This window comes from Pygocentrus nattereri, chromosome 16, assembly GCF_015220715.1.
Source record: "Pygocentrus nattereri isolate fPygNat1 chromosome 16, fPygNat1.pri, whole genome shotgun sequence".
Lineage (NCBI taxonomy): Eukaryota > Metazoa > Chordata > Actinopteri > Characiformes > Serrasalmidae > Pygocentrus > Pygocentrus nattereri.
In genome coordinates, this window is record NC_051226.1 from 29,954,108 (window position 1) to 30,026,196 (window position 72,089).

General features: G+C 38.7%; 2 protein-coding genes across 2 annotated transcripts; both read left to right on the forward strand.

Moving 5' to 3' along the window:
* The first annotated feature begins 15,680 nt into the window (after window positions 1-15,680).
* vdac1 (voltage-dependent anion channel 1) lies at window positions 15,681-25,132 on the forward strand. The gene is made up of 9 exons (XM_017705296.2): window positions 15,681-15,818; window positions 17,973-18,042; window positions 18,687-18,736; window positions 20,043-20,195; window positions 20,889-20,941; window positions 21,906-22,133; window positions 22,689-22,839; window positions 23,035-23,092; window positions 24,093-25,132. Exons 2-9 carry the CDS (start codon window positions 17,976-17,978, stop codon window positions 24,182-24,184), a joined length of 852 nt encoding a protein of 283 aa, XP_017560785.1. The 5' UTR covers window positions 15,681-15,818; window positions 17,973-17,975; the 3' UTR covers window positions 24,185-25,132.
* A 382-nt stretch (window positions 25,133-25,514) lies between these two features.
* On the forward strand, window positions 25,515-33,599 carry c16h5orf15 (chromosome 16 C5orf15 homolog). Its single transcript, XM_017705295.2, has 3 exons — window positions 25,515-25,813; window positions 27,531-28,195; window positions 31,318-33,599. Exons 1-3 carry the CDS (start codon window positions 25,705-25,707, stop codon window positions 31,447-31,449), a joined length of 906 nt encoding a protein of 301 aa, XP_017560784.1. The 5' UTR covers window positions 25,515-25,704; the 3' UTR covers window positions 31,450-33,599.
* The last annotated feature ends 38,490 nt before the right edge of the window (window positions 33,600-72,089 follow it).

A 72,089-nucleotide genomic window follows, 5' to 3' on the forward strand; every position in this document is an offset into this window, starting at 1 on the left:
TCAGGAGAGTTAATGGTGAGCCTCCTAAAATTCCTCCGGAGAAATAACCTTAGATAAAAAGCAGATATGACATGCAAGAAAGATAAGGATGAGAGTTTAGTTGCAGATAAAAATAAGCATTAATATCGTGGCAAATCTAAGCATGATGTGTGACTGTATTGAGATTGCTACTTAATCTCATGAGAAGACATGACATTATTTGTATTTTTTCCAGAACTACTTGAACAGTATGATAATTAAAAGTTGACCTATATAAGCTTTTATTATTAATACATTGAAAAAAGGTAGCATTATTAAGTCAGGATCAAAAACCATGCTAAAACGTGATGCGAGTGAACCTGTTAAGCCTGAAATAATTTAAAAGTCAGAGGTGTCATTTCAGATTTTTGGACCACGTTATATGCTTTTACATATTACCGTCACATGCACAGGATCTAAAAAAAGAAGGCCTTGCTCAGTGTTTAGGTCTCAAATACAAAACATTTTACTGATGAAGATATGAGAATGGTGCATAATTCACTTACGTCCTCAGAAGACATATCACTCAATAAGTTTAGACTGAGTTCTCTTATATATTAATATTCTTGCAATCATCAGATTCACCCCTCAGAGAGGGGTCTGAGGCACAAACGACACTATAAAATGTTCTTCTGCATGTTGGATGCAATCACACATTCCCACCAAAGAGGTCTGCAAATCCCCATATCTTGCTTTATATCTTGCATGTTTTCAATTGATATCTATGTTATTGGCAGTTTGAAGTGGAACGGTGCTCTTGATGTTTACAACACAAATACAGTCATTTTATTTACTATCCAAAACAACCAGTAAACCTACATGTGTCCTCTGTGAGTTTTTATAAGTAATGTTGATAATGCTAAAACAGTGGTAAGTTTAAAAAAACTATTTTGTCTTACAGAGAACTGCATGTACCTTTCTCTCAAAACTATCATCAAACACATCAAGCAACATATTTGGACCCATTATATGCAATAACTTCCATGCAGCTTTCACATGTATCAAATCAAACTTCTGGTTACTATTACCAACACAGTGAAATATTTTGATAAAGTAAGTTTATCTATAATGGAGCATTTGACATCACACCCCTCTGAATGAACTTAACCAGTTTAATTATGCAGATACTTGAATAGAACTTGAAAAATCAGTGGAATTACACTTTTGACAATGTTTCCACTTGGGTTTTTGTTTGGAGGCAACTAGATATGTTCACTTGCATGTGAGTATAGACAAATAACGGAGCAATGATTTTTTACTTGTTTAAGCTTGCTCTTGTCTTTGGAGATATGTCGATAAAATTTTAGTTTAAAGTACAAGTATTCTTATGCTTAAAGAGCCTATATGATGGAAAACTGAAACTGCAAACAAGCTATTTTAAAATCTCTTTTTCTGGGATGTCACAAAATACAAACATCCGCATAGCCACACCCTTTCACACTATTATAAGGAATGTTTCAGCACTGACTACTTAATTGAGGCCTGTTTAATTCTAATGGATAAACAGAGGTTGGAAAATGTACTTGTAAAATGAATAATGACTGTTTTTGGTACACAAAACCAGACAAACATTATAAAGCAACATCATAAATACAAGACAAACATAGGACATGGGTCCTTTGAAGAAATAAAAATGGCATGATGAGCCCTCTCAATTTTTGTGCCAGATATTTTAAATGGTTACTTTGTGAACAATCATAATGCTTCTTTTCCTTTTATAGACAGTCTTTATGTTGGTCTGGGTTTGTTTATTTCAAAAGCAGACACTGAAAGTATGGTCTAATGGGTAAATCCAATCCTCCATTCACAGTTGCTTTATACAGTGCTGAGTATAGTCTCAAACATTGTTTACAACTATTTATCTCACCAGTAAATGTACTTTTACCAATAAAAACACTTTATAACATTAGCACAAATACAACCACCGTGAAACGTGATAACCAAAATTTCCTTTTTCTTAAAAGTTATTATGTTAGTTAGAAAAATACAGGTAAAACAAACAGCCAAACCAATAAAATATGAATTTGGCTATTCATTCAGTAAACCAGCTAAACTGCCTAATGTAAATACATTGCCAAGAAAAGATTTCAAATAAAGTCTTGCACTTCTAAATCATCATTGCTATCTAGGTACACAAAAAAACTTAAACTCATCTGTTTCTTTATCTCTTTATAAAAACACAGTTAAAACAAACAATTAAAACAGGTTTGCTGCTGAATTTAACAAATACAATGGCTAGACTGCATCAAACCTGTTTTAATTTATATAAGCCTGATTAGCTGAAGCAGGGATTGGTTGGAAACTGTGAGTACTGGACAATGTTAAGGAAAGGTTTGGAAATGGTTAAGCTAAGATACTGACATACAAAATTATAATGGTCTCTTTCCGACTGTAGAGCCAAATGGTTCCCAATGCTGTAGTGTGTGTTATGCGCTGGTGTGGTCTTGTGTGATCAATTTCTTTTACCATCTGCTGTGCTGCTTAATCAGAACCCAGTAATACTAAAGAAAGATACACACGAGAGGCTTAGCAACAGCTTAAAAGCTAAAACAGCTACACTTTCCATGCTCACAACCATTTGGTCCTACAGTAGAAAAGAGGCCAATGTATTGTTTATTGTATATATTAGTGAGTAACAAACAAATAAATGCTACCTATTTTTAGGGCTTTTAGGGCTCGAACAGCATTTTATAGGCTTCAGATACTTGTTGGTATTCCTAATACTTGTTGGTGTGCTCACCCTTAAAGAACAATAATATTCACATTTCACAACTAACCATAAATAAGCATGTTTATTCATTTTTTAATCAAAGTATTCCAGTTTACGCATCACTTTTATATGATGAGTGCTGGGAGCCAATTGTGCTGTAATGTTATGTTAGACAAAGAGACAGATGAGTTTGAGTTTTTTTGGGTAACTAGATAGAAATGATGCTTTAGAAGTGCAAGACAAAAATGATTTGAAATCTTTCCTTTGCAATGTGTTTTCATAGTTAGTTTAGCTGGTTTACTGAATGAATAACCAAGTTCATATTCCATTGCTTGGTTCAAAATAACTTCTACAGGCGAACATAAATCTCATTCAGTATTGAATGCTCAATAAGTGAGTTATTTCAATATTTTTTACTACATTGGGATTTAAAGCCATAGGGTACTACTATGGTATTCAATTACTGTATTCAAATTATTAAGGCCCATCCTAGCGGATGTCTCAGATGTCTCAGATGTCTAAAACTTTTGCAGTGGTGTTGTGGTTGTGAAAAGGATGTGTAACAGCTGCTGACCAAAACGAAACATCAGAAGCTAACTGACCTAATACCTGTCACCTGTAACCAATAATAAGGAGATGTAGCTGTAAGACAATAAATACACAAATACATATGGAAAAACAGAAATAACATTCTGTAGTTTTGCCTCATATCTGCCAATTAAAGAGCTGCTTAAATATGAAAACAATAAACAGTAAAATTCTTTTTGGTGCCTTTTTTAAAATAGCTTTTTCTCTGAAAGTTACCTTTAAGTAACTTCTTTGTGTCATATGATTTTTCCATATGAACTTGAGACAATGAAATATTTGGCAATAGAAGAAAGTGAAAGGAAAGTCATTTAAAATGTCTGAAGTAATATGTACATATGTTTTTTCAAAATGTACCACTCACTTCCAGTGCATATAGTCCATATAAAAAAACTGCAAAAACAGCTTGTTTTATATGTTTTGTATAGTCAGATGCAAAAGTTTTAATACGTCTGGGGAAATTGCAGATGCACAGGCTAGATTTTATGCTTTATTTATTTGCTTACTTTACTTTTCCAACATGTTAAATTCAGGAAAGAAACAGTAATTGTGCATTAAAGTATGTTCTCTGTAGAGGTTGTCTTAACTGATTTTCACTTAGAAAATCAACAAAACATGCAATTTCACCAGGGTTGGCCAAATGCTTGCACCTGACTGTATATCACCCATGCAGCCTAAATCAATTTAGCTCCCCTCTGAACAATGAAGTTATAAGAGGTGCTTCAGCCTGTACTGCTTTTTGAATAAGGCATAATACAGGGCAGCAAATCAGAACAGAGGACATTTACATATATCTGAACAGAGGACATTTACATATATCTTCTTAAAGGCACAGTAACAAAAGCTGTCCACTTAAGGCAAGGTTGGGGAACTGGGGGCCAGAGCCCTTAACAATTTACTGATTTCCTTGCTCTAGTACCTAAACCTATCACCTAAACCCAGGTAATTCAGTTGATGGGTTGAATCAGGTGAGCAGCAGGAGAATGTTGCAGGATTCTGGCCTGCAGGACTGTTGTTCCCATAATTTAAAGCAGTAATATTTTTTGTAAAGGTTGAAAGAAGTAGCACCACAAAGTATGAAGAAAAAATAACACACTAAATTATGGTGTACGTGAGCGGGTATAGAAAAATGGAAAACAGTGAAACAGTGCTGAACCTTCCCAGGAGCGCCAGGCTACCAAAATTTCACCAAGAGCACATTGATGACTCATATAGGACGTTACAACAGAACCCAGGCGAACATCTAAAGAACAGTAGGCCTCACCTGCCTCAGTCAAGGTCAATGTACATGATTCCACAATAAGAAAGCCTCTGGGCAAAAATGGCATCCATGGGAGATTTGCCTAAAAGCATTCTGAAGACCCCCAAGACTTTTGGGATAATATTATTTGCTTCTGCAGGACCTGGACAACTTGTCATATTTCATGGAACCATGAATCTTGCTCTCTGTCAGAAAAAGGAGACTATCCGTCTGTCAGTTCATGAACTAAAGTTCAAGCGCAGTTGGGTTGCGCAGCAGGGCAATGACCTGAAGCAGACCAGTCCACCACTGAATGGCTCAAAAGAAACAAAATTGAGATTTAGGAGTGTCGACTTGAATCCCATTGAGTTGCTGTGGCAAGACCCTAAACAGACATTTACTTGAGAAGGTGTCTACAAACTGAAGGACAATGAGGACCAGTTTCCTGGACATAGATTAAGTTTAACCTAGGACTAAACTGCAACATCAACAATGATTTAACCAGTCTTAAACCTTTGCACTAGACTTTAGCTTAATTCAGGTCTGGGAAACCAGGCCGTAGCATATATATGATACAAAGCTGTGAGTCTACTCATTATCAAGATACAATATTGTTGTTGTTTGCAGTGTGGTACAGCAAAATGAAAGAGTGTAGAGACAGTGGTTGAAAGAGTGGGTGAAAATGTCACGTGTTTTCCTGAACTGGTTTAGTTCACTTTGGTGCACTACTACCTTTTCTTTCCTAACAGAACCGATGGAAAAAAACTACAGTACAAAATGCATATTCAAAATGCAAATGTATACTCACAAAAGCACTATATAAAAGTCTAATGTAATTTCAGCTTGAAGTTTCATGATTAAAGAGGACATTCAACAATTTTTCTAAATTTGTTTACAATTGCAAATTACAATTTGCATACACTTGTCTGCAATGCAGTGCATATATCAATAAATCAACAAATTTGTGCAAAGTCAGATGAAATGATGCCTTGTTGATAAACATAACCAACTCAGGTTCTTTACAATGGTGGTGATAGAAACCAGGGGCCACCATGTCTATAATACAATTGTCTTTTTTTTATTTACTATTGAAAATTTCCAGTGAGTTTTGCAATGATAATGCAATGCTAATAATGGTAAAATAGCTATAAATCTGGGAAAAAAAAGTTTTCTTTGGAGACTATTTGTATGGTTTTAAATATATGTTTTGGGACAAAATCTTAAAACAATAAAATAATGTTACAGGCATTAAGCAATGTTTCTGTAACTACTTAGTGTAAGATCTGTCTGTGATGCAGCTTCATACACCTGGTTCCTATCATCACCATTGTGAACAATTCTGGCTGGTTCTTTTAGAACAGAGCATTTCACTTCAAACCCCTCAGAATAAGTTTATTTACACTATAATGATTTAATCATGGAACATTTTTGAAAATAGTCTCCCTTTAAAATTTGTGTATTGCACAATATTTAGCAATTGGGTACTCTGCAAAAACAAGCAAGATGTAGATCTAATTTGATATGCCTTCTCTGACAGCAATTTCTGTATTCAGACGTGAACAAGCCTGGTTATCAGCTTGTATCTTCACAGCTTTAACTAGACGTGTTTGGTGTTCAACGTGACGCATTTTGTCACATTCTACCTTGTTTTTATAACTTCTCTTGTCTACCTTGCTAGACACAAAACAAAAAACAAAACAAAATACAAGCCAGAGTGTGACTCATTGTGCCAAAGCTGGTTTGTAAAAGAAAAAAAAGCATTGACCACAAACGCTTGACATTTCTCATACCTTCCGGTATTTACCAATGTTCAGACAGGAAACAAGCATCTCTCTCTTTTTTCCTTTAATGTCAACAATCTTGGGTGACGTTTCCAGCCGAGCTGAGGTAACCACTATCTTCACAGCGTTTGTGACATCACTTCCAATTTAAAGCTTTCACTTGCACACTGGCTCCACCCACCCCAACACAAACACCTTTGAGTGAAATGAAATTATATTTAGAAATGTTGGTTGTTTTCTTCAGAGATTTGAATATGCCTAAAACCTAACACTAATAACTTTCCATCTTTGAACATTTGCATTTCTTTTGGCATCTCTTCTTTGCTATGAACTAGCCGTATGTACACCGTAGCTTTGCAGTTTAGGTAATGCATTACATTATTTCCAGCCAGGCTGAGGTGTTCATATCTAACCTATAGATTTGCACTCCATGTTTCCAAACATACAGTGCTGTGCAAAATTCAGAGACCACCACTTAATCAAAATGGAATTTAAGTACAAGTTATTCAATTCTCACAAAACATTTTTGCAATTAGATATAAGGCGATCCAATTGCACAGGAAAGAGTACAGTCAAAAGAAAGCACCACTAACAGATAAACAGTACTTTCATCTTTCAAAACTTGTTTGCACTTTGTATTTTCTGTTCCTAGTTTCAGAGTTTTCCAGGAGGAACGTAATTTCACTCCACTGTGTACTTATACATAGATGGAATGACAGCAAAAGCCCCTTGACTTGACTTGACTTGACTTAAAAACAAGAGAAAATCAAGTTGCACTCTTGGTCTGATCTGAAAAATTACAATCCACCCTTCCAATGTGAGAAGACAACTCAACACTCTAGGCCTGAAAGGATATGTAACTGTCAAGAAGCTGTTACTGAGCAAAGAAAATGGGAAAAAAAGCTGAAAACTTGCAAATCACACAAAGCAGCCTAGACGTCAACATCAATGAATGTGTTCAGGATTACTTGGATTGCATCAAGAAGAAAATGCCACCAACTTCTAAGACTGTACTGAGGCGTATAAAAACATCCATTGGAAAAATATCCCTGCAGATTTTTTTGAAAACTGAAAGCAAGTCTCCCAAACCATAGAAGCCGTAATAAGGATGAACACACTAAATACTGAAATCTAATAGATTTTAGATTTAGCTGTTGAGTAGTAATGAAATGTTTTCAGCTTTTTTTCCTCTTAACTTGTCCTTAATGGCTCTTTTGACAGGAAATTAAATAAATGAATGAATGGTGTTGTCTCGTTTGCACAGTATGAAACATTATAGTGCCCAGAAATTGTTTATCTAATGCTAAACAGATTAAATTCTTGTTTAATCGTACTTAATCCTGGTGAAAATAAACTGAAAATCTCTGATGATGTTCATAAAAAACATTCCCCACAGAGATCTGTATCTCATATCACTTTTTTCCCAAACAAAACAACAAGAAGAAAAGACATACAGACTTCAAGTGAGTTAGTGTAGTCCACTGGTTAGTGAATATGACCAGTGTGCTTCAGAGCTCATTTGAACCAATGTTTCCAGAGAGATGACAGCATTTTAGTTGCTCATATGTTGCAAATTATAGCATCTGTTTATGATTTCTGCACTGACTTTGTAGATGTAGCCCTGAGTCGATTAGCATTTTGTGTCTTGTTTGTCTTTTTCGCGAATGTGATTGGCACTTGATGATGGCTGTTTGAAGTATGCGTTGGTAAGCTTTGATGCTGCAGGATGAAAGGAAGATCCAGATATTACTGGAGGATAGACTAAATATGAGTTTGGCTGCATATACATGGGATTTGACACATGATATATTCAAGGCATTAATAAAGGAATAAGATGCTGTCAAAGAAACTACTGGGCCCTTTTTATTAAAAACCACTAAGGGAGTATTAAACAGGACTACAGAGATGATTTTAGAATTTGGCAACATACATTAAATTTTACAAATTAGACCATAGCAACGTGTGTTATATGTATATACTTTTATACATACATATAAACATATATAATAATATATATAATATATAAAACAAACATTTTTGTGATTTTTATGCCATAACAATTTACACTGTGTATGATTTTATTAGGATTGGACCAATAGCAATGCTATTTGCTCTCTCCTGTAAAAGGTCTGGGCACAACAATTAAATTGCATTTGTTGATTTTCTAATTCTCTATAAACAAACTTCTCACTTGTGCTCATGTTAATGCACAATTACTGTTTATTTGCTGAATTTAACTTATGAAGGAAAAAAAAAAAAATCACAAAATGCAGCCTGGTTGTTTTTTATTGTTTATTTCTTCAAATATGTTTAAGTCTGCAAATAAACAGAAAACACAATACAGCAATACATGTCATTTGATGGGTTTTCAAACTTTTGCATACATTACATTTTACATTTACATTTTAAAACATTCAGACACCAACTTTATTAGACAACTATGTTGTATTGGAAAGCAAGTAATATTTATTTCTAAAAAGGTTGGCTGACAATGCATAAAGTTTACATAAAGCATAAAGTAAAAATGTTATGAAATTGAGACCTACAGCAAGAGTGAGAGATAAATTTTTCCATAGAAATCCATTCACCGAGCAACCATCGCAAAACAAATGTAAATGGATGAAGACAAGGCAAATAAAAAAAATCTGATCTTACTGCACAATATATTCTTACATAAAAGGACAATTATTGGAACTTCCTAATAACATGCAAGAAATCATGATAAAGTCATATAGAAAATAAATGGATAAAGCAGGTAGTTAATTTTATCAGGGAGAACTAGTTGAGAAATCTGCCTGATGATAGGTAGGGGTGGGCAGAAGGGGGTGAAGTACGGCATCACTGGTTATTATTATATTCCCTGCCCGCTGGTACACAGTGATACAATCAAAACTCAGAAGACATTTGAGGAAATGTCACTACAGTTCAATTAAGATTGCAGGAAAATTAATTTTGTGTTTTACATGGTATATGATGTAATGATGTAATATTTGCTTACCTAGCAAAGTAGAAAAGGTACATTTTGATTTTAAAAGACCGTTCAAATAGACCATTACATCAATATATGTATTTGAAACATTTTTTATATTTCAAATATAACATTTATGCATGCTGTGGTTTATTGTTTATCTAAGGAACTAATGTGAGTATTTTGGTGACTTCTTGTTCCTCCAAGGTTTAAAAATGGCAATGTGAATAGACAGTTATATTGTCATCCATTAGCTTTGTGAAGCTCAAATGAATATCTGTGTTTAAAACACGGTTTATAGTTGTTGTACATCTTGCTATAGGACAAGAGATGCATATACCAAAATATACATAATCATATTGTGTAAGACATGGTGGAACATGTTTCATGCTGTGAGGTTACCTAATGCTACCAGTGCTGCTGAATCTCCGCCAAAAATGTATCTAAAAACATACTTCAAGATCAGCAAAAATGGCTGAAAGATTATTTTGCCATGGCTGTCTAGTCCCTTGACTCATAAAAAAATGAAAAACCTGATAAGGACTGTCCATAAACGCACTTATTTATTTATCTTTGGATAACTCCACCAAATTCCAAGTAATTCCAGATGATGTTTTAGTGAATTAATGTTTTCCAGAGATCAACACTATTTTATAAGCCTATATTAAGATTCTTCTTATGCAAATTATTTAATTAATCAATCGGTTATCACTTATATTAATCAGTTATTATTCCTAGTGAGGAGAAGATGGTACTATTCAAAACTAAAAAAAAAAAATCAACATTTTTGTTCAAAAGCAATGCTAATTTAAGTAGAACAACTTAATTGAAGCAGTGTCATTACTTTATCAGAAAAAATTCACTTGTTTTTGCTAAGCAGTACACTGTGAGGGAACATTACAATAAAAAAACTATAAATATGATAATCTATCAATTTTGTATGTCATATCAAAATGCAGCGGCTCAGAAAAGCTTTTTAAAATTTTAAATAACTAAAAATGTTTTTAAGGTTTTGTAAGTGATCTGATACCCACACAAACGCAAAACAAGGCTTATGAAATCTTTATTCAACAAAGCCATGTTATTGTTACAATATTTTCTCTCTTAAATACAGAAACTATATTTCTTATATTGTCTTTTTAGTATACACCAAATAAAAAAATCCTTTTGCTTTTTCTAAGAGATGTGAGATGTCATAGAGGATCCATTTTAAAATGCAATTGATACTGTACACACTGCCACCTTCTGTTTGACAGTGTTCAACACAATCAACCGGTTAACTAAAAACTACAGTTACCAAATACTCATTGTCTTATGACACTACAGACGACAGTCTACAGACACTAGAAATAATAAATGCGCTCGAAGTGCTTTTAATTGTTCTACAAAAGCACTTACTGTTGGGCAGATGAGGCAGGTCCATTTGCAGGATGCTGTAGTTCTCCTTCTCCTTAAAGACCAAATTCCAAACTCTGCTGTTTGGGCCATTCATGCTTTTCTGATTTCTATAAGACATAAAAGAACATCCATCCATCCATCCATTTTTCAAGCTGCTGCTCCCCCCAGGGTCGCGGGGGGGCTGGGGGGGGGGGGGGACATTAAAGAATAAATCAAAGAAAAAATGCCCTCATTATAAATGTAGTAAATGAAAAGACACATGCAGTAGATTTGCTTATGTGCATAAAAGTAGCTTTAAAAATGAATAAAATCATAAGAACATTAAACCAAACTATTTTGATGCGTCTACTGAAAGGGCTCACTTCTGATATTACATTACAGTGACATTTCCACAGTGACTCAAATAAGAAATTGAGCTGACTAGAGATGCACCTCAGAGTGGACTAGCTAGACCAAATCATAATGCATTATCCCCCACATGTTATGTAAAGGCATTTATCTGGGCAGTAAGCATGCACTTATTTTAAAAAAACAACTAAACAACACAATGTGATTTGCTGTGTGTCAGTGTGTTAGCTTGACCATTTCCACAGCCCTGTATTCCAATTAACAAGGTATTACTTAATTTAGTACAATTCTGTTCTATTGTTTGTATTTATTCTAATTTTATATAGTGATTTTGTCAAAAACACGCTTAATACTAAGATAGAGAAAACTTTATATTTATCTTTATATTGTCAGACCATCAAAGTACAAAGTAATTCTCCAAGAAAAAAAAAGCCCATGAATTTTTTCTCTTCTTGCCAATCAGTCAAACCTTAAATCAGTGCAAAATAAAACTGCCCACAACTATACTAATTTGTGTTTGTGTAAGGTCCATTAGTCACCGCATCACCAAAAGAGTAAAGAATGTGTTTTTAGGTGTTAAAACATTTACTGTTTACTTTCATATATTTAAGTGCATTTAAATACAAATATGTTTGGCTGCATTGTTCTGCACTTGCATGTGTGTATATACAGGTGCATCTAAATAAATTAGAATATAATGGTAGATGAAAAGTAAATTTATTTCAGTAATTCAATTCAAAAAGAGAAACTCATATATTATATAGATTCATTACACACAAAATGATCTATTTCAAGCATTTATTTCTTTTAATGTTGATGATTATGGACTACAGCCAATGAAAACCCAAAAGTCAGTATCTCAGAAAATTTGAATATTATATAAGACCAATTTTAAAAAAATGATTAATACGTAGATGTTGGCCTACTGAAAAGTACAGTGGGGCAAAAAAGTATTTAGTCAGCCACTGATGCTGGTGCAAGTTCTCCTACTTAGAAAGATGAGAGAGGTCTGTAATGTTCATCATAGGTTCACTTCAACTATGAGAGACAAAATGAGAAAAATAAATCCAGGAAATCACATTGTAGGATTTTTAAAGAATTTATTTGTGAATTATGGTGGAAAATAAGTATTTGGTCAATAACAAAAGTTCAACTTAATACTTTGTAACATAACCTTTGTTGGCAATGACAGAGGTCAAACGTTTTCTGTAAGTCTTCACCAGGTTTGCACACACTGTAGCTGGTATTTTGGCCCATTCCTCCTGCAGATCTCCTCTAGAGCAGTGATGTTTTGGGGCTGTCGCTGGGCAACACGGACTTTCAACTCCCTTCACAAATTTTCTATGAGGTTGAGGTCTGGAGACTGGCTAGGCCCCTCCAGGACCTTGAAATGCCTTTTACGGAGCCACTCCTTCATTGCCCGAGCGGTGTGTTTGGGATCATTGTCATGCTGGAAGACCCAGCCACGTTCCATCTTCAATGATCTCACTGATGGAAGGAGGTTTTGGCTTAAAATCTCACGATACATGGCCCCGTACATTCTTCGTCCTTAACACGGATCAGTTGTCCTGTCCCCTTTGCAGAAAAACAGCCCCAAAGCAAGATGTTTCCACCCCCATGCTTCACAGCAGGTATGGTGTTCTTGGGATGCAACTCAGCATTCTTCTTCCTCCAAACACGACGAATTGAGTTTTTACCAAAAAGTTCTATTTTGATTTCATCTGACCACATGATATTCTCCCAGTCCTCTTCTGGATCATCCATATATCTCTGGCAAACTTCACACGGGCCTGGACATGTACTGGCTTAAGCAGGGGGACACGCCTGGCACTGCAGGATTTGAGTCCCTCTCGGCGTAGTGTGTTACTGAGGTAATGAGTGGAGGACAGAAGAGCTTCTTAAAGAAGAAGTTACAGGTCTGTGAAAGCCAGAAATCTTGCTTGTTTGTGGGTGACCAAATACTTATTTTCCACCATAATTTACAAATAAATTCTTTAAAAATCCTACAATGTGATTTCCTGGATTTTTTTCCTCATTTTGTCTCTCAGTTGAAGTGTACCTATGATGAAAATTACAGACCTCTCTCATCTTTCTAAGTAGGAGAACTTGCACAATCAGTGGCTGACAATACTTTTTTGCCCCACTGTTTGTACAGTATATGCAGTCAATACTTCGTCAGGGCACCTTTTGCATGAATTACTGAATCAATGCGGGGTGGTATGGAGGCGATCAGTCTGTGGCACTGTTGAGGTGTTATGGAAGCCCAGGTTGCTTTGATAGTGGTCTTCAGCTCCTCTGCATTGTTGAGTCTGGTGTCTTTCATCTTCCTCTTAACGATGCCCCATCGATTCTCCATGGGGCTTAGGTCAGGTGAGTTTGCTGCCCAGTCAAGCACAGTGATATTGTAGTTATTAAACCAGGTTTTGATACTTTGGGCAGTGTGGGCAGGTGCCAAGTCCTGATGGAAAATGAAATCTGCAAGTCCATAGAGTTTGTCGGCAGAGGGAAACATGAAGTGCTCTAAAATGTCCAGGTAGACGGCTGCGCTGACTTTTTGACTTGATATAACACAGTGGACCAACACCAGCAGATGATATGGCTCCCCAAACCATCACTGATTGTGGAAACTTCACACTAGACCTCAAGCAGCTTGGATTGTGTGCCTCTCCACTCTTCCTCCAGACCCTGGGACCTTGATTTCCAAATGAAATGCAAAATTTACTTTCATCTGAAAACAGGACTTTGTCTCTGGGTCATGAATGGCTTGACACAAGGAATGTGACAGTTGTAGCCCATGTCCTGGATATGTCTGTTTGTGGTGGCTCTTGAAGCACTGACTCCAGCAGCAGTCCACTCCTTGTGAATCTTCCCCAAATTCTTGAATCACCTTTTCTTGACAATCCTTTCAAGGCTGTGGATATCCCTGTTGCTTGTGCACTTTTTTCTAACACACTTTTTCCTTCCACTCAGTATATTTGGATACAGCATTCTGTGAATAGCCAGCTTCTTTAACAATGACCTTTTGTGGTGTACTCTCCTTGTGGAGGGTTACAATGACTGCCTTCAGGACTGCCTGTCAAGTCAGCAGTCTTCCCCATGATTGTGTAGCCTCAGACTGAGGGACCATTTAAAGGCTTAGGAAACCTTTGGTGTTTTGTATTGATAAGCTGATTAAACTGTGACACCGTGTGTCTACAATATTTAACTTTTTCACAATATTCTAATTTTCTGAGATAGTGACGGTTGGGTTTTCATTGGCTGAAGGCCATAATCATCAAAATGAAAAGAAATAAATGCTTGAAATAGATCACTCTGCGTGCAATTAATCTATATAATATATGAGTTTCACTTTTTGAACTGAATTACTGAAATAAATTTACTTTTTGATAATATTCTAATTTATTGAGATGCACCAGTAGAGTATGTTTTTTCCTTCTCCTGTAAAGTTATTCTTTTGTAGATATGTTTTGATCCGACAACAGCGATATATACAAAATTCACTTGGGTCACCTACCTTGAATCTACATTCTGTGTCCTTTTTATCAGGTCTACTAATCATATAGGTGCAGGTGTAGCCCATCTTTTTCTCTGCATGATTTGTTAGCCCCCTTTTACCCAGCTTGTCAATGGTCAGGACCCCCACAGAGCAAGTATTATTTGGTTGGTGGATCAGTCGCAGCACCACAGTTTTTAAACACCTCAGTGTCAGTGCTGGGCTGTGATTAGGTCACCAACCAAATACCAACAACCAGCAGTTTCCTATGTCTGCTAATGAAGGGCTAGAGGATGACCAACACAAACTTGGCAGCAACAGATGAACAGTTCTCTCTGATTTTAAATCTATAAGGTGGACCAGTAAGAAGGGATTCTAATAGACAGTAAGTGGAGTATTGAAAAATGTTGACCCACTCGTACCAACACATTAACACCCCACAATCAAGTCAGTGTTACTGAAGTGCAGAGAAAAATTCACCACCCAAATAATCTCTGCTCTGAGGTGGTCTTGACCATTGAAGAATAGGATATACAGGGACTAACAAATGGTGCCAAGAAACAGATGTAGATTACACAGGTGTGTACAGGTTCCTGTGTACAGTAGAGCTGACAAAATTGACAGTATGTACTTATGTGTAATCTGTATCGGTACACACACACACACACACACACACACACAGAGTGTTGTATTGTGGCGTCCGCCACAGGCAGCGCTGCCTAGCTAGGGGCTGTGGCCGAGCAAAGGATCTTGGGACGCACCATACTTGCTGTTGCTGCTGCTACATTAAATGTGTTTTTAGAGCAGCTGTGTGTTTGGGCCGTTAAGTGCAACTAGTGGTTAGAAGTGTCTGCCCTCCTCGTATGATGTAAGTGTTGTTAGTCTTCTACAGCATGTATTGGAGTTTCACCGCGCCAGAAAACGCCGTTTCACTGCTCAACATCTCAATACAGGGGGTCTTTGTACTCCTCTAGGACAACACTTAATACTATTATAACATAATTTATGCCCACAAGCAACAGAATTTCCGCCCTACAATAATCAAACTACCACAAGCAACTTTGCATTTGCTCGCATTGAGGCAGACTAGACGATTTCCGTGAGATACGGCAAAAGCCCATTCCACAAACTGCGCTTGCGCTGCACGAATAGCGCGGAGGCGTGTTGCTGCGCGCAAGCGTTCGTACGCATGTAGCGTAACGTACCCTCTACATTCATCCCTTTATCCAGTCGACGGAGAAGGTCTCATTGGGCTGAGCTGGAAAGCAGTTGCTAAGGTATCTTGACATTTATGACCTTTATCCGTTTTATGGTGCGCTTAAAATCGTTGAACACTGATTTGGGTTCTCTGCCTTTGCACTGCACCGCGTTTTATTCAGTGAGCAGTACGAGCGCGGTCGTGAAGATGCTGATGGTGGGGATGATGGTGAGATATTGAGCGTGGTGCAGTGCAGCCCAGAGAGCTTGAATAGCTAGGTTAGCTAGCCAGCTACGTGACCACGGCCTAGTAGCTGGCCAGGGAATCCTTGACTTTTGGCGATTTAGCCGTGTTGTGTGGTCAGACCGATCAATGCATCATTAAATCACTGTTTCCTTGCTGTAGTTGTCAAAGTAAGTTACCTGAACACTTGAAATCAGCCGTGATCTTGCTGGTTTGGTTGGATTTCTTAGCTTTCAGTGCACTTAGCCAGACAGCTAACAAGGCTATGTAGCTAGCTTTGTGGCTAAAGGGGCAGGTAGTAGCCGAACAATTGCATGAATGTTCGTGATCCTTTGCACGACTACGTTCGTCATTGCCTCTGACTGCCTTACTGACATCCACCTATGAGACTCGCCCTAGGAAATCCTGGAGAAGTGGCAGTGATAGGAATAAAAATAACCCCCTGAGCAGTTTAAAGAAAATGCTAACATGTGTGGTTTTGTATACTTGGGAAACTCTCGTTGACATTGTAAATGCTGTAGTTCACGTTTCTGTTGCATCAGCTGCTCGTTCAAGTTGAACATGAACGGCAGGTTAAACCTGAATCATGGAACTAACATGTTTCTGGTCTGTAGATCTGGGCTTGTCCGCTTCTTCCACCCAGGTTACGTTTCCTCTTGTTTCCTGTTCCTTGGCTCCATTGAGTAACCTTGACGTTTGTGTCCGTCCTGAAACGCAGCCCAGAAAGGCGTAGCGCACAAATCCTTCATTTTCAGGTTCATACTCATGTATTAAATGTAGACTTAAGATTTCCACATAGCCGTGGCTTAGCATATTTGAAGAAGGTTAGGTGTGAGTACTTAATGTCAATGCCAAAAGATAAAAATAATAAAACCATTAGCCCAAAGGATGTTGAAGAACCGTTTTAATAAAACTTCTTGCTACTTAAATTTAGTTAGAGTGGTGTTGAAGGGAGAAATCCACCGATTTTATCAAGCTTTCTGGATAATTGCATGATTAAGATATAAACAAAGTATTTTCAGAGGGATTTGATGTGAAATACCCCTATAGAAATGAAACGCATGTAAATTGTACTGAAAAAATGTACCTTAAAAAAATATGTTGGCATTGGACAGATGTTTAGATTCACCTGATTGCCAAAAATGGGCAACAAGCACATTGGCACTAGAAGTGTTCACTGCATTGTGCTAGGAACTAGCTGTCTGAATGCCTCTAAGAGCTGTTGGAGCGAATGGTGCTGCTTGAAATGTCTACAATTACATGATTGAGTCATAGTTGCGCAATAGTTTTGAGAGAAGCTTTTGGCCTAAAACATACATACTTTAAAATCTGTTAGTGGCAAACTGGTAAATGCAGTGCAATGTTTTATATATTTAACTTGTATAGAGTGAAGATTTGAAATGGAAACGGCTTCGCATATGCTTAGCAACTAGTGCTATAAATGAAAGAGAAGTGATTAGCTAATATTGGAGGCGCTATAGGAGGTCGAACTTGTCAGGCTAGATCAAGCGTGTGACACTGCTGCATGCTGTTCCGTGGGAAGTGTTAAACTCTGTCCTACCAGTTGCACGTCCTTTTGTCCCTGCAGGGGAGCTAAGCTCTTACCTGTTCTGAGTTGTAGTAATTCAGTAACTTCAGGCTCTTACTGTCAGGATCAACTTTTAAAGCCTGTTTCCTGATAAGAAGTGACTGCATTGTGTTTTCTGCTGAGAATGAGTTGTTCAGTGAAAATAGCTAATAGGCTGATGGGATAAAAGGTGACTTTTGCATCAGCATACCATGTTTTTCTGCTAACTCTTTCCTAAAAGTTGAACAGGACAGAATTAATGATTGTAAAAATTTCCATTCATCCGATGCACCCTGTGACTACAGCTTGTCATGTTAATCCAGTAGTTATTGTAAGAGCACACATTCCTCTGTGGCTGGGTTCCTGTTCAGCTTCAGGATGTAGCTCTGTGAAATGTAATGTATTTTCTGCTGTGTTTTGCAGATAATGGCTGTTCCCCCAACATACGTTGACTTGGGAAAGTCTGCCAAGGATGTCTTCACCAAGGGATATGGTAGGAGTTGATTTCAGTTCGTTTGCTTAGTTGGGAGCTGTTCTTCTAGAACATCGATTGAAGGGGAAATGGATGTGATATGAAAAGCATACAACAGGGGGACCTAGATCCAGTGTGCTGTGGACCACCTTCTGCAAATTGTGGATGACATTTATTCACACAAAGTAAAAACGTCCATGTTTCAGGAAAGGTACCACAAACATTGAAATTGGCTACAATCTGGGTTTAGGTGCTCAACATCTCATTACCAAATATTTTGAATGGAACAAAAACTAATCAGGCATGTTGTGAATAATCAGTACTAGTGGGCTCCTGTAATTGACAGTATCTCAATCTCTTCACCTCTATGCAAAGCTGTCACATGATGAAACTTCTGGTCACATCAGATGTTGATTAGAGCCTTAATTAAATTTTGTATAAAAAGCGTCATTACTTTAATTTCAGCTCATTAATCAGGGGCCAATTTATTTCAGATGGCTGATTACCTTATAGCTTTCATTTGAAAATAAAAAGTTAATTTATGTTTTTGATCAGTGTAATTTAAAGCTGTATGGCTTGTAATTTTAAAGGCAAATATTTGCAGCCAAATTACAATAGGTTGTAACTGTTGTGTGAAACTAATTAATTACTTTGATCTTATCAAGGCTTTGGTCTTATCAAGTTGGACTTGAAAACAAAGTCAGAAAATGGACTGGTAAGTAATCAACAGTTTATTGTACAAAGCACTATTATATCAGCTTGATGTATTTTGCTGGATTTTGTCAGGTTTTAGAATGTATTGGAAAATCGTTTTAAAGGAATGTTAAATTTCTCGTTAGATACAGATGCTAGTGCTTGCTAGAATCTGCACAGAAATAGAAACTAACAGGACAGTAAAAATTTCATATTGCCATGGAAAAATTTAAACTGATGTTATTGGTAAATGTCTTATTGTACTATTGGAGATACTAAGTCTAAGATGAAAGGTTGAAAACTCATTGTGTATATTATTAAACTAATTCAGAATAGTCTACCTGGAAATTTCCAGCCAACAGTGGTCCTGTGGTTAGAAACCGAAGTACTATGTTCTAAGATAATGCCTAAAGACTGGGTTGAAACATTTTGTATGTTAAATTAATTCTGAGTATTTCACCCTTTGATTTTAAAAACTGGGCAGCAACCTGCTTTCTGGAGCTAAATGGCATTAATGCTACTGGAAACTGTTTAATTCATATTATATAAAAAGTCAATCATTTTGGCATGTATTTAGTTCATTCCAAAACTCTTGTAATTCTTTTTAAATGAAGGTAGCATCAAAAGAATATTTGTTATAAAGATCCCCCATGAAGAAGTGAGTGCTTTGCATGTATTTATTTTTATTTTTTTACTGTATCATTTAATTGTGCAATCACTGCACTTGTAAATAATCAATCTTAGTTGTCAGTTAGTGTTTTAACAATAAGGTAAGCAATTTGCAACATAAATCATTAACTAACAGGCTTACAATACAAAAATGTATTGTGATGGACCTGCTATTACCACCATGAAGGTAATGGTAAAATTTAGGTAACCATTGTAAAACCTTTATATGTATTACATAGATTGTTAATTCTTTTTGCTTGTAGTGTAACGTAGTTGCTTTGCCAAAAGTGTGTAGTAGTGTGTCAGCACGTTTCATGTATATTCTATATACTACCACCTGGTCAGGGTGACCTAAATGGACGTTTGTAGTACTAAGCAAAATGCAGTTGTAATTTATGTCAGGCTAAAGATAGAGGCTACTGCTAGTGAAGAGTCTTTATCACTTACCTAACAAATCTGAAGTGTTGCCCTTAATATGACTGTCATTCAGAGCAGCTGCTGGTGATGTGGATGCAGTCTATGCTTTGAAGAATTACTTGACTAAGGAACAGGACGAAGTTTTAGCATTTTAAGTCTATTGGAAGTATAGGTTCTTGGGCCTTTCTGTAGCATATTCTTGGTGCTGTAAATATACTTTTGTCTGAATTCTCGGACCATAGGAATTCAAAAGTACAGGCTCTGCGAACACCGAGACCAGCAAGGTGTCAGGAGCATTGGAGACCAAGTACAAATGGGCTGAACATGGACTGACCTTCACTGAGAAGTGGAACACTGACAACACACTGGGCACAGAAATTACCCTGGAGGATCAGGTGAGAGGACCCTGTCTTTCTCCAACTAAACAGACTGTTAATGATGCATTTAAAAAAAATGAATAATAAAAAAATAGATATAGAATAGACAGAGTTACCCTTCCCTTAAAAGCAGTCAGTAACTACAAAAGTAATCAGTAAACATGTGTTTGATGAATTTGGCATGATTGTGCACAAAAACGAAAGAAGCAAACCATGGAGACCAAACACTTTCTTTTTAAAAATTCTCAAATAGCTCCACAGTATGCATGGCCAACATGAAGCCTGAATTTTGTTCATGCTTTTATCCAGTTGTTGGAGTAAAGCCTTGCATTACCTTTTAGCTACGTTCACATCAACCAGCAAACAAATTAGAGAAACAGAATACACCTTGCATCCTGGCAGATCAACTACATTTGGTGAGGGTTATTACATGACAGCTCTGTTACGTTTATCTGATCACTAAGTAACACATTGGGGTGGACATGGAGATGGTTGGTGTGAAAGTAGAGGAGGCAATGGATAGGGCAAGATGGAGGTAGATGATCCGCTGTGGCGACACCTAAAGGGAGCAGCCGAAAGAAGAAGATGTAACACATTGGGATAAAATTGCAAACATGTCTATATTTTTATAGTGAAGTATTACTTTGAGATCTGTAGACCTGAACTCTTCTTTAATCATGGACTGTGGTTTGTTCCCTCTACTGTCTCTAGCTGGCCAAAGGACTCAAGCTGACATTTGATTCCTCCTTTTCTCCGAACACAGGGTATGTCTTTTTTCTTTTTTCTGATGTTTCAGTAAAAGTGGTAATGCACGGTGTATATTATTTCACAGTTTCTTGTGCTTCGAGTGGCCTCAAACACTCACAACAAGGCTTACAGATTATTTTACAAAAACTTGAATTGTTCTTTGAGAAGTAAACACTACGTAGGCGCCTGTGTAGTAGTCACAAACAGTGAATAAGTTTGTCTTTCTAAACTTACTCACCAGCAGTGTCACTTTAGCTGAAGCATCTACGCTATCTAAGGTAAACTCAGATAAGCTGAGCTGTCACTCATGTCATGTTTTAGAAACCTCCCTAAACTGAGTGGCAGGTAAAACTACAAAGTGAGTTAGTCCAATGCTGGCATCTGCAAGTCTATAAGGGAGCTACAGTTTATTCCTATTTGGGATTAATTTGACTGGCTCGGCTACAATGAAGAATAAGGTGTTTTACTGTGCACACGCCAATATGGCAGAGAAGTAAGTAGCTCTGTTGGCTGCAAAACACAGCAACATGGCTCACTCAAATGATGAGCGGTTTTCTTGATATGGTTAATTATATATAAAATTAAGAAGGAGCACTCCGCTAATGCTAGCTATTTAGTGTCTTTAACTGAATGACTTTTATTGAACATTAGCAGGCCACCTGGCCTGTAGATCTGGCCAATTTACCTCAGAAAAGAGTGAGTAAATTCATCATAATGATAAGCTGTTTGTAAAGTACTTGAGTACTCGAAACACCTACAAATCAAACCATGTATAATCTGTAAGAGAAATGATCACACTCGCATACATCACTATGTATGAGCTGTTTAATTGCACTAACATGAAAATTCAAACATAATATTTCAAAAATGTTTTTTAATCTAGGTTTGTCTCACAATAAGATCCGCCCCGCCCTGCACCCCCAAAGGGAACATCAGTTTGGTAGTACCATTCACCATAAGTTTCTTGATTTCTCCACATAGGAAGAAGAGTGGCAAGATCAAAAGCGGCTACAAGCGGGAGCACATCAATCTCGGCTGCGATGTACATTATGATATCAATGGCACTGCTGTACATGGTGCCGTAGTGGTGGGCTATGAGGGCTGGCTTGCTGGCTACCAGATGACGTTCGAGGCAGGAAAGAACAGAGTCACCCAGAGCAACTTTGCCGTAGGATATAAAACTGACGAATTTCAGCTCCACACAAATGTGTAAGCTATCTCAACTTTTTTTTCCCCTCGGCCCTTATGACAGACATGTGCCAGTTACCAACATAGTCTGCTTTTAAGCACACTGGCGCACTGTTTGCATGCCGAGCTAAGTGTTGTCTAGTACGGTTAATATATTAACATAATTTGCCAAGTATTAATTGTTTTACCACAAGCAAGACTGAACGTGGCATTGTCCTGCTTGTCTGCTCTCCATTGCACCTTACGATGTCTAGGCCTAGGTCTGAATAGCAGGTTATTTTTATCCACTTTTATTCCCAGTAAGTTGAATTGGATTTGTCAGGGGCTTTGTGGCTTGTCTGGAGAGCATTAATGTTATTTGTCTCTTGCTGAGACACACAGCACTTGTATTTATTGGAGAGAGCTGGGATGGTTGCAGTTTTTAATATGGTGGAATGAGATGTTTAAGTTTATGCTTAATGCATAAATACATTTTAAATGGATTATTTTGTGGTAAGGTTTATGTTAAAGTTCACGGACGTAGGTCATTACAAACATTTATAGAGTGTTCTTTTTTTCCTTAAAAAAAAAAAACAGGAATGATGGGACTGAATTTGGTGGATCCATCTACCAGAAGGTGAATGATAAACTGGAGACAGCAGTCAATCTGGCCTGGACTGCTGGCAACAGCAACACCCGCTTTGGCATTGCTGCCAAGTATCAGATTGATGCAGACGCCTCGTTTTCGGTATGTTGTGTCTGTGATGTCATTAAGCCCTCTCATTGGCTGTGCAGTGACCTTCCCACTGTCTGGCCTTTTAATGTGGCTCAGATTAAACTCCCTCTTGATGAGTACTCTTGATCCCACAGTGTGGGACCTTAACCTGGAAATGTCGTGCTTAGTTTGTTTGAAACTAAATAATATTTTAAATATGTTTTATAGGCCAAAGTGAACAACTCTAGCCTTGTTGGCCTGGGATACACTCAGACCCTGAAGCCAGGTAAGTTAAAAAAGACTTTAATGCACCACAGCCATTGTACTTTGGCCCCCTGAGATAATCAGTTTGGCCAACTCTTGTCTGTAAGACTGACAGATTTAGGTGTAATCTTTGCATTTTATTTAATCTACATTATCTACCTTCTATTGTATCGATACCTTAATATTACTCCATTCTGCAACAAACTTCAGTTTTTGGTGCACTGATCATATAAATTCTGTATTTTGTATAATTCGTATGTTTGAATTACTGACTGATTGCTCACCATACACTAGGAGGCGACAAGTTACTAATATTGTAGCAAGTTTGCCTTGTGAGTGTTTTCGAGGCCAGTCAAGGCACAAGAAAATGTGAAATAATATCTACTGCGTTTACCACTTTTATTGAATTACCAACTGTGAACAAAAGTTTTCTCTTGCAATTTTGCCGCAAGACTATTGGGAATAGGAACAGAAAGTTCAGGGGAGAGACTGGGAAACGAGGTCTGAAAAATCAAGATTTTTTCAAATGAATTATGACACAGTGAAGGAACAGTATAAACTATTGGCTCTGGACCAGTTGTACTCATCTTGATTTTAATGCATAATTTCTATTTGTTTGCAGAGTTTAACATATTTGGGTGGGGGTGGGGTGTTTAGAGGATTAGTAGAGGATGTGGACATTTTTTAATACAACTGTATGTAGTACTTATTATTATTATTATTATTATTATTATTATTATTATTATTATTATTATTTATTTTTTACATCTATTTTTTGCATTTTCTTGTCAGACATAAAGAGCAGCATACCCACAAAAGACAAACATGGGGCGACATTTGTGCCTTGCTGCCTTTTAATGTGAAAACCGAGGCAGATTTGATAGGAAAATCATGGCAAAAACTAGTTAAAAGTAGCTGCATTTTCATTTCATTTTCTATGTTCTTATCTCTACTTTCATTACCTGCAATATGAATTGCCTGATACATACATATATAAATTTTTTTTCTTTTTTTAAACCTAGGTGTTAAATTGACCCTGTCTGCTCTCCTGGATGGGAAGAACATTAATGCTGGTGGACACAAGCTGGGTCTAGGCCTGGAGTTTGAAGCATAGAAAAGTAAGGAATGCAGCAATCCCCAACCTCAAAAAAAAGAAAAAAATATGAATAGATACCCTTACACACCTCGTATTTCTTTCAATATCTGCGCTGATTGAGAAAAGCTTCTGCATTTCCAAATCACTCACAGTTGAACCGCCACGTTTAAAGGATTCTTAGGTAAATTAATGGAATTCAGTGGCTCACTTTTTCAGAAAAAGGGACAAGTACTGTGCTGGGATGATCTCACAAAAGATAAATGGCAGTTGTAACAGATTGTGACGATTTGTAATATTTCACTAGACACATCTGATCAAATTAATTTATTTATTACAGTGCAGAGGAAGGAAATGAATATTTTTCAGAAAAATACTAAAGATGGTGAGTGGTCAGAACAGTTGTCCATAATACTCTGGACACTACAGTCTGCGTTTAGACTAGTCCTAGCGATACTACAGAGAGTCACGAGAACATTCCTTTGCTACTTAGAGGTTATTTCTGTAAAAAAGGACTTATTTTATGGAAATCAATCTAATTGATAGATGAAAAAAGGTATGTGATTCCACACTGTGGCTGGTGTAGTTACCCTCCACCTCTGCAGTAGCTCCACACCAAACCTGAAAACGTGTTTTTGTCTCATGTGTCTTTGTGTGTGAAAACTGGACATGATTTTTTTTTTTTGTTTTGTTTTTGTTACATATAGCAAAATATTGTTTTACCAGTGTTCTTCTATGCTGTCTGTAAGGTTTACATCAAAACTCTTGTCAAGTGTCCCTGAAATTAAAGGATGGATAATTCATCCTATTCACTGGCCAACCTTCTTATAGCAAATGTTTTTGGGAGAAAAAAACACTACATTTATTAGGGGATGTAGACTTCTGATTTTGCAGTAGGTTCAGAACACTATGTATTTGGCAGTATTGTAACTCCTTAAAGGTCAATAAAAAAAGTGATTTAAACAGCGACTCTGCTTCTTTCCTGTCATTCACTGCTTGTCCTTACAAAGAGAGTAAGAAAAGCTATATTTCTCAATTTTCTCTTTGTTCTGTCCAAATACTCCAGTAAGCGTTTCAATTCAAGAGCAAGAGGAAGAAACCTTGAGAGGAACCAAGACTCAGGGTGGTCCATTTGATTAGTTTATGATTATGCAGCAGCAGCATCTGAGGCTGAGGATTGTACAGCAAGCAGCTCAATGGTGGTCAAGCCTGGTCCAGAAGGCTGGCTAGCGGTGGGCACCCGATCAAGGCAGAAGAGGCAACAGCATCAGACACACAGGATGGGCAGCTGTTGAGGGCCAAATCTGATCTTCACGCATTTAGTCACATGTTTGACTTAACAGAAGGAAATTAAGAGGAGGTTTTTCACCTCACATTTAAACGCTTCTCTCGTTATTCAAGTTTATATTTACGATGTTGTACACGTACTCTGTTCCTGCGGATCAGCCCTCCGGCAGGTAGAGAACTGTGTGGTATTTGAACACGCCTCTCTCACCAGGACAAAACCGGCTCTCACAACACCTCGGCTCAGTTCAGCCAAGATGGTGGCAGCGATGAAGATGGAGCGAAAATGGTCATCAGCAGCTTGTTTTATAGCCACGTTGGCCATTCTGCAACTTTTGCCTGTTGGGTGGGCTGAGACACCTAACGGTATGTTGTGTGTGTCGTGCTTTACTATAGAATTTGAATATAGGGTATATATTAGGTTCTTATGCCATTTAACTTCAACTGACTGTGAAACCTAGCTAGCGTAGCTACCTTCGACGGCTAGCTAGCTAACGCTGCCTGTCTTGGAAATAAGCGTTTGAATTTCATTGAGTGATCAGCAAGCTAACGTAGCTATATCTCTTTCTGAGTAATTGACGCTCCTTGGCTTAAGGTTAAACAAGGCTATATGGCGTATTAGGAGTTCACGAACTGTTAGGTTGTGTGGTTAAAGTTCTTGGGTAGCTAGATAGTTGGCTAGCTTTTAGCTAACTTGGTTGAAAGTATTTGCCTACTGCTGACTTTAGCTAACCTAGCTAACTGAAACAGAAGTTGGTGATATTAGCAAAACGACTGAATTGTTTTAAGAGTGAACAGTGAATGTCTGGCATTAGACGCTAACTTACATGAAACACAGCCAAATGACAGGTATGCGGTTTTATTGGATTCCTGTTAGTTGAGTTTACTATCTAGCTGGGGTTAGTTAGCTTAGCTAGTTCCTGCTGGACTCTGCTCACTCACTGGTCTGATCCGAGTAATAGAGAACCAGATACGTGCTTTCCCCTCTGACATGGGCTGTTCTGCGTGTAATAGGTAAATGCCAGGTGAAGGATCGACGGTTATGTCTTTATAAACGACAGCGTCGTTATGTAGTGCTGGCTGGCGACAGCCTGTTTTTCTGGTTTAGCTGTTTCTAGACTTGTAAGCTAGCTAGCTAACCAACTAGCTCACGTTTGATTGGAAGTTTCCATAATAACACATTGCCTCTGCTTTATATGTGCAGAACAAAATTATACAGAGGACATGCGTAAGTCATAACCTTAGTCCTTCATAGCCTTCTTTTTCTTTATTGAGCTGAGGCCTGGGTGCTTCACAACATGGGTAGAGATGGCATATCTGTAGTTAACAATTCGCATTGGTGCTGGACTGATACCAGTATAAATATATTGGGTTGGATATTGTTTAAAAACCAGTAACAAATCTAGCCTGAAATGCCCCACACTCACATAGTGTGGTGTCATGTTTTTAGCTGTGTTTTCATGTGGTTTAGTAGAAGGTTTGAGTAGTTTGAGCATGATAGCCAATTTTATATCATCTTAATTGAAATACTAATATATTTAAAGGGTAGTGGCTTTTAAAGAAAAAACATTGGATTGATATTGTCTGATTTTCAAGGTTTTCATGTCATGGTTTTAATATTAGTATTGTAAAAGAGTAATTGACATTGCGCTCTCTAGTACCTGGGGTGTCCAAGTTTTGTGATGCATTAAAACGTTACCATATTTGAAGGTATAGCACATGTGCCCTAAATGTATTTTGATGTATAGAGCAGCCCTGTATTCTGTGTTGATGTTGACACAGTATCATGAAGCATAATGAACGGCTCTATTGATCCTGTGAGCAACATTCTTAATCCGTAGTGCTGAATTCCTCACCGTTATACTAGTCATAGGTTACTTGGCCGACACATAAGGACCATGGGAACTGAATATATGTTGGTGTGGGCCCAAAGCATGACATGTTTTATAATGTATTTATTTTACCTTAACATCAGTGGAGATTGAGGGTTGCTTTTTATGGTATTTTATAGAATGGGTATGGAATTGAGTGTATTCACAGATTTACAGTTTATTAATGCTAATTATACTGCATCTTGTTGTAGATGGAGTTCTTGTGACATCAGAAGGAGCAAAAGCCACAGACCTGATCACTGACAACACCACTATAAGCAGTTCGGTGTCCAACAAAAATATGTCGTCAGACCAGAAATCAAAAGAGGAAGTAAAACCCACTGTGGTTAGTACTCCTGGAAGTGCCAGCACCACTGCAGAAACCATGCCTAATGCCCCACCTACAACACCCGCCCCTTCCAAACCAACCAGTGTTCCTGTTATTGGTTCAGAAGACACTGAGCTGAAGCCAAGTAAGGGGACACCAAGTCCTCAGAAGCCCACTAGCACTCCTGAGGCCAAGCCGGTCAGCCCGATTGAATCAGAAAAAACTTTGGTTTTTGAGTCCACTACATCTCCTGTTGAGATGGTCACGGATGACTATGGTGATGATGATGATGATGACAACGAATACTTGCCTGCAGGTAACCCTGAGCATGACGAAACTCAATCAACCAACCAAAACCAAGAGGATAATGATGATGATGATGATGGGGAGGAGGAAGACGATCAAGGTTTGCAAAGCAAGATAGATGTACATATGAAGGACACCACCATCTACAACACCCAAGATGAAGACTCTCACTTCTTTTTCCACCTGGTTATCATCGCTTTTCTGGTGGCCATAGTCTACATCACTTACCACAATAAGAGAAAGGTATATTACTATTTTTAAAGCCTATGATCTGGCCAATATCGAGCACTTGTATTATAGCTTTCTCTAAATGTAATCTTATCAGCTTCTTGCACTGGAGCTGCAAGTCAAATGGGGTTAGTAATACTAGATTCCTTCTGACATTGGATGGCACACTGTTATCACTGACCTTTTATTTCTTAGTTAATCATTAATGCTGTTCTATAACCACTAGTGTTATCTTGTTATTAGACAGAGCATCCTGAACTGATTTATACTGTTTATCTGTTGCTGCTTGGCAGGATGTAGCTATAAAGTTCAACACGACAATACGGATCTTGTTAAGGTGTTGTGCTGTGTAGCCCTGTCTAATGCTCGTGCCAGGGGACTTTTATCCAGTATTCTGGGACCCCCAGCCATTTAACCTTTTTGTTGTGTTCCGTTTCCTATCATACCTGTGCTATGTCATCAGAAATCTGCGGTTTGAATATAGGTCTTAAGGTGTGTTTGGGACTGCCAGAAAATGAAATTTATACACTGAGAACCCTTGGTTTACACAAAGAAATGGAGGCACCAATTTTAATGTTTTAATCCCCTTAGTTTTAAACAAACACCCTGCTTTTAATCTTTTTATACCAGATAACTGAAAATGTCTAAAATGTCCAATTAACCAGCTGTTTCAGCTGTTCAGTCCTATCCAGCATGTCAACCACACTTGATTATTGTATAACCCGATGATGTAATAATTTACCAATAATGTAATAATTCTTTATAGTCTCATCAGTACATTTCACATCACAAATACATGGGTAGCAGTTTGATACGTTATTGAGCTAAAAAAATAACATTTTTTTTAAAACAGTAAAATGTTTCATTCTGAAACATTCTTTTTATGTTTCAGTTGGATAATATTTCGTAGGTACACCCCAATCCCTTTACATTAAAGGATATGGTAGTCTGTGTTCCTATACGAATATACGTACAAGAATGTGCCTATGGGGAGTTCATATAGATTTGGATGTGATCTGTAGTGGAGAAGCTGCGTTCCAGAAACTTCCATCAGTCTGGTCAATCAGGGGGACAGGGGGACTTGAGGGTGGGACATCCATCAGTATTGGGCCGGACCGGTGGACAGTCAGTAACTCGGAGGAAGGAAAGATTTAGGAATTAGTTTAGACTGGATTTATGAAGAACAGAAAATGTAAAAAATTATCAGAGTGTGACTAACGACTCCGGCAGGTCTGAATATAACAGCCTAACTAAAGGGAGAGAGCCAGAAGGTAACATAGACACGGAGGCTCCCTGAGACACTGGCATTCACCCACTCCACCGTCCACAAACCTGAGTGACTGCATGTAGTGAGTGACAGCAGCACCAGCATCTCAGTTTACCCACAATTCACTATGTCCATGAACCCCTGGATCTGCAGCCTTATCTAAAGGGAATTAACATTAACTACCAAAAGCTAAACTAAACAAGTAAGTTTTTAGTCTAGACTTAAAGATTATATATAAGATATATATAACTGCGAAATACATCTTGGACAAATAATTTGAAAATTTATACCTCATACATACATATACACATACATACATACACACGTGTGTGTGTGTGTGTGTATGTATGTATGTATGTGTGTGTGTGTAAGGTATAAATTTTCAAATTATTTGTCAAAGATGTGTTTCGCAGTAAAGAAAAAAACTTTGCCCAGTTTAAAGTGTATTTGATAAATACCCCTTATATGTATTTATTTTCCAAAAATCATGTGTGTGACACACGTTATTTGAAAACCCAACTTTTTGTGACACAAAACAATATGTAAAACTTACTTGAAGTCGCTGTTTCAACCAGCTCAAGTTAGTTTCATTCACTTTGGGTCCAAGTTGTATTCAGGTTGTCTTTGCATTAAAATATCAATTTAAAATTAGTACTGATTTCAATTAGTTAACATTATAAGGCTTACAGCATATTTTTTTTTTGTGATTGTGAAATTAACTTATCAAACTGAATTGTCACACACTGTTAATGTATGGGGAAAAAAACACTTATAAAACACCTCCAAAGTCCTGATTTGGTACAAACAACCTGCATTATATTGCAGATGAGCAAAGTATTATAAAGGTACAAGGTTTTGTTTAGGAGTGCACCGATACCGCTTCCTTTCCTTGCAATACGGATACCTGATTCTTTTCATATCAGCCAGCACAATACCAATATTATTATTTTCTAACCTGGTTTCTAAACTCTGACTAATATGAGAATGTCACTCAAGTGTCCCCATCACTGATATGGATACTGCGTTCAAGAGCCACTTTCGATGACACTACTCATACGGTATCAGTGAAACCTTTGTTTTAATTTATTACAACATCAACATGATAATCACATTGGTAAAATGATTAAATGATCACCAAAACACAATGATTGGGGGGATTGGAGTCCACTCAAATAATTGCACATATTTCCACGGTTGTTAGCTTTTACAGTCAATTGTTTTGTGTTATGAACAAAATGTGAATGGGGGAGGCAGATAGATGTTAGTAAAATGAGCAGAAAATGTGTTTTTTGAGGTATATTATGGTTTTACAAAAACAGCAAAACTTCTGAATTTTGCTTCGTTCTGTAACACACCTAGAGGGCAGTAGTGAGTAACATTTATTTGGGTTCCTGCTGTGTCTGACATGATGTGGCAAATTTTAAGTATGGACAGCTCTGAAGCAAGACAGGCAGTCAGCCAGTTTGGCTATTTTTAAGCTTATGTTTTAGTAGTTGTGTACAGTGAACATAAAGACCATTAGATTGTTAATCATAATAATTTATATGAATTATGAGATATTTTGTGATGATCCAAAGCAAAGCATTATGGGAATTGTTGACATTTCATATAGTCAAAACAAGTGATGTACAGATTTTCTAGGTACTCACATAGCCTTAATATCCATTGTGTAACATCCTTAACTATCAAGGTTTATTTGGGTCTTTTGGGGAAGTGTCCCTTTTTTTTCATATCACAAAATTATGAATGCCGTCCTGTTCAGGATTGAAAATGAAGGGTGTTGTATCTACATGATTCCATGTGAGTGTTTTAACCATGCCTGCTTAAGTTGCCTGCCTGTCAACGTTAACTGCTTCCATTGTCTGTGTAGATCATGCTTCTGGCTCAGAGTCGGCGCTGGAGAGAAGGCCTTTGCTCCCGCAGTGTGGAATACCATCGGCTTGACCAGAATGTTCATGAGGCAATGCCCTCACTAAAGATGACCAATGATTACATCTTTTAAACAACTGCAAAGCATGTGAAGATGAGCCTGCAGACTTTGAAAGATGTTTCCGAAACAATTTTGGAACCTTTTGGCTTTTGGGTAAATGGGTGTGGTGAGTGTAGTTGCCAGGTAGGTTGTGCCCATGTAAATATTTATTTGATTATTCTGCTGAATATAAAATCTGGCTGATGTCACATTTGACAACTCGAGTGATCATTTCAGTTCAATTATATGAAAAACACCTAGGAGTCCAGTTATATAATCATAGAACTAAGATTCTGTTGGATGTCATGATTCTAGCAATTCATTCAAGTGTGCTTTGTTTATAAAGATTATCTTAAAATGAATTACTTAACGTGGTCTGCACATGCATAGAAATATTGTCTTAAGCGTTTTTTGGTTGGTTATTATTGACTATCAGTATCTTTTTATATAATATGCTTGTTTTGTTCTACAGAAATCACCATGTTTTGTTGCTACAATATTGAAGGAAACAGAGGAAGAGTCTCATGCTTTGCTATGCAGTCTTGGGGCTGGTCCCTTTTGTTATTTTGTTATGGCTTCAATGAAGTCTCTTGCATTATACAGTCGTGATAATCCTTCATGGTCAGTAAAAGGCAAATTTCTTCAAATATCGTAATTTATGTAGTAAGTGGTCGGCTTATTGGTTTGGATATTTTTCAGTTGTGTTATGTTACATTTAAAGTTGCTGCTTATAAGCGTTGCCAAATATGTCGGTTGATATATTCATAACATGCAAATATGTGCATATCGCTATGATCATCTAAATTGCAAGTATAGCACAGTCTCTTAATTGGTAGGACAGTGACATTTGTGTTTTGGTGCCATCTGGCTTCAGCAAAATGGATTTGAAATGAAACAATGGCTTTTACATTAAAGTGCATAAATATGTTTAAATTTGGTTTCCTATTAGTAGAACCTTACAGTAGTCACTACCTTCTTTTTTTTGGGGGGGGGCGGCCCAAAAACGATTCAGCCAGTTGGCTGCTCCAACCTGCATGTTGTGCATGATCACTTCATGTACAAGGAAGTCGTTCAGCATGAGGACTAAACAAGTGCAAACTCTGGTGAAGCAAAAGGAAAAAAATAAAGAATGAATAATTCAGAATATTACAATCCAAAATGATTCATAACATTAGAGGAGACAGTTTCCCATAATCAAGTCAAGACTAGACCTGGTGATTGACACTGCACTTTAACTGCTGGGCAGGATCCAGGAAGTAGGCACAGATAAAAGAAGCGTCTACAGCTTTTGCTGAAGAGTAGAATGACCATATTTAGACTAAAAAGTGCATAAAAAGCCTACAGAGGTCCTAATGGATGAGAAGAAAATTAGCCCCACTGGAATTTTAAAAACTGTGGGAGAAATAGGAAATGCTCGTGGTCAAAGCACACTGCCCCATGTGTGAGGCACTACTAAAGCCACTTATGTTTTTACGTCCAAGACATTAAGTATTCTTGACTGCTGATGTCTGCCAGCTGACCTGAGCCTGACTTGGCTTACTGTTACTAGGCTGAAAATTCTGGTGATGTCTGCAGGTCTCTAAATTATTTGCAAATACCCTCGAAGCTAACAGTCTGTACTTTAGCATTCATTGTTTTCAGTCCAGTGTGATGGAGTACAGAGCCAAACAATGATCACTGTCCTGACTCTTACCACACCGCATAGCACAGTGTACATGGGCCTTATTCATGTGTATATAAAACTATATAACTGTCTTTGTTGTCTAACAGAAAATGATTTATTTGTCCATGTTTTTCATTTTCTTACATGATATGCAGTTGTAGATTAAAATGTTGCTGTTGGCTCAGTAGTTACAGAATCATTTATTTGTTCTGTACACAGGCCCAAAAAATGCATTCTCTTCAGTCTCTTCATGCATGTAACAGTGTAAAAGTAGGTCATTGGCTGGGGCTGTAGAAATTCTCCTAATCTTTGTCAATAAAACACAAGTGTAAATGAGTGTATTAATTGCCTCTTGTTTTTGTCATTGACAGTTCATTAAATGAATAGTTTAGACATGGGGAAAAGGTTTTTTTATTTGGCAGCTGAAACAAGTTGATGAACCATATTATTTAGTTCATTTGTTTTTATTCTCATGCCGTTAGGACAGAGATTGGGAATAAAATGATGAACATGAATTTAACCTTCTGTTCTTTGTGCTTTTTATTGCATTGAAGTAGAATAATATCACCGTTTTAGGTGAGCACAGTGACTAGAATTGTTACCATGGCTGTGTGAATGCAACCAACTTGAATGTGCTTTATGTTTACATTTGTAGTCTTTGATCTTTTGGTCTTTGCAAAAGCCACAAAGGTATTGTTAAAGAATAGAATTCAGCTGCAGCAGGGGAAACTTGGCATGGTGAAAACAATTGGGTTTTGAAGAAAGAAGAGAAAAAAGAATCTGCTGGTGTATTTAATCAGAATCAGAAAAAAAGTAGAAAACAAAAACAGTACAAACTCATTAGGCCTTGCTTGTTAGGACTGATTATCAGAAGGAATCCAGGTAAGCCAGAGGCATTTTGGGAAGTGCTTTGGACTGATGAAGTAAAAAATTAACAGAACAGTCTACAAATCACCAAAGGTATGTTCAGCATTTAAAGAAAACAATACCTTGACCACTGTTAAGAATAGAGGCGAATCTACTATGGTTTGGGGTTGTGCGGCAGCCAGTACCACAGAAAACATTGTGCAGATCGATGGAAGAATAAATTTCGCAAAAACAAACTGAGAGGCTTGCTTCTGCAACCAAAACATGCTTCAAAATAAAGATGGAGCTCTACAAAACCACGGGGAATGTGATGAGCTGACAGATTTGTGAACCACAGAGCAAACCAGACTTCTGCCTATTTTTGATCATAGACTTTGAAAGGCTGTCATTCAAAATAACCAATAGCAGCCTTTTTTTATGATGTGTAGGGGTAGTCCCAATGGGAAAGCACTGGCAAACGCAAAGATGTCTAATTAACTGGCTACTAAGAAAAACTTAAACTTCAAGATAACAGACCAGAGCCATTTTCTCTTCTAAAAACATGTACTACAAACATGACTGCAAAATATTAAGAGGGACACGTGAGACCTCAGTGGAAGGAGATGGCTAAAAATGTTAAATACTTTGACTAGTCTTTCATGCAGGCTTTAATCCTTTACATCTATGAGACAGAATAAACTTTGTAAAATAATCATTGAAAACATTCCAGTATTTCTCACTGTAAAGGCTACAGGATGCTAATATTACAGCTACTGAACACTGGTTGGTTATCAAACTGCTTAGCTCATTGGCTGAGTAAAACGCTTCACACTGGTTGGTGTCATGAGTGTACGTGAAACACGGGGAAGTGTTAATAAATATGACTGCAGTGTTGAGAAATTTTATGTTCTGTGAGTGCATTTTTCTGTATAAACGATAACCATTTACAAATTACAGTGCATAAAAGCTTCATAGAAACCCCTTCAAATTAGACTCTCTCAGGTGCACCCTCTACTGTCTCACCAACCTGGAAGACAATGAGTGGTAGTTCTCCTCGTTGTAAATACTTTGATATTAGACAGTCCATACGGTAGGCAGAACATCTGAAGCTGAGACTTGTTCTTTTTCCCCACTTAGCCCAAATGATCTCAAAACAGTTGAAAAACATGTTTGGTGTTTTAAATTCGCTTCTTTAGTTTTGCACTGGAACTATGAGGCTATATTTACTCTATATTTACACTCAACTATTCTGCACAATTAAGAGCTTATGGAATTTTATTTTAATTAAGTAATGATGTTTCATGACACTTTAATTTTGAAGTGAACAAATAATGAGTTATCAATAATGAATCTTTAGACTTTAATAAACTGGCCATCTCTGTGTGAGGCACTGGTCAGGAAATTATCAGGAGATAATTCTAGAACAACAGTGTTATGACCTGATCATCTTAATGGAAGCTGCTGACCACAGAACTTTAGCTTGTTGTTTTACAAAATAAAGTTAACAGACATTAAACAAAACAAGCAATGAGTCAGATATTAAAACACAGAAGGGTAAGCCTAACAATATTGGCAGAAGTAGTGATCTCATGGACCAAAAGCTCTTCAGACCAAACCCCTTGTGTACCTACACAAACACACACGCACTGACACACCTCCTAATGCATGCAGTTGCTAAGTCACATCACACACACACACACACACACACACACAACGAGATTGCTCAGTAAAATTATGCCTATTCAGTATGAAGAAATCATGAAGCCTATACTTAACTAAATTTCTCTTAATGATTATTATAAATGAATGAAATTATATATGAATGATATAATTGTTATTACTATTATTATTATTAGTAGTAGTAGTAATTAACATTATCATCATCAGCAAGTTGATAATAAGTTGATATTTTTTACATATTAAGCTGCTCATTGGCTTAGCTTCTAAACTTCACAATAAATAATTAGCACTCAAGTATCATCAAAAGAGTTGTGTCTGTGGAGTATGTGTGTGAGGGGGGCGGGGGTTAGCTCAGTCCTTGTGAGCTTAAGAACCTGATTACTTGAGGAATAAAGCTGTTGCAGGGTCTGGCAGTGGTGGCACGGATGCTCCGGTACCTTCTGCCAGACAGCAGCAGTGAAAAAAGTCCGTGTGAGGGATGGATGGGGTCATCCAAAATGCTAGAGGCTTTCTGGATACAACATGTGGTGAAGTTGTCTGTGATGGAGGGGAGAAACGATGATCTTCTCAGCTGTCCTCACTATACACTATAGGGTCTTGAGGTCTGAGGCGGTGCAATTCCCAAACCAAGCAATGATGCAGCTGCTTGGGAGTCCCCCTATAGAACATGGTGAGGAGGGGGGGATGGGGGGGTGAGCCTTCTTCAGTCTCCACAGGAAGTAGAGGCACTGCTGTGCTCTTTTGGCTATGGAGTTGGTGTTGAGGGACCAGGTGAGGTTATCTGTGATGTGGACACTGAGGAACTTGGTGCTCCTGACGATTTCCACAGCAGAGCTAGTGATGTTCAGTGGGAGGTGGTCACCTCGCACTCTTCAGAAGTCAACAACCATCTCTTTAGTTTTGTAAAAAGGGAGAATGGGCTGGGGCTGCATGTGAATTCTTCACTTTTGAGAAGGCACTATTTCTTCTCACAACTCATGGTAACATACATTCTAAGATTCTGGTGTACTGCCCAGACCAAGTTTTATATATTTTCTGCAAAATTCAGTGTGGAATTTCTGTTTTTTTAATATAGTTTTTCAACGAGTTTAACATAAAACTAATATAATCTAACATAATCTTTTTATGTTAAATCTAACATAAAAACATAAAACAGTGAATAAACAGTAATTTTGCACTAAAATCTGCAGAAGTATATAAACAAAATGTCATTTAACCGGTTGCATCAATTTTTTCATAGAACTGGATGCAAATGCAGAAATCTTGCATACTATCATGTAGCATGTAAAAAAGACTAACATTAGAACTTTAGAATTACGCATAAAAATAAATCAATAAATGCAATCAATTTGTTACCTATTTCCAAACCTTGAGGCAGCCCAGTGCAATCTAGTAAAGGCTCATAAAATGTTTATTTTTTAAAAAATCTATTCCTATTCATTCTTAAATTAGAATTCTATTCATATGCCTGTTAAATTGGTAAATTACATACTTAAAAACAATTATTAATTATTCCTGTTTTATTCTATTACCTACAGTTTTGTCTTTTCCAATTTCTTGCATGCATGCTTTAACTTTTGAGCCAATTATAAAGCCAGTTTAAGTCCAGGCAATCCTCACAATCAGTTTTCACAATAGGCACACTATTCTGAAAATTTGTATTGAATATACAAATGAAATCAAGTGTTTTTAACTAAAATGCACAAGCAGTTATTTTTTATTACTGGTTTTAATTAACTGTTTACATGGAACTGTTTACACAAAAGAAATAATAACCATGTAGTGGTACACTTAAAGCTAAATCTTTTCCAAAATCAGTATAATACAGGATGCATTTGGTTTTGATTATTATATTTTATTGTAAATTATATCTTAAATGATTTTGCATGCAGGTTCTTGCAAATAGTATGAAAAAAGAACTTCTGATATACATATATTGCACCAGTTGCATAAAGAAAGGTGAAAGTTACAAGAAAAAATGCAACTTTAAAAAAAGAATGGAAGTTTGACTGTCTTTGGCCTTCTGCTTAATACCACATTATGAACTTTTTTCACAGTACCCATAGTTCAATTTCAAAATAAAAGTTTGGTTGAAAAGCTTTGAGCTATAGGCAAGCCATTTAGTCAGTGACCTGGACCATTTTAGTCCATGAGTTTCCAGCCCCATAGGGCCACTGGTTGAGGCTGGCTTCCAGTGCTAGCCATTTAAAATATCCCACCATTCTATTAGGACTTAAGAGAGGTTGACTTTTTTTTAAAGTTCTTCATTTTAATTTAAAGTTTTGTTCATTTCAAAATTTAGGTTAGGTTTAAAATCTGATTGCAACTTCTCATATTGGTTAGTTTCTGACATGAAACAAAACCAAGGGTTCTCGTAGATTTATATACACTGGCTGAAGCTGGAGACCTGTAGAGGTCTTGTAAAGTAATTCATTAGAATATATAATCAAGTACATGTAGACTTCCAATTAACTGTCTTAGGTCTTCTGCTTAGTCCCACAGGATGAACTTCTTTTCACTGTATCCATAATTTTGTTAGAAAAATAAAAGTTTGGTGGAAAAGCATTGAACTACTGAAAAGGCAGCCTGGCCTCCCATACAGTCACTGACCTGGACCAGCCTTGCTTAGCTTGATAGATTACTTAGGCAACCAATAGGTTTTCTGCATGTTCTTGATCAAACATTATACTGAATTACTTTAGAAGGCCTGTATAGGCCTCCAGCTTCAGCCAGTGCATACAAATCTGTCAGAACCCTTGGTCTGGTCTCATGTCAGAAATTAAGCAACGTGGGACTCAGCCAGGGCTTTTCTTGAAAACTAATCAGGTGATGAATCTAACCTTTACTTTGAAATAAACATGAGCCTGAATTAAAATGAAGAACTTTGAAAAAAAAATGTCAGCCTGTGTTAAGTGCTAATGGAGTGGTGGGATATTTTAAATGGCCAATACTGAAAGCCAGCTTCAACCAGTGGCTATATGGGGCTGGCAACCCTTGGGCAAGATTGATTTATCAAGCTAAGCAAGGCAGGTCCAGGTCAGTGACTGAATGGGAGACCATGCTGCCTTTCCAGTAGTTCAAAGCTTTTCCACCAAACCTTTATATTGAAATTAAACTAGCTAGCTAGATAGATAGATAGATACTTTATTGGTCCTGAAGGAAATTTAGCAGACACACAACACAGTACATTATTAGTAATAAAGGTGTAGACATATAACAAGAATAAATATACCAGATACTATCTACAGGCATATAAACAAATAGAAAAAAAATACAACTTCTTCTTCTTTCGGCTGCTCCCTTTAGGGGTCGCCACAGTGAATCATCTGCCTCCATCTTGCTCTATCCACTGCCTCCTCTACTTTTACACCAACCATCTCCATGTCCACCTTCACTACATCAATAAACCTTCTCTGAGGTCTACCTCTTCTCCTTCTACCCGGCAGCTCCATCTCCAACATTCTTTGACCAATATATCCACTATTCCTCCTCAACACAGGTCCAAACCATCTCAACCTGACCTCTCTGGCTTTATCTCAAAACTGCTACCCATACCCATACCCTAAGTGAGCTAAGGTAAACATTGAATGACTCCTGCTTAGGTGTCAAGTTGAGGGAGTTTGTGTACCCTTTAATTAACCAGTCAAGTAACGGGTAAGTAGGGTCACCAACAACCAGGAGTCAGACTTCTTCTCCCTCAATGTTTTTCACACCCTATAAAGTAAGAAGATGGATATTATGTACCATAGCTATTATCAAGCTCTAAGAATATGCTGTCTTACATAACAAATTACCTTGGGCAGGAGGTGAGCCTTCTGAAAGAGCTCATATTGACGAAGCACAATGGCATCATGTGCACTCCCAGGCATTTTGCAACTGATGTTCCAGAAGCTAGAAAATACAAAAAAATAAAAATAGATTTTAGAAACAAAGATGAACTGATCTGCATTTTATGGTTATAACCTTGAAAAATAGAATGATATTTTTACAATATACATACATATAGTGTATCTAATGTTACTATATAATAATGCTTAGTATTTATCTTAACATAGACTCTGCTGTATGTTTTCTGTTATCTGCAACAATTTTAAAATACAAATGTAGAAAATAAATGTTTGTTTAAATGTAATTAAAATGATTCTTTGAAATTGACTTAGCAGCTTTTGTCATCAACTACTCCTTGAAGCACGTAAGTAGACCAGCCTTTTCTATTTACAAAATCTTTATACCCATCTGTTGGGAGGAAGAACTGGAATGTGTGTTCCATCGATTAGGCCCATAATCTGAGGTATACGGGAAATTGCTTCAAATCTGCGCGCCAGCTCCAAAACTTCTTCTTTATTTATAAGTTGTATAAATCATTCCTTTGCAGAACAGGTACACAAATTTCTTGACGGTGCTTTTTTAGATGCCAAACTGGTTGGAGATAACGCGATACTCGGCGCAAGAGCCTAGCTTGTAAAAGGCAACAGCAACACGCATTATTACTGGTATAGGTGCTCTTACTGTATTTTCTGTGGGTGTGATATAATCTGACATTAAGTCATAAATGACTGCTGTATCATTCAGAAATTTTGTTTCCACTCAAAATCTGTGAATTCCTTCAGTATGACTCTCTCCCACCAGTCTTTACTACGTACCTTCATTCAGAGGTTTCGTGTCATCGGTGGTGGGATTAGCATCCAGTTCATGTGTCTCAGAATGTTGCAGGACATCACGTCTTCATTAGATGTGCTTCATGCTAATTAATTAGAATATATGATCTAGTAATCAAAAGCCCTGGCTGAGTCTCACGTTGCTTAGTTCCTGACATGAGACCAGACCAAGGGTTCTGACAGATTTGTATGCACTGGCTGAAGCTGGAGGCCTATACAGGCCTTCTAAACTGATCTGCATTTTATGGTTATAACCTTGAAAAATAGAATATTTTTACAATATACATACATGTAGTGTATCTAATAATGTTACTATATAATAATGCTTAGTATTTATCTTAACATAGACTCTGATGTATGTTTTCTGTTATCTGCAACAATTTTAAAATACAAATGTAGAAATAAATGTTTGTTTAAATGTAATTAAAATGATTCTGTGAAATTGACTTACCAGCTTTTGTCATCAACTACTCCTTGAAGCACGTAGGTAGACCAGCCTTTTCTATTTACAAAATCTTTATACCCATCTGTTGGGAGGAAGAACTGGAATGTGTGTTCCATTGATTAGGCCCATAATCTGAGGTATACGGGAAATTGCTTCAAATCTGGATTAGCATCCAGTTCATGTGTCTCAGAATGTTGCAGGACATCACGTCTTCATTAGATGTGCTTCATGCTAATTAATTAGAATATATGAACTAGTAATCAAAAGCCCTGGCTGAGTCTCATGTTGCTTAGTTCCTGACATGAGACCAGACCAAGGGTTCTGACAGATTTGTATGCACTGGCTGAAGCTGGAGGCCTATACAGGCCTTCTAAAGTAATTCAGTATAATGTTTGATCAAGTACATACAGAAAACCTATTGGCTGCCTTAGACCTTCTGCTTAGTCCCATAATATGAACTTCTTTTCACTGTGTGCATAGTTCAGTTTCAAAATAAAGGTTTGGTTGAAAAGCTTTGAATTACTGGCCAGACAGCCTGGTCTACAGTTCAGTCACTGACCTGGACCAGCCTTGCTTAGCCTCATAGGTCAAGCCAGCCCAAGAGTTCCCAACCCCATAAAGCCACTGGTTGAAGCAGGCTTCCAGTATTGGCCATTTAAAGTATCCCACCGCTCTGTTATGACGCAATAGAGGATGACGTTTGTAACGTTCTAAATGTACTGGGCTCACTAAGTATTTCTGCTACGTAGGCAAAAAGAACGGCTTTAACAGCAAAAGAAGTCTAATTGTGACTTGAACGTGAGGCGGCAATGGGCGAAATATAACTCTGTTATCCACTTCGAAAACCGGAAGTGGATATGAACCAGCATATTATGAAGTGAAACACCCGTAGCGGCCGGTAGGCGGCGCTCTTAGACCGCAAACAACACATGAGACCTTCTGCATGTACAGACTACATTCGAGATAAAATAACATAATGACACTTAATTTTGAACCAAAGTTATTTTTATTTCAAAGTAAAGGTTGGGTTCAAAACCTGATTGCAGTTTCTCATATTGGTTAGTTTCTCTATTCATCTGCACATTTAGTCTGCGTGCTGCACATTTCACACTTTCTGCATACCTCATTGCGCATCTTGCACAACTGGACAGTAGACACTTTATTTGATACAATATATGCACAAATTTTTTATTCATTCATTCATTCATTCATTCAGTGAGGTCATTATATACTGTGTCCTGTAACATTTTGTACAGTCATTATTGCGCTGCATCTCTCATCTCAGGTTATAGATATTATCACAGATTATTGTATTTTTTTCTATTTGTATATATGCCTGTAGATAGTATCTGGTATATTTATTCTTGTTATATGTCTACACCCTTATTACTAATAATGTACTGTGTTGTGTGTCTGCTAAATTTCCTTCAGGACCAATAAAGTATCTATCTATCTATCTAGCTAGTTTAATTTCAATATAAAGGTTTGGTGGAAAAGCTTTGAACTACTGGAAAGGCAGCATGGTCTCCCATTCAGTCACTGACCTGGACCCGCCTTGCTTAGCTTGATAAATCAATCTTGCCCAAGGGTTGCCAGCCCCATAGAGCCACTGGTTGAAGCTGGTCTTCAGTATTGGCAATTTAAAATATCCCATCACTCCATTAGCACTTAACACAGGCTGACATTTTTCCCCAAAGTTCTTAATTTTAATTCAGGCTCATGTTTATTTCAAAGTAAAGGTTAGATTCATCACCTGATTAGTTTTTCATAAATCAAATCAAATCAAATTTATTTGTATAGCGCTTTTTACAACGGATGTTGTCACAAAGCAGCTTCACAGAATTTCAGAAAAGACAAAGTTTTAACAGGAGTGTAAAAATGTACACAACTCCCCCGGTGGGCAAGCCAGGGGCAACAGTGGCAAGGAAAAACTCCCTCAGAACTGAGGAAGAAACCTTGGGAGGAACCAGGCTCACCAGGAGGGACCCATCCTCCTCTGGTCAAACTACCTACAAGTGATTATATTACTAATATTAATAGCAGTAATATTGTTATTAGGAATAGCTAGGAGTCCATGAGAATATCAGTGTAGGGTGGGCAGCTAGTCTAAGGCAGGTGGTGGCAGCTGGGGCGTGGGCAGCTGGTCTGAAGTGGGTAGCAGGAGGGCTCGGCAGTCGGTCGTCCTTCATTGTCTGGCTGGACATGTGGGTGATTGTATACTCGGAAAGAAAGCAGGGAGATGGAATTAGTTTTATTCTATCCGTTTGTACATAAACAGGGAATGTGAACATTTACAGAGTGTGGCTAATGACTCCGGCAGATCTGACGATGACAGCTAAACTAAAAGGAGAGAACCAGAAGGACACACAGACACGGCAGCACTCTGAAACAGTTTGGCATCCCTCCACTCCACCGTCCACAAACTTGAGTGACCGCGTGCGAGCAGCGGGACGACAGCACCAGCGTCTCAGTTTACTATAATTCCCTGTGTCCATGGACCCCTGGATCTGCTGCATTTATCTAGGGGGGAACATTACCTACCAAAAGCTAAACTGAACAAGTGAGTTTTCAGCCTAGTCTTAAAGATTGAGACTGTGTCTGAGTCCCGAATAGTTTCTGGAAGATCATTCCAGAGTTTGGGAGTTTTTTATAAGAAAAAGTTCTTCCCCCAGCTGAAACCTTCTGAATTCTGGGGACTATTAATAAGCCAACACTCTGTGATCTGAGTGGTCGTGATGGCTCATAATGAGAAACAAGGTCTTGTAAGTACTCGGGAGCAAGACCATGTAGGGCTTTATAAGTCAATAAAAGAATTTTATAATCAATACGGAATTTAATAGGCATCCAATGAAGTGATGATAGCACTGGACTAATACGATCAAATTTTCTAGTTTTAGTGAGGACCCTGGCTGCGGCGTTTTGGAGTAGTTGGAGTTTGTTTAAATTCCTGCTCGTACATCCCGACAGTAGCGCATTACAGTAGTCTAGCCTAGAAATAATAAAAGCATGTACTAGTGTTTTTGCATCACGCAGGGATAGGGCATTTCTGATCTTGGCGATGTTGCGAAGATGTAGAAAAGCTGTCCTAGTGATGCTGCCTATGTGTTGATCGAATGATAAATCTGAATCAATTATGACGCCAAGATTTTTTGCTGCTGAGGCAGGTGTGGCTGGAAAGTCAGTGAGATTTAAGATTAAATCTGGTAATTTACTTCTTGCTAATTTTGGACCCAGAAGGAGAACGTCTGTTTTGTTACTGTTTAATAGGAGGAAGTTACGTGACATCCAGCATTTCACGTCTTTTACACAGTCCTCCATTTTCTTTAACCTGTATTTGTCTTCAGGCTTGGCTGATATGTACAGTTGAGTATCGTCTGCATAACAATGAAAGTTTACGCCTTGGTTACTTATAACTGTGCCTAACGGTAACATGTATAGTGTAAATAATAATGGTCCTAAAATAGAGCCTTGTGGAATTCCAAATCTCACTTTTGAATAAATGGAAGAATTGTTTACCCTAACGAACTGATAACGTTCTGAAAGGTAAGATCTGAACCATGATAGGACTGTCCCTGTGACTCCAATCATGTTTTCTAACCTTTCTAAGAGAATATTGTGGTCTATTGTATCGAAAGCCGCGCTAAGGTCAAGTAGCACTAAGAGAGATATGTAGCCTTGATCAGAGGCAAGAAGAAGATCATTAGTTATTTTACCTAGAGCTGTCTCAGTGCTGTGGTGTGGCCTGAATCCAGATTGAAATTTTTCATATGGTTCTTATGTAGATATGAACTAAGTTGTTGGGCCACCGCTTTTTTCTAAGATCTTAGATATAATGGTAAGTTAGAAACAGGCTTGTAATTAGACAAAACGGCGACATCAAGACTTGGTTTCTTGATCAGAGGTTTGATAACTGCTAGTTTAAAAGCTTTGGGTACATGGCCCAGACTAAGGGACGTGTTTACTATAGTTAAAAGATGGTTTACAATGACTGGCAGTATTTCTTTGAATAATTTTGAGGGAATTGCATCGAGTGTGCAGGTTGTGCAATTTGCAGAGATCATCTTCCCTAGCTCTAGCTTTGAGAGTGGGTAAAAAGTTTCCAGCCTTTTTTCTACAACTGGGTTTTGTTTTATATCAGCCAAGTCAGATGACAGCCATGTTGGATTAAATACTGTGGGTTGAATTTGTTGTCTAATATTTTCAATTTTATTATTAAAGATCCACAAAAACTTCACTGGTGAGAGTCACCAGAATTTGTGGTTCAGTACCTGCCTGATTTTTTGTGATTCTAGAAATCACACTGAACAGTATTCTAGGATTATTTTTATTGTTCTCGATCGGTGACGCCAGATACACTGAAAAAAATAACACATTGTATTTACTCAATTCAATAGTGGACATTGGTTGCACACATATTGTTTGGTTTGGCGGCAACTTACACAATTGTCCATCCATCCATCCATCCATCCATCCATCCATCCATCCATCCATCCATCCATCCATCCATCCATCCATCATCTTCCGCTTCTTACACAATTGTGTTCAATCAAAATAAACTATTTATGTTCATGCAACACTTGTTCTTTGTGTTGAATGAACCTAAATAATTTGTCTTGATTTAAAGCCATTTCTCCAGGTTAAATCAAGACAAACTATTTATGTTCATTCAACTCTTGTTCTTTGTGTTGATTTAACAATTCTCAGTTAATTCATGTGTGTTTAATCAACACAAGTACTGTGTTGATACAAAGCTACTGAAATTTGATTTAATAAATTAAATTTATTTTATTCCAAGACCATGTAGTCCACCCCAACATTATTTTAAATCACAACTATATCAATATTACAATATTAAGTATTTTAATATTTCCATATCAATGTTTCAAAATGGTAACATTTAAATTCCATCAATTTAAAAATGGTTTATAAATTAAATATAAAGACGATTAAAAATCCAAATTTCAGCAAGTATCGTCTTGTTTAATACCTTACATTTTTTATCATTCCTAATATCTAATTCTTTCATTGAAAGCAAGAAGCAGTTTTGTTATAAAACTTTTATTCCAGAAACAGAACAGCAGGTGTCCCCATTCTAAATGTACCAACTTAAAATGTCAGTCAAATCTTTTCAACTAGAAAAGTCATTATATAATAATAATAATAATAATAATAATAATAATAATACAAGTCATTACTATTCACATATCACATATCAATAAAACAGTAATATCAAATATGTAGAGAACTGCACAGTAATTACAACTGTAAAACAGCAAACAGAAATCAACAATCAAATAGACTTAGAACTTCAAATTAATTAAAACAAACATCTGTAAAACCAGCCACATTGCTCAGTCCAAGAATGTAGAACTGCCCTTCTTTTATAGGAAGGGTGAAGCACAAAAAGCACAGTTCTCCTTACTGGTGTACTTTAGTTTTCAAGCTTTGGGCCTTTCTTGATAGATCGGCTGCAATTATCCAACTCCATTATTATCTTTTGAATAACTTTCAGGGTGTAGTGCAGCTTCGAGGGGTACCTCATATTTAAGATTAAAAATCCAAACATCATGGCAGTTGCAAGGGCCACATTCTCCAGGTCGCGATGCACCACCACACCCTCGAGGATTACTCCCACATCAGAAGAGTTACTGCCGGGAGTCTCTCTGGCAACATAGATCCCCACCACTGTTCTCTCTAGGGCACTTAGTGTGTTGGCCTCAGTCATGTCCTGGATAAAGGAAAATAGATTCTTTAAGGATAGGCTCCTCATTAAGAAATTACAGTTTTAAGAATGACATTTCAACCATTAGCTCAGGGCTAAGAAATGCAGCACTTTGCAGTAGCATCTCACTTGGCTTGTGAACATCTAATATGATAACCACTGAATACGGTTATGTCGGGACCCAGAGCTCCCCGTCCTCCGCTCCGCAGTCCCAGATGATGTGGAAAAACGTTACTAATTAATTAAAGTTAAGTCAAATTTTAGGTTTAATTTAATCTGTTCTCTAATGCAAAAAAGACTATTAAACTTTTTTGCCCTCTCCATGGATCACCACCTTGTCGTGGTGGAGGGGTTTGTGTGCTTGAATGATCCTAGGAGCTATGTTGTCTGGAGCAAAAGCTCCTGGTAGGGTCTCCCATGGCAAACTGGTTCTAGGTGACAGGTCAGACAAAGTGTGATCCATAATAACCCCTATGAAAAGACAAGAACAGGATTTGTGTACCCTGCCCAGAACAGGGTTACCGGGGCCCCACTCTGGAGCCAGGCCTTGGGGGAGGTGCTCGCCAGCGAGCGTCTGGTGGCCGGGCATTTACTCATGGTGCCCGGCCGGGCCCAGCCCGAAGGAGTTACATGAGTCCCCCCTCCCATCAACCCACCATCAATGGGAGGGGCAGTAGTAGGGGTTTGGTGCTTTGTGGATCGGGCAGTGTCCGAAGGCGTGGGCCTTGGCGTTCTGAGCCTCGGTTGCTGAAACTGGCTTTTGGAACTTGGAACGTTACCTCACTGGCGGGGAAGGAGCCTGAGTTGGTGCGCGAGGTTGAGAGATACCGGCTAGATATAGTCGGGCTCACCTCAACACACAGCTTGGGCTCTGGGTCCAATCTCCTTGAGAGGGGCTGGACTTAATTCTTTTCTGGAGTTTCCCATGGTGAGAGGCGGCGGGCAGGTGTGGGCTTTCTCATAGCCCCTCGACTCGGTGCCTGTATGTTGGGGTTTTCTCTGGTGGACGAGAGGGTAGCTTCCCTACGCCTTCGGGTTGGGGAACGGGTCCTGACTGCTGTCTGTGCTTATGCACCGAACAGCAGTTCAGAGTACCCAACCTTCTTAGAGTCCTTGGAAAGGGTGCTTGAAAGTGCTCCTCCTGGAGACTCTATTGACCTACTGGGGGACTTCAACGCTCATGTGGGCAATGACAGTGAGACCTGGAGGGGTGTGATTGGGAGGAATGGCCTCTCTGATCTGAACCCGAGTGGTGTTCAGTTTTTGGACTTCTGTGCAAACCACAGTTTGTCCATCACGAACACCATGTTTGAACACAAGGATGTCCATAAGTGCACATGGCACCAGGACACCCTAGGCCGCAGTTCAATGATTGACTTTGTAGTCGTGTGTTTTGGACATTCGGGTAAAGAGAGGAGCTGAGCTGTCAACTGATCACCACTTGCTGGTGAGTTGGATCAGGTGGTGGGGGAAGATGCCGGTCAGACCAGGCAAGCCCAAACGTATAGTGAGGGTTTGCTGGGAACGTCTGGCAGAAGAACCTGTCAGATTGATCATCAACTCACACCTCCGTCAGAACTTTGACCAGATATTGGGGGAGGTGGGGGACATTGACTCAGAATGGGCCATGTTCCGTTCCTCCATTGTTGAAGCGGCTAACTGTTGGTGCCTGTCGGGGCGGTAATCCTCGAACCCGGTGGTGGACACCCCAGGTGAGAGATGCCGTCAGGCTGAAGAAGGAGTCCTACCGGGCATGGTTGGCCTGTGGGACACCAGAGGCAGCTGGCAGGTATCGACAGGCCAAGCGATCTGCGGCTTCAGTCGTCGCCAAGGCCATGCGAACCAAACTCCTGCTTTGTTTGTACAGGGCCTGAATGGCTCGCAGCAAAGAGCCATGTACCCCATACTCCCGAAGCACCTCCCACAGAATACACCGGGGAACACAGTTGAATGCCTTCTCCAGATCCACAAAGCACATGTGGACTGGTTGGGCAAACTCCCATGAACCCTCCAGAATCCTGGAGAGGGTGAAGAGATGGTCCAGTGTTCCACGACCAGGGCGAAACCCGCACTGCTCCTCCTGGATCCGAGGTTCAACTATAAGCTGGACTCTCTTCTCCAGTACCCCTGAATATACCTTACCAGGGAGGCTGAGGAGTGTGATTCCGCTGTAGTTGGAACACACCCTCTGGTCCCCTTTTTTAAAAAGAGGCACCACCACCCCAGTCTGCCAATCCAGTGGCACCGCCCCCGATGTCCACGCAATGTTGAAAAGGCGTGTCCGCCAAGACAGCCCCACAACATCCAGAGCCTTGAGGAACTCAGGGCGGATTTCATCCACCCCTGGAGCCTTGCCACCAAGGAGCTGCTTGAGCCAACTCCTTCTTCAAAAAAAAAAAAAAGGGACAGTAGATACATCTGATACATCCAGCACTGGTTTATCGATACTTGGAGACGACAAGTGGTACCCAATCATAAACTGATGTTTTAAAGCCAGAGAAAGAGGCACGTTTTTAAAGCAATTGGTGTGTCTAATTACTTTTTTAAAGAAACTGTGCTTTGCCTCAAACCTGATGGTCCAAAGTCCCACAAGAGGCCCAAAGAACCTTATTAGTTGTGGGTAATGTTCTATATAGTGGTGTTTCGGGAGCAGTCTATTGTTAGGAAACACCTCTTGATACCTTTGTCTATGTTCTGAAATACTCTCAAGGTATGCAATAGACTTGTCATTGTGGGCTGGGGCAACCACAAGTTCAACAATCTGTTTTAGGTCCAACAAGATCTGCCATGCGGGATCATGCTCAGGAATTTTAGGGCCAATTAGAAATGGGAGCAATCTTAACAAGCTCCAATTTTCATGGGCATTACCACCAATGGTTTTTCTGCTTGAGAGGTTTTCTGGCAAAGTATGAGGCTTATTTGTTTTGTCTGTCCATTTATATGGGAAATGTAGAATGGAACTGTTTGTCATCCAAAGTGATATATTTCTTTGATATTAGTATTGAGAGGCAATATGCTATTTCAACAGGCACAATGCCTTCAAAAAGATCATTGGCAATGTTGGGGGGGGGGGGGGGTTCGGGGGTAGCCACTGACATGAAAATGAGAAAGTGCTTTAGTCAAAGGACAAGCTCTTTTAACTCCAAAACAGCTACTGCCACTTTCTAAGGCTGCTCTGACATGAGTCCCATGTACTTCTGATCTGAGACTAATTTGATACGATGTCTAACGCATTTGCAGTACAAAAACGACATAAATAGGGGCCTGTAAAATTCTCAACAGAGCCAGCTATTCCATGAGCTCCTAAATTGTCTGCAGCAACTGTCTGAACTATACCTTTCACTACTCTGCCCAGTTGTGGGACAAAAATTCCATCAACTTCCAAAGACCTGAAATCATGTATAAGTGCCTCTAAAACCTTGTCATAGCCATACAACTTAACATGGTCTGTTTTGCACAAAACAGCTAAGTAAATGGAGAACAAAGAGGAATCAGACCCTGGGGGGAGAACCTCAAAATCATCAAAATACAAACAGACAGCCTTAACTGTTGCCCTGACAAGAAATTGTTCTGCTTATAAAGCAGACCATCCCTGAAAGACCTGTACACAATTTCCTTTGCAGTCTCAGTTTCCTTCTGTGTTTCGTGACTGCAAACTATTCAATCCACAATATCTTTCCTATTCAATAGCACCTGTAGGGATTTAATAATGGGGACATACTGAAAGGTTTTGTTCTCTTTAGCATTCAAAATATATTCAACTGGTCCAACAATATTAAAGGTTGTCTTGTAATACTGCTTACGCTGATACGTAGAGCTCAAAGGACCACTCTTTTCTATGGCCTTATTCATAGGATTCCCTATGCACAGAGAAATGGTTATTTTCTCTATGACAGCACTGTTAACCTGGAGATTGTGCTTCTGAAAAATATCAACTAGAACAGCATCAGTGTGGGAACTCGAGAGAGAGTTAGTTAAGTGGTGAAGCTCTAGCAAAAAATCAATTGCTTTGCTTGGTACATGGGTAAATTTTTAACAAAGCTGCTGCAAAAGTACGTTCGATTAGATTTGAAAGGTCCTCTGGGGCATCAACATTGCAGGCTGGCTGTGTATCAGTATTCATCATCTATGTCATCATCTGAAGTATTTCTCACAGATTCCAGGGAAACAAAGGTGTTCGATGTCACAATTTCTGGTTTAAAATCTAATCATGAATATGAACTGTGTGTTCTGCTCTTGTGGGATTTAAATGTTCCATAGATATTTGTCTGAAAGTTGCAATCTAAAAACATGCAAGTTACAAGCTCATTTTTCTTCAGGTGTGCATTAATGTGCACCCAGTAATTCCTTCAGAGACAAGATCCTTGCAAGGACATAAATGACACCTAAATATACTGCTCTCTGACTGATGACTGGTTTCGGTCACATGACATCTATGCAAATGAATTAAAAGCGCGTTCCATGTCCTAAAACTGCATGGGCAGCTTTCATATATGCAGGGAAAGCGATTATTACCATAATATCCATGTTTCACTCAATAATGTTTTAATATTTGGGACCTACTTGATAAAACTGATGGGCAGGCCTTACAACGCCACATTCACAGCAACATTCTACCACACTTGCACCATTCACTGCAAAAGAGAATCACATAAATGAGAATGTAATGAGGAAATCAAATCTATAGTTGTTTCTAATTAAAATAAAATAATAAAAGGGGGAAAAGAATAAATAACAGAGCCCTGTCATGCCATTAACATGAATAGAATGTTTGATCTGCCACTAACAGAGCAAACATCAAAACATATACTGACCACAATAACTTGCGCCCAGTGAAAGTGCTGACTCAAGAAGAAATGCACAGACTGAGTTTGTCTGTCAATCTGAAGCAAAGAGCAAAAGAAAAAAAATTTATGCTACACTTCAATGAAAAATGTACTTTTCTAAACACAGTACATACAAGATCAACATATTCATTTTAATGATTCATATGTTTTTACAACAGCTAGCAGCTAACAGCTATATTAATGCAGCAGAGTACCAGCTCCAAAAGTCATTTTGGATAAACGCTGCACCCCAGTACACCTCACCCCCATCCCTCCTTTTGATTAGATGGCTACTCCTCTCTCTGCTAAACATTTCTTCTTGGCAGGTTTACACTGAAATTGAAGGCTGAGGGCCCTATAGAGATCTATATCAAAAATACGTTATCAAAAAACGGTAACTTTACAAGAGAGGGCAAAACTTTCTTTGCTTCAATGAAAGTTAATGTACAGACATTTTAATCGCCCCCAACACGCTACGATGAACGAACGTTTTTGGTTTGAGGGCTGGCTCCCTCTCTCTGCTAATATGACTCTATTGGGTTTTGCACGAATTGAAGGAGAGGGCCAATTTAGGGTGCCACCATCTAGAAATGACATGTTTTAAAGGCACAAAACTTAAATGATATCAAACCTAACATGAATTATTCTTACCGGTGTCAAAACCTCAGCGATGACCAGAGCCCATAAGCTTTTTCCCGCCCCAAATCCTCTCGCGAGATTTCACTTCACTGTACTTTCTGGTTTGACGGCTAACTAGCTAGGTTAACTAACATACGTTACCCCATCCACAGACAAATGTTTTGGTTTGGCGGGTTGCGTTTGGCTGCTCTTCTCCTCTGCTAACGTCGTTTTGGCAGGTTTCACACTGAACTTGAAGGAGAGGGCCATTTTAAAAGTGCTAATGACACTTACCTACATCTCCTACGTACAGTCGCTGTCCAAAGAAAAATAAGTATCTACCAAATGGTAACTTTACAGGAGAGGGCAAAACTTTCTTTGCTTTCAATGAAAGTTAATGTAAAGACATTTTAATCGCCTCCCCCACCCCACAGCCGCTCCGAAGAACGTTTTGGTTTGAGGGCTAGCTCCTCTCTCCCCTAACGCTGCTTTGGTGGGTTTCATACTGAACTGGAAGGAGAGAGCTAACGACGCTTATGTCTTTCTTTGTGTATATATAGCGGACGTACAGTCTACAGCTGACATGATTAAGAAGACAACACTTAAATAATATGAAACTTTAACATGAATTATGCTTACCTGTTTAAAAACTCCCAATCGTACTCAGCAAGATCAGCTGCCAAGCTTTCCCGCCCAAATCCTCTCGCAGAATGCCTTTGTCTCGCGAGATTTGATCTTCAATCACTTAATTAAATCACGTCAGTGTTTCATATATGGAACACATCGATTCTACTTGATTAGATCTAATATATTTTATTTCAGTTTGAAATAAATGTTTTAAGCAATGAAATTACTTTTCAGCAAGAAACACAAATTGTTTATGTGAATATTACATTACATTACATTACATTACATTTAGCAGACGCTTTTATCCAAAGCGACTTTACATATCACAAGAAATGTTTTTGTAAAGTTGACAAACCATTTGTGTACATTTTTTCAGTGTATGCTGATGCGAGCGTCAGTGAGAGCATTTCTATTACTCTATAAGGCCGTCCTTCCAGGCCAGAGTGGAACACTTCCAGCTTGGTTTATCGCCATTTCACGCTCTAGTTTCCAAACTGTTTGTTTTAAGGTACAGGTTTTATCGTTGTACCACGGGGCGAGCTTTTTCTGCCTTATTCTTTTTATTTTAAGTGGCGCCACATGTTCTAAAGCAGATCAAAAGGTATTTTCAAAATAATCGGTTAATAATAAGTCTACCTCCATTTGGTCTGATGGAGTGGAGACTGGGGTTGATAGTTCTGGAAGGTTTTCTATGAATTGTAGGGCGGTAAAAGGTTTTATTGAACGCTTTGTAGAATAGCGAGGGGATGTACATATATTATGGCTAAGACGCAGCTCATACGAAATTAGGTAATGCTCAGAGATTGCTGAGGTTTGTGGTAAGCCTGTCTATGTTAAGACCTAGTGTCAAAACTAAATCTAAAGTGTAACTACAGTAGTGTGTAGGCCCTGTTACATTTTGGGTAAAACCAACAGAGTCTAGAATTTAAGTAAATGCCTTTTTAGTGGGTCATCTGCCTTCTCAAAGTGAATATTAAAATCTCCTACAATTATTACTTTATCATTGCACACAGCCAGGTTTGCAACGAAATCACTAAATTCTTTTAAAACTTCAGAGTATTGCCTGGTGGCCTGTACATGTTAAATAATGAAAACGCCCTTCTTTTTTGTGACCGGATTTGTAACGTGATTGGAAAGGACCTCAAAGGAAGTGAAAGTGTCACATTGTTTCTGACTAATATCGAGAGTATTTTGGTAAATACACATACTCCACCTCCCTGCCTGATAATCTGGCCCTATGTGTATAACTTATAGCCTACAGGGTGGCTTCAGTTAAAGCTGAATATTCATCTGGTCTAACCCACCTTTCAGTGAGAAAGAAACATCAAATTTATGACACTTATAATTCATTTATGATGGCTGCTTTTGAGTTTAGTGATCTTATATTGACTAGTCCAAACTTTAGATCTAAGGTATTAGTGCCATCATCTGAATACGCATATATGTTGATTAGGTTGTTTAAACAGGCTGATTGAGTTTTTCTATGATTAAATTTAGTTTTTATTTTTAATTAGATAGAAAAAAGTTGTTCATTAGATAGATAGATAGATATATAGATAGATAGAGATAGATAGACAGACTGATAGAAGTTGTCGATAGATAGACTGATAGAAGTTGTAGATAGGTAGAAAGATAGATAGAAGTTGCCAATAGATAGATAGATAGATAGGTCAACAGACTGACAGATCGATAGATATGGTTGGATGGATGGATGGATAGATCAATCGATCAATTCATCTTTATTGATCCCAGAGGGAAATTGCAGTGTTTCAGTAGCAAGCCATATAATTGCATATAAACTTGCATATACTATGCAGAAAAATACAAATAGAAATTAAATCTAGACATAACTTAAAGTACAAGAGAAATAAATAAAAGTATATCTATTTACATTGCATATGAGACAGGTCCATGGGTTTCTGCTGTTATCAGCCCTATTCCAGAAGGAAGTGTCTCGCTCTTTCCGTTTAAAAGGATGATAAAGAGAAGATTATTTTAAATATACACTGCCCAAAAAAATAAGGGAACACTTAAACAACACAATATAACTCCAAATAAATCAAACTTTTTGTGAAATCAAACTGTCCACTTAGGGAAGCAACACTGACAATTTAATTTCACATGCCGTTGTGCAATATGGAATAGACAACAGGTGGAAATTATTGGCAATTAGCAAGACACACTCCATAAAGGAGTGGTTCTTCAGGTCGGTACCACAGGACACTTCTCAGTACCTTTCTGCTTTCTGGCTGATGTTTTGGTCACTTCTGATATGTTGGGTGGTGCTTTCACACTTGTGGTAGCATGAGACGGACTCTAAACCCACACAAGTGGCCTCAGGTAGTGCAGCTCATCCAGGATGGCACATCAATGCGAGCTGCGGCAAGAAGGTTTGCTGTGTCTGTCAGCGTAGTGTCCAGAGGCTGGAGGCGCTCTACCAGGAGACAGGCCAGTACACCAGGAGACGTGGAGGAGGCCATAGGAGGGCAACAACTCAGCAGCAGGACCGCTACCTCCGCTCTTTGTGCAAGGAGGACACGGAGGAGCACTGCCAGAGCCCTGCAAAATGACCTCCAGCAGGCCACAAATGTGCATGTGTCTGCACAAACGGTTAGAACTGACTCCATGGAGGATGGTTATGAGGCCCGACGTCCACAGATTGGGGTTGTGCTCACAGCCCCAACACCGTGCAGGACGCTTGGCATTTGCCAGAGAACACCAGGATTGGCAAATTCGCCACTGGTGCCCTGTGCTCTTCACAGATGAAAGCAGGTTCACACTGAGCACATGTGACAGACGTGACAGAGTCTGGAGATGCCGTGGAGAGTGATCTGCTGCCTGCAACATCCTTCAGCATGACCGGTTTGGGCAGTGGGTCAGTAATGGGTGTGGGGTGCATTTCTTTGGAGGGCGTACAGCCCTCCATGTGCTCGCCAGAGGTAGCCTGACTGCCATTAGTACCAAGATGAGATCCTCAGACCCCTTGTGAGACCATATGCTGGGGTGGTTGGCCCTGGGTTCCTCCTAATGCAGGACAATGCTAGACCTCATGTGGCTGGAGTGTGTCAGCAGTCCTGTAAGCTGAAGGCATTGAAGCTATGGACTGGCACGTCCGTTCCGCAGACTGAATCTGATTGAGCACATCTGGGACATCATAGGTCTCGCTCCATCACCAACACCCACGTTGCACCACAGACTGTCAGGAGTTGGCGGTATGCTTTTAGTCCAGGTCACCTCATCAGGAGCATGCCTAGGCGTGTAGGGAGGTCACTACAGGTACGTGGAGGCCACACACCAATACTGAGCCTCATTTTTGACTTGTTTTAAGGACATTACGTCAAAGTTGGATCAGCCTGTAGTTTGTTTTTCCACTTTAATTTTGTGTGTGACTCCAAATCCAGGCCTCCATTGGTTAATAAATTTGATTTTTCATTGATGATTTTTTTTGTGTCATTTTGTTGTCAGCACATTCAACTTTGTACAGAACAAAGTATTCAATGAGAATATTTCATTCAGATCTAGGATGTGTTATTTGAGTGTTCCCTTTATTTTTTTGAGCAGTGTATATTAATGCACGCTTTGATTCTTGAATGGAAATGTGTGTGATACCTGTTCCGCGTCCTTACTGGCAGAATTATGTTCATCAGGCAGTGCTAGCTGTGGGTACAAGCCCTGGCACAGCACCAGTCTGAGCAGAGCCTGTTGCCGAGATGACAGATCCGCACTGACTCACTCACATTATGCCGCAGTTTGAACTTCACTTCCTATGAGGGCCAGCCAAACAAGGACAAAAAAATACTTTAATTTATTGTCGCAATGTAGCCTTTGATCCCAAGTTTTCAGCTGAACGGCATAATAAATTTAACCTAATAAAACATTTTTGAAAAAAAAAAAAATTAAAACTAGGCATCTCTGTCTCTTTGGATTTGTGCTGCCGTTCCACAAATTAATCACCTGTATGTCCATGTCCTCTCCTGCAGAGCCTTTGTCCTTCTTGCCAGATCCTGTTCCCTCACCGTCTGAGCCAGAGGAAGGTTCTCCCTCCAGGTCCTCCTCCAGACAGAGCACTTTTCTGTGGCTGCCCTTCTGCAGGTCATGCTCCGTTTTCAGCTTGGAAAAGTCTCTGATGCTCAGGACTGGGCCCTTGTCCTGTGCTAACTGTGCAGAGTGCTCCTCTGGCTCTAGCAGCCCATGGCTCCTCAAACACACTCCTACACACAGGGTACACAGTGCACAGAGTACAATTAATATCTACAGAGATACAGTGTTGTGAAAAGTATTGCACAATTTCCTCCATTTTTTTTAGCATATTTGACATTCGGATTAAGATCCACATTTAAAATGTAACGTATGACAAGGAAAACAGTGAAACACAAGTCAGTTTTTAAATACTCATTTACTTGCAAATTTAAGCTTATTCTGAAGATGATGCCTACAACATGTTCCAACAATGTTAGCACAGGTGCAATTTAAGACTAGGAATGCAGTGAAATGTTCTAAAAAAAACAGCTTGAACAGGTGATACAATAATGTTTGAGTATAAAAGGAGCATTCAGGAAAGGCAGAATCCAATAAAAGAGAGGATGGATCAAAGTTTGCCACTTCAACAAAAATGTGTCAACAATTTAAGAATAACATTCCTCAACAAGCATCTGCAATGAGTTTAGGGATTTCAGCATCTTCAGTTCATTGTTATAGGATTCAGAGAATCCAGAGAAATCTCTGTGTATAAAGTACAAGGTCAAAAACAATACTGATGGCCTGTGACCTTTGGTCCCTCAGACGACACTGCATTAAAAATTGCATTAATAAAACAAAAAATTAAATGCATTAAAAAACTAAACTGCATGTTTAGCCATGTATCAGCATGATCCAGAAATGCTGCTGACGTCTGTGGGCTAAAACTCATCATAAAATGGACTGACGCAAAGTGGAGATAAGTGATGTGGTCTGTGAGACCACCTTTTAAATTGTTTTTGGAAATAATGGACATTGTGTTTACCTGGCTGTTAGGATTTTGTCTCATTTCTTTTATTTTCCTCACTGTTATGTTTCCATAGTTTTAAGTTCTTTTTCCTTAAGATTGGAGTATTTAACTGGGGTAACTAAAACAGGATCTGTGTCCCCGAGAAAGCCAAGTCGTTTTTTTTAACGATAGATCTTTGGCTTTTTACAACTATGTAAAAAAGAATATGAAACTATGGCCTTGGGGGAGGAGTGGACAAAGCATAAAGCTCTGTTTTAAGCTGCTGACCGGGTATGAAGATGGACAGCATGCTTCTACAATAAAGTAATATCTGCAAACTTGCTTTCTACCTTTGCAAAAGAAAATATCAACTTTAGCTGATCCAGTGACTCAGTTGGGACAATGTCCCCTTTTTTTTGTTTACCATTACAAGAAAAAAAAAAACAATGAGTAAGACCTCTTGGGAAAAAGAGCTTAACCGCCAAACAGAAGAGAGGACTTGCTTAAGCCCTATTGACTTCGGGTCGCGGAATATCTAGGTAGTGAACATGGGTCGGCACGATGGTGTACATGGGCTTGATAATATGGGGAGGTAGTTTACAGTTTAATTCTGTGGGGCAATGTTCCCAAGTTAAATGTGCAGAATTTTTAAAAAATGTTAAACATTTTTGGGATTACCCAGTATGATTTAACTACATTTTATCTACAGAGTCTCACTGTGCATGATCATTGTCAATTCAAGGGAGATGTATTGCAGATTTTAGATCAATTCTGTTCAAAGAAAAAGGAGAAAATGTATGAAAAGTTTGGTGTTCCAGAGGAGTCAGAATGGGATCAAAACCACTGTTTTATGGTTCTAAACGTGTACAGAAAAGGGACCTTGAGGGATTTGTTTAGCCATTTCAACAGTGGCACTCTTTGGTAATGACAAAGAAACAGCAGACAATTAAACGGTTAAATTCTCAAACCACCAGTTCTAATACTGAGAAAATGTGAACACACTTTGCTATGTTCAGATATTTTTTACAGGTTTTTTTTTCATATTTTCATATTTTAATATTTCAGCCATCAGTCTTGGTGCAATCCAACCAATTTTTCAAAATAATTGCTAAGAACTGAAGAAATTGAGAACTCCCCTTAAATCTTAACCATTTAGGTAAGCTGCTTGTACCTGGCTGACCTGCACCCATGCACTGAAGGTACTGAGAAGGGTGAAGGGGTCTCCCAGGTCACTGTTCAGAGGCTGACATGTAGTGGAGCAGTCAGGGTTGTGCTGAGCGCTGCGGAGGAGTGGCGACTGAACACTAAGGGCTGCAGCTACAGTCACCACTAGCTCCACCAGGCTGAATAGTGAACCCAGGACTAGAATTTTACCTAAACACAGACACACACACACACACATACACACACACACATTTTCTAAGCCACTTCTCTCTCAAGGTTGCGAGGGGGTGCTGGAGCCTATCCCAGCAGTCATTGGGCAGAAGGACAGGACTGGACAGGTCGCCAGTCCATCGCAGGGCATGATGTAATATGAAGACAAAAAAACAAATAAGTAACTCTGGAATTAAATACAGCATAGTAGTTACACTGGTTGTATTTAATGCTTCAGTTGCGTTCAAGGGGGAGAAATGTTGGCATTTTGTTTAATGTTTTTTTTTCCCTTCATCGTTTTGTTTCCATGGTTTTAAGTTTTTCTTAAAATTTGGCTAACTGGTATTCACTTATGACAGTCTAAACTGCATTTTATGACCCCATCTAAGGGCATAATTTTGGCTTTCCTGGGACACTTTTTACCACAGTAAACTATTTACAGTAGGATCCAAGTACCCAAGAAACCCAACTATGATTTGTTTTTTTTACAATAGGATCTAGTTCTATGAGAACACTGTCTTTTACGACCAAAACTAGGGCCTTGGGGGAGGAGAAGACAAAAGTATAAAGCTCTGTTTTAAGCTGCTGTTTTCAGACTCTCCTGCTTTCTTCCTTGGCAAAAGAAAAGATTAACTTTAGGGCCAAAGATGAAACAGACTGACTGTTACCAATATACAGTTTAAAAGTCACTGTCTGTTTTGCTGTGGGGTACGTAAGTATCAAAGGCAAGTGCTCTTTATAGAGGTACACCATGTGGAGAAAAGTATTGGGACACCTACACATTACACCTAGAGGATTTTTTAGACATCCCATTCTATATCCACAGGCATTAATATGGAGTTGGTCTCCATTTGCAGCTATAATAGCTTCCACTCCTCTGGGAAGCTTTCTATAATATTTTACAGTCTGCCTGTGGGAATTTTTGCCCATTCATCCAGAAGAGAATTTGTGAGGTCAGACAATGATGTTGGAAAAGAGGGCCTGGCTCACAATCTCCATTCTAGTTCATCCCAAAGGTGCTTGATTTTAGGTTAGGTCTGTGAGTGGGCCAGTGAAGTTCTTCTACACCAAACTCAGCCAGCCATGCCTTTATGGACCTTACTTTGCGCACTGGGACACAGTCATGCTAGAAAAGGGCCTTCCCCCAAAGGGCCTGTTCCCACAAATGAATTCTCCATACAATTGTCCAAAATGTCTTGGTATGCTAAAGCTAGAGCTGGGCGATATGGCCAAAACTGGTATGATAAACAAAATTCATATCGTTTGATATCAAGACATATCGCGAACAATGTCAAATCCTTACTACTTTCAAGTTTGAAGGCTGATTTTTCCTCCTGATTGGTTAATTGCTGTTTTAATCTATCCACTATGGTCAGAACATAAGCAGTGGAACATTTCACAAGTCTATCTTGGTAGAGTGGGAGAAAATTTCTGGTTAGCTGTTTTTACCAGCTGGAAAAGCATGCCCACAATTTTTGTAATAGTCATATTTTAAAAAAGAAAACATTATTTTTTAGCTGTCTGGAGATGAGTGCTATGCTATCCCGTTACAACTGCTAAACTGTTTAGTTTCTCAACAACGTCAGCTTAGCACGAACAGTAAACATTAACTGACTTGGTATGTCAGTGATGGCTCTGCTATTGCTCTTACCACATCCACATCAGAGTATATCACAATATTCTCACAATATTCAAACACCAGCTAGCAGATGTCTGGATTTCTCTATAGTAGTTTGAGGGGTGAACAGCAATATATCTAACCCCAGAAAAACAGTGTCCTCCTTTTAGGTATGTTTAAACTGAAATTGGTCCTTTTGTGTCATGTTTGATCTATAGTAACATCAGTTTGCTGTGTTGTGCGAGTGACTCAGTACTGCTTCAAGTTAGCCAGCTGCTAAAAACAGCTAACCTGGAAAGATAGCATTCTCCCGCTCTCCAATGCCTCACAGGGTCCTCAGTTTACTTTACTTTAAATCAGGGCTGTAACTTGCATGAGGCCAGGTCTTGGGCTTGGGAAAGCACTAATACTTAAATATGACTGTTTGAGCGCTGTCACACTGCCATGTAATTGTGAGGAGCTGACGTGAATTGAAACTGGTAAAGCTTGTTAGGAGGTTAGGAAAGAGGCAAGTTCACTAAGCCAGTACAGTTACACCTCTTATCTCATTACTCACAGGAGAATAAATTGCTCCACTCAAACAGGGAATGTATAACTCCATGTGTCAGACATTGCAAAAGCATATTTGGCAACTTCATTTTCTTGTTGCCCCCTCCCTCTCTAATCATGTCGAAAAACTTAGAATTGCGCTAAGCAAGGTAGTGTCCTTTTCCTGCAGTAGAAAACGCCACCAGGGCTGTTGCTCGAATGTGGAAGTGTGAGAATGGTGTATTATATCGAAAATTTATCAGTTCTCACCAAAACTGAAAAATCACTGGATTAAATGGATAGGATAGCTGTAATGTGTGGACATCCACTGCCACAGGATTGTATTTCACTGTAACTGCACATTTTATCACAGATTAGCCGCAGCAGCATCTCATGTGCTCCAAACAAGAGCAGTGAATGAGAGCCTTCCAGTTCACTTAACAAACCACTTCCATTTGTTCTACTAATACAAGATATTGTAAGTAAATTCGTTATGGACTATTACAAATACTTTGCTTTAAAAGTACCAAGTTGTCACACAGTGATAAAAGAAGTATAGAAATAAATGCATCAAGATGCATTGATGATTGTTTTATCACATCGCAGCCCTGTGAATCGTAACCGAATCGTGAGGTGCCTAGAGATTCCCACCAGTTCAGTTTACCTTAAGCTGTCATCTCAGATTGACCATCTCATTCAGTCGCTGCTCCTCTAGTCCTCTTCTTTTACATCACTTCCTGGAACCACCTCCCCACTCCCCTTTCACCTACAGAGGACCAAAAAGTCAAACAGAATTAGTAATTTAACTAGAAATAATATCGATAAACCTATAAAAAACACCATGCATAATTATCAATGAGACACAATGTCTTTACCTGTTCTAAAAAGAACTATTAACTGTTTTAATTAGTTTGGTGCAACTACTGCTGCCTTATTGTAGCATTTTTACTTTGACTTAAGTACATATATAGCCAAGTTGCTATGTTCAGATATTTTTTACAGTTTTTTTTTTTCATATTTTCATATTTAAATATTTCAGCCATCAGCCATCTTTGTGCAATCCAACCAATTTTTCAAAATAATTGCTAAGAACTGAAGAAATTGAGAACTCCCCTTAAATCTTAACCCATTTAGGTAAGCTGCTTGTACCTGGCTGACCTGCACCCATGCACTGAAGGTATTGAGAAGGGTGAAGGGATCTCCCAGGTCACTGTTCAAAGTGTTCAGATAAGCAGAGCCATTGTCTGGAAAACGGGGGGAGTTGATAAACACAGGGGATACCTTAAGCTGACCTTGCAGACGCACTCACGTCTCAGCACATCCTAAACTTTTATGGTATAGATTGGTGAGCTGGGCTAACGCACACACTGGAGGCTTGATGGAATCTACTGATATCTTGGTAAGGGAGGAGCGGTCATGCGACTATAAAAAGGGAGTCAGATGAGAAGGGGTCAGAGCTTACTTGGGAGATAAATGATGCATGTTCTCTGTTTGTAACCTCTCCAGAATTCTGTAATAAAACTGTTTGATTCACTTCAGTCTGATCTACTCGTCTCATTTATTTTGCATCAACGAACACGCAGGACTGGTTACGTCCACACTTGAAGCTGGGGTTTTGATGCGTAAGTGGAGTCAGTAATACTGCCTATCAAATTGTAGTGCCTGTGGCATATCGGCAGCATGTCTTAAGTCTCACTCATGACAGTCCTTGGTCAGGTCATTTAGGAGTTACTAAAACCTATCGTCACATTTTAAATCACTTCTTTTGGCCTGCCATGAAGAAAGATATTGCTAATTATTGTCGTACTTGTCATGTTTGTCAGAAAGCTGGTAAGCCTAACCAGATTGTTGCTCCAGCTCCATTATGTCCTATCCCAGTGATTGGAGAGCCCTTCAAGCGAGTGCTGGTGGACTTTGTTGGACCACCCCCAAAATCAAAGTCAGGGAACCAGTTCTTGCTAACTATTATGTGTGCAGTCACACGATTTCCTGAGGCAATACCTTTATGCAGGATAACAACCCCACTTATAACTCAAGCGTTAGTGAAGTGATGCAAACTGACCAAGGTATGAATTTTTTGTCCAAACTCTTTGCTCAGGTTTTGGAGGGTCTGAACATTAAACATATAGTTTCTAGCCCATATCACCCAGAATCCCAAGGAGCTCTGGAACGTTTCCATCAGTCCTTAAAAGCAATGCTTCGTAAATATTGCCTTGAAACAGGGAAAGACTGGGATGAGGGAGTACCTCCTGTTTTGTTTGCGGCCCGAGAAGCTGTTCAGGAATCGCTCTCTTTCAGCCCAGCAGAACTGTTGTTTGGCCATTCAGTACGGGGACCCTTAAAGCTTTTGAAAGAGTCCTTTCTGTGCACTAATGCTGCACAGAAACCTCAACATGTTTTAGATTATGTCAGTGCATTTCGTGAGCGATTACACAAGGCATGGGAAGTTGCTAGAGAAACATTAAAGTTAGCACAGACAAATATGAAGGAGATTTTTGATAAGAAGACAGTGTCTCATGGGTTTACCCCTGGAGACCAGGTTTAGGCTTTATTGCCTGTGCCTGGTTCATCTCTAGCGGCTTGTTTTTCTGGACCTTATGTTGTTGAGAAAAAGCTAAGCGACACAGATTACGTCATTAGTACTCCTGAGCATAGGAAAAGGTCCCATGTGTGTCATTAACATGTTAAAACTGTACCATTCCAGGGATGACCCTGTGTTGAGTTCAGTTCCTGTGGGAGTGGTTACAGTTTCACCTGACACACAAAGATCAGTGGAGGACATGGACGGTTTAAAGTTCTGTGGTCAGTCCCTTTCAAATGCCAGACTTCCAAATTCAGAAGCTTTGTTAAATTTATCTTCTCGGCTTAGTCATTTAACAACAAAGCAGCAAAAGGATATCATTGACTTGGTTGGTACCTTTCGTACAATATTTGGTGATGTTCCATCTCAGACTAATGTATTACAGCATGATATTAAAGTTGTGGCTAGTAGTCCAATTAAGCAGCATCCTTATCGTGTTAATGTCACAAAAAGAGGTTTTATGAAACAAGAAGTCAATTACTTGGTGGAACATGGCTTTGCAAAGCCTAGTAAAAGTCCATGGAGTTCACCCTGCTTGTTAGTCCCCAAGCCAGATGGTACTTTTAGATTATGTACCGATTATAGAAAAATTAATACAGTTACTGTTTCTGACTCCTATCCATTGCCACGTTTGGATGATTGTGTAGATAATATTGGTGCAGCTCGTTTTGTAAGCAAATTTGATTTATTAAAGGGATATTGGCAAGTTCCTTTGAGTCCAGAGGCCTCAGAGATATCAGCTTTTGTTACACCAGATGATTTTATGCAATATACAGTCATGCCTTTTGGCCTCAAAAACGCAGCTGCCACTTTTCAGAGGCTAATTAACACAGTGTTGGGTGATGTTCCCCATTGTTCTGCCTCCCTGGATGATTTGGTAGTTTATACATCTGACTGGACCAGTCATGTGCAGACTTTGCATACTGTCTTCCAGCGTTTAGAAAATGCTTCCTTGGCCTTAAACTTGGCAAAATGTGAATTTGCCCAAGCAAGAGTTACATATTTGGGAAAAGAAGTAGGAAGTGCGCAGGTTCGTCCTTTAGCTGCTAAAGTGGCTGCTATTGTGAATTTCCCCATCCCAGTAACGCACCAAGAATTACACAGGTTTCTAGGTATGGCTGGATATTATTGTGGATTTTGTAAAAACTTTTCCACTGTGGTTGAGCCCTTGACTAAGTTACTTAGTCCTTCTGTTCCTTTTTCTTGGTCATCTGAGTGTGTTCATGCTTTTGATAGCGTCAAAGTGCTTTTAAGTGATGCTCCGGTTCTTGCTGCTCCTGATTTTTCTAGACCTTTTAAATTGGAGGTGGATGCAAGTGCAGTGGGTGGTGGGTCAGTGTTGTTACAGGAGGATGATAAAGGTATAGATCGTCCTATATGTTATTATTCGCACAAGTTTAACAAACACCAGTTAAACTATTCTACTATTGAAAAAGTGGCTTTAGCTTTATTGTTAGCACTTCAATATTTTGAAGTTTATGTTGGATTTACAGACATGCCTGTAATAGTGTTTACTGATCATAATCCCTTAGTGATCTTATCCAGAATGTATAACCAAAACCAGCGACTGATGCGTTGGGCTCTCCTCATTCAGGACTACAACCTGGAGATTAGACACAAAAAGGGTATTGATAATGTGGTTGCTGATGCACTGTCCCGTTCCCATTAAGGGCAGATGTTGCAGTTCTGTGAAATTTAAGGATGTGGGTTATATATCACAAAAGACTATTTGCTCTCTTTTGGGGGGGGCGTCCACACCCCCTTTTTCCTTGCTCTCTTTGTCCTGTCCTATTACAGGTGATTAACAGCAGTCCCTGTGTCTGACCAATGAAAGGAGCTGTTTCTGGAGTGAAGGCGGGGCTTCTGGTTCAAAGGTGGCCCATGCTGGAAGAAAGGAGAGAGAGAGCTTGGGAGAGGAGGCCTTATTGTTTTTGTTTGTCGTAACTTTCTTGTTTGTGCACAAGCTGCTCTGTTATTGCTTGTGGAGTTAATGTGAGCAAATGTGATTATGTGCCAACCTACTGTTTACTATCTCAGTGTGGGCAGGTTAGTAAAAAAAACCCAGCAGTATTGATAGTTAATTGTTTGTTGTGTACACTAGGTAAGGGGCGAGTACCACACGTATGTTTTTTTTCTTTCTTCTTCTTAGGGAAGTTAGTAGGATAGGCAAGTTGTTTTGTTTGTTTTCTTTTCTTTGGCACCGTCCGTAGTCCACCTGGGTGTGTTGGCTCTGTGAATTTACTTGCCTTTGTACCCTTTTTGTGGACCCTAAATGTAGCTTCACTTGTCAAGTAATTTCCTGCTCTTTCTTTTTTTTATGTTCGTATGTTTGTATTGTTACGTGGATCAGATTAAATCTGATTAAGAGCAGCAGCTGCGTGGATTGTCTTAACTGTCTTCAATAGTACTGGATTTTCACACATCTCATGTTATGTCCTCTCTTACCCCTGGTCATTAAAAACAAGTATAGAGAGCGGACGGTAACATACACATTTTATTATATATTTTTTATGTGTTTGTTCTAACTGCAGTAAGGGGGAGCAGATGTAATGGTCAAGAATGCAACCATGGGTTGAAATGGAAGTGGACGACTGGAAGGCAGCCAAGTGATGTCATAGCTTAAAAAAAAAAAAAAAAAGAGTAGAGGGGACTATGAAAAGGAACATATAACTGAATAAATGAGTCTGATTTAGTGACACAGAATGTCAGACAATTTAATGTCTCTCACCCATTTCTGGGCAGGAATTAAGACCAGGCGACGAAGAGCAGAGTGTACACTTTGCTTGCTGGAAATCTGCCACTGGTTGGCAGGGGAAGGCTAAATGATGACAGGATGCCTGAATGGAGCTGGTATAAATCTGGTGAGCACGATGATGGCTGCACAGCAGGTATTTTTCCCTTGTCACAGAATGGTGAGGTACCAATCAGAAAGGTATAGAATGACAGAGAGAGAAAAAGCAAGAAGTGCATTCTTTATATCTAAGGCATAGTTTAGATCAGGGGTCTATAACCTTTTCCACCTCAATGCCCATTTATTTATCACTAGAAAGCATGAAAATCCACAGGTAAGGAATACGTTTTTGCATAAAAAAGGTAAAGAAAAAAAAAAGAGAAATAAAGTGCTGACACTTTAAACTTGAGAGGTTTAAACAATAGTCTAAAGGTCAGATTGTCTGTGTCCAAAGACAGAAACCAAAATTTGTTATGATCTTAAAAAACTGAAATAGAAAGGAGAGAAGAAGTGTATTTTGTGTTTAGAGCTTGAGCTCTGACTTGTATCTAAACAATGGCTCTATATGTCCATGTCCAGTGTGGTGTCTGACTAGGAATAGGCCAGACAAAGTCAAGACCAAGACCTATTTTGAGTGAATCTCCCTGAATCTCCCTGTAGAACTTATAGGCTGTATATAATATAGAATGTGTGCACGAGTGAAACAACAGGGGACTGTATTTTCATTATAGAGGCAAGGGGCACCGATTTTCATAATATAACGGCCCAATCCCATTTCTTATTTTTACCCCTACCCCTTGTTTTCGAGTGTAACCCTCCCCGTTGAAACTTAATTACAAGGGGTAGTGGTTGAAATCTTGCCCCTATGAAATGGACAACCCTTCAATAACCTGATACGTCATCGGTTGTCGTCAGTGATTTTTAAGTAAACAGATGAGATGAGGTTTTCCAGCCATTTCCAATATGCCACCTCTAGCTATGGTGATCGCACTTGTGTGTCACATGACAGGACAGGTGAATCATATTTAAAATAGCCTGAAAATAACCTGCTTTGTCTCCAGACTATAGCAATAATGGTATATCACACTGACATTTGCCATTTATCCGAAGAAGACTGAAAAGCGTGGGCACTCATGATTCATTCACAACTTCATTTTTATGCATCAATCAATCAAATGAGTCACTGAATAAAAAAGAAGCAAACAAAAAACAATCACTTCATTAACAACTACTAGCGCTGCTCTGTTGGCGACCCTGCTGGTCTGCAGTGACAGTAGAGGATGGGAAAGTCCAGCTCCTCACTGCTTAAATACATTTAGGGCATCATACGCCTTAAAAGAGGGGGGAAATGATTTATTTTCGCCACCAAGAATTCTAAATGGTGAATTGGTGAATAAATGGTGAGGCAACCTCACGTACTAGAATGTAACTGCTGCACCATTTAGGGTGGAACGTTAAAATTCACCAGGTAGCGACCGAGACATCAGCGTATTATTAGCTATTTTATGTGTGTTATGAAGTAAATGACCAAAAAACGCTATTACAACAGTTCTTACAATACAGCGGCTTTGAAACAGAGAAATACTTACATTTATGTGTCTCTTTAGCCTCTTGTGCAGCCATCTTGCCGATGATTCGTAGGGCATTCTGAGAATTTTCTCATAACACTCCATTTGTAGTGAGCCTCTGAAAAATCTCTGTTTGAAGGGCCAAATAGCCCCAACACTTCACCCTACCTAAATAGTCACACTTACTGTTAAATAGGCCACTGGGACAGCCAGGTAACTGAAATCCAGTGCCAATGTAGAAATCATGTAGAATGTAGAGACTACATTCATGGATGGCACACATGGCAGATTATAAACTGAGCAAACCTAAGTATAATAACATCTTTATCCATCAAGCTAACAAAGGCACAAGACAAAAGAAAGCAAAATATGGTCCGACAAAAATATGAAAACCTTTTAGTCATAGTGTCATACACCAAAGCTTGAATAAAAGAGAACAAAATTAAATATGACCTTTTCCTGCAAATTTTAGTGTACAGTTTCTATTTATTTGCTGAATTTAATGTAATGGAAAAAACATCAAATATAAAATGTGGAATACATTTCAGACAGGCTACAGTTTACATTTAATTTTTCCCCAATATATTATTAATAAATTAAAATGTGTTAAACCAAAGTGTTCTCTGTGGTGGATGTGCACTTATTTTCAACAAAAAAGGTAACTTGATCAGAGGAACCCAAACTTTTGCTTATGACTATAAGTTAATGGTTAATTTTACACTCATTTTAGCCTTCATCATATGAATGTGCTGTGAGATAGTGTCAACCACTTCTACCAATGGCACTAATGCTAATATTTGAAAAAAGGCAATATAGTTATCCAAAAATTAATAAACCCTCTATTAACATACCTGTTATTCTTCCAATAGTTCCATCCAGGTTGTAGCCAGCTGTGCCCGCAATGTGTGCTCCAACTCCAAAGCCAATTAAGTCAAACATATCTGGGGCTGACCCTATAATCTTAAAGAAACACATACTTTCTTTATGAATAATAAATGGATAATTGAATCATTTTTTTTGTTTGCTGTTTTATGAAGGCACAAAATCATCCAGAGCATTCTCCAGATGTCTGAAGATATAAATCCCATTTAAAATTCATAGGTGTCATAACAAAACCATCTCCAAAACTAACTACATAGGAAGTGTTAACTGTAATGTGAGTTAATGTAAGAAGATCTTGTTGCAAGTAAGCATGCTTCTGGATCCTTTCTGTCAGTCCTTTAGTCATGAAATGTTCAGTATTAAGGGGAGCTGATGTGAACAATGTCTGATGTGAAAAAATCTGGGCTTATAAGGTTTTTATAAGACAGCAACATACGGCCAACTGAGTGTAAGTCTATGTGAATGCTAATATCTTACAGCGACCCACCAGGAGTCGCTGGATGATTTGAGATAGCTTTTTCCCGATCTACTCAGCTGCTTCAGTCAGTTTCATGTCAGGTAGGATCAGCAAGTCCACACCCAGCTGGGCTGAACTGTAGTTGGTCTTTTCCCAGGCACAATCATAACAGTGGCCCTATCAGGGTCCCACACATGCCATGGGAGACCACTGTAGAAGCTGAATGGACAACCCTGAAGGCTCTGTGTTGTGAACTTCAGCAGCTGTATAGTGGGTGAAGGTGGATGAAGATGGATGGAATTCCATACATTTCATCACCTAAGGAGAAGAACGCAAATATTACACAACACCGCTGAACAAAACTGTAAATACTGTATGCGGGCTTTTCTTTACACAAAGGAGAATAACTAATGTCAAGGAAGATGAGGTGGTATCAGCCAGTTTTCACATTTTGCATCAAATTACTATTACAGTCTAATGTTTGTTATTTAAATGTTCTACCACTTAAAAGGGCTCATACCTTGGAACACTAATGTTTCTCACTTTTTGCAATAAAGGAGTTTGATGTAGTACATATATACTATTAAAGTTTCAAAACACAACAGTCACTGGCCAGTTCATACATGAAATCTAAGCTGCAAACACAGCCCATTCTGAACTTATTTTTGTGATATCATGGAAAACAAACCATTTATCTTTATGTACTTATTTAGCCTATACAAGGCAGCCAATCACAATAGAGGTTTAGTATAAAGAGTTAAACATATATCATGCTAAAGGTAAAGTAAAAAAACAGACTGTTTAATTCTGAGAGACTTTGCATTTGTGACCTAAACATTGTGCAGCTTCAGGTAATAACATACTACATGCAAATAAGCAAATTGAGAGGTGGGGTGAAAGTATTGGGTATTATCAAATTTCCCCATCTGTTGATACATGGTAACATAACCAACATGAGAAAACTTTGCAGAGGTGGGCTTGTAACCTTAAACACTGATGTGTCACTGAAAGTAAACATCTTTATGACAGTTATGAACTGCTACCTATGTTGCATTTACAGATGACAATGCATTACAAAAACACTACAAAACACATGTATTTCACATGATGCCAGGCTGGGAATAAGACAGAGGAGAAAAAACAGCCATGAAGTCAAACAGAGGCCACGCTGAGATATGTAGTCCTTCACATACTTCCATTCCCTCCACTTTATGGGATGGGACCGGTAGCCAATGTATCTGAGAGAGAATGGGGGTGATATGAGCTGAACGCTTAGTATGGTTGAGAACCGCAGAGTTCTGAATGTACTGTAGCTTTTGGACAGATCTTACAGGGAGACCAACAAATAGGGAATTACAGCAGTCAATACAAGACATAATGAAGGCATGAACCAAAGTATTGGTATCTTTATTGGTCAAGAACGGTCAAAGACGAGCAATGTGACATAAATCAAAGAATGCAGTCTTAGTGAGGAACTTGATATGCTGATAAAAATTAAGTGATGGGTCGAGTAAAACACCAAGATTTCTAACAACAGGTGCAGGCTTAATGAGCAGGCCATCAATACTAACTGAAAAATTGGATGACTTTGATAATAAATGTTTAGGGCCAACCAGTAAGACTTCAGTTTTATCAGTGTTTAGCATAAGGAAATGTTTGTGCATCCACAGCTTAAAATTTAGAAATACAATCAATTAGTGTACTGGGAGGGGAATCTGAGGGTGTGTGTGTACTGAGATATAACTGAATATCATCAGCATAACAATGGAAGTTTAGGCCATGGCTACGAATGATCTGCCCAAACGATGAAATGTAAATTAAGAAAAGTAGGGGTCCAAGAACTGAGCCCTGCGGGACACCACATGTGACAGGAGAGGAGGAGGACTTCTGTGGGTAATAAACTGGTGTCTGTCTGTAAGATATGACCTGAACCACTGTAAGGCTGTGTCAGTGATATCAATAGAGAAAAGACATGAAATGAGAACATCATGATTAACGGTATCAAATGCTGCACTTAAGTCGAGGAGAAGGAGAATATTGAGAGAACCACTCTCAGCAGACTGGAGAAGATCATTAACGACTCGCAGAACAACTGTCTCAGTGCTGTGGTGAGTACAGAAAACAGACTGAAATGGCTCATAGAGGGCATTATCACTCAGAAAAGTCTGGAGTTGGGAAGCAACCACTCTTTCCATTGCTTTAGCTAAAAATTTAAGGAGTGAGATAGGTCTGTAATTAGAAAGAGAAATCGGGTCCAATTCAGGTTTCTTAAGTATCGGTGTAACTGCTGCAGTTTTAAGGGCAGTAGGAACAGAACCAGAAGAGAAACATGAATTTATCACTGTATCAATTGGGGTGTTGATTACAGAGGGACATGCCTTGAGTGGGGCAGGGTCAAGCTGACAGGAGGAAGCATTAGACTTAGTGATGAGCTCAGAGACAGAAAAGGTGTCAACAGGTGTGAAACAAGTTAACTTTGTGTTCAAAGTAGGAAAATCAGTAAAGGAGAATGAATGAGAAGTAGAAGAAAAGAGGCTATAGATCTGATTAATTTTCTTGTCAAATAAATGTAGAAAAGCCTGACACTGCTCAGCTGAATGTGGGCATGCTGATACAGGAGGATGGAAGAGTTTGTTAACAGTTCGAAAGAGAGTTTTTGGCCTAGACTTTTGATGGAAGAGTAGTAGTTGGAGCAGGCAGCATGAAGGGCATCCCTATACAGTGGGGGAAAAAAAGTATTTAGTCAGTCACCAATTGTGCAAGTTCTCCCACTTATAAAGATGAGAGAGGCCTGTAATTGACATCATAGGTAGACCAGAACTAAGAGAGACAAAATGAGGAAAAAAAAAATTCAGAAAATCACATTGTCTGATTTTTTAAGAA

What these genes read in the sequence shown, in the direction of transcription:
- vdac1 (XM_017705296.2), top strand. Translation starts at nt 17,976, where the DNA reads ATGGCTGTTCCCCCAACATACGTTGACTTGGGAAAGTCTGCCAAGGAT. An exon ending in TCCTTTTCTCCGAACACAGG is followed by an intron (nt 20,942 to 21,905) that starts GTATGTCTTTTT and finishes TTCTCCACATAG; the next exon opens with GAAGAAGAGTGGCAAGATCA. An exon ending in ATGCAGACGCCTCGTTTTCG is followed by an intron (nt 22,840 to 23,034) that starts GTATGTTGTGTC and finishes TATGTTTTATAG; the next exon opens with GCCAAAGTGAACAACTCTAG.
- c16h5orf15 (XM_017705295.2), top strand. Translation starts at nt 25,705, where the DNA reads ATGGTGGCAGCGATGAAGATGGAGCGAAAATGGTCATCAGCAGCTTGT. An exon ending in GTGGGCTGAGACACCTAACG is followed by an intron (nt 25,814 to 27,530) that starts GTATGTTGTGTG and finishes ATCTTGTTGTAG; the next exon opens with ATGGAGTTCTTGTGACATCA. An exon ending in CTTACCACAATAAGAGAAAG is followed by an intron (nt 28,196 to 31,317) that starts GTATATTACTAT and finishes TTGTCTGTGTAG; the next exon opens with ATCATGCTTCTGGCTCAGAG.